At 41.9% G+C, this 60948-nt stretch overlaps 4 protein-coding genes across 8 annotated transcripts; 2 read left to right on the top strand and 2 right to left on the bottom strand.

Annotated features, from left to right (window-relative positions):
- The first annotated feature begins 2927 nt into the window (after positions 1 to 2927).
- LOC121580892 (corticoliberin-like) lies at positions 2928 to 4026 on the top strand. The gene is made up of 2 exons (XM_041896044.2): positions 2928 to 3011; positions 3420 to 4026. The coding sequence occupies exon 2, from the start codon at positions 3440 to 3442 to the stop codon at positions 3935 to 3937; it is 498 nt and encodes a 165-aa protein (XP_041751978.1). The 5' UTR covers positions 2928 to 3011; positions 3420 to 3439; the 3' UTR covers positions 3938 to 4026.
- A 94-nt stretch (positions 4027 to 4120) lies between these two features.
- Positions 4121 to 10928, bottom strand: LOC121580891 (E3 ubiquitin-protein ligase TRIM63-like). 2 transcript variants are annotated; one of them, XM_041896042.2, is made up of 9 exons: positions 10561 to 10928; positions 9928 to 10103; positions 8374 to 8554; positions 8103 to 8198; positions 7684 to 7917; positions 7386 to 7408; positions 7170 to 7294; positions 6602 to 6990; positions 4121 to 4751 (listed from the first exon to the last, which is right to left on the bottom strand). In XM_041896042.2, the coding sequence occupies exons 1-9, from the start codon at positions 10726 to 10728 to the stop codon at positions 4656 to 4658; spliced, it is 1488 nt and encodes a 495-aa protein (XP_041751976.1). In that variant the 5' UTR covers positions 10729 to 10928; the 3' UTR covers positions 4121 to 4655. The 2 variants fall into 2 exon arrangements, with proteins under 2 accessions (XP_041751976.1, XP_041751977.1); XM_041896043.2 differs by having other exon boundaries at positions 8374 to 8551.
- Positions 10929 to 11710: 782 nt separating this feature from the next.
- On the bottom strand, positions 11711 to 17800 carry LOC121581497 (dnaJ homolog subfamily C member 5-like). Its single transcript, XM_041896996.1, has 4 exons — positions 17694 to 17800; positions 15050 to 15263; positions 13250 to 13421; positions 11711 to 12080 (listed from the first exon to the last, which is right to left on the bottom strand). The coding sequence occupies exons 1-4, from the start codon at positions 17798 to 17800 to the stop codon at positions 11995 to 11997; spliced, it is 579 nt and encodes a 192-aa protein (XP_041752930.1). The 3' UTR covers positions 11711 to 11994.
- A 3960-nt stretch (positions 17801 to 21760) lies between these two features.
- LOC121580893 (high affinity cAMP-specific 3',5'-cyclic phosphodiesterase 7A) lies at positions 21761 to 50381 on the top strand. 4 transcript variants are annotated; one of them, XM_041896047.2, is made up of 13 exons: positions 21761 to 22731; positions 42084 to 42144; positions 42908 to 42994; positions 45210 to 45364; positions 45478 to 45541; positions 45874 to 45969; positions 46129 to 46229; positions 46535 to 46666; positions 46941 to 47032; positions 47506 to 47650; positions 47924 to 48020; positions 48150 to 48230; positions 48533 to 50381. In XM_041896047.2, exons 1-13 carry the CDS (start codon positions 22594 to 22596, stop codon positions 48757 to 48759), a joined length of 1476 nt encoding a protein of 491 aa, XP_041751981.1. In that variant the 5' UTR covers positions 21761 to 22593; the 3' UTR covers positions 48760 to 50381. The 4 variants fall into 4 exon arrangements, with proteins under 4 accessions (XP_041751981.1, XP_041751980.1, XP_045080748.1 ...); XM_041896046.2 differs by having other exon boundaries at positions 42905 to 42994; XM_045224813.1 differs by lacking the exon at positions 21761 to 22731 and adding an exon at positions 31566 to 31671 and having other exon boundaries at positions 42905 to 42994.
- The last annotated feature ends 10567 nt before the right edge of the window (positions 50382 to 60948 follow it).

Here is a 60948-nt window from a genome sequence, read left to right as displayed (position 1 = left end):
TGTTCAGGAGTCTTATGGCTTGGGGGTAGAAGCTGTTGAGAAGCCTTTTGGACCTAGACTTGGCGCTCCGGTACCGCTTGCCGTGCGGTAGCAAGAGAACAGTCTATGACTAGGGTGGCTGGAGTCTTTGACAATTGTTAGGGCCTTCCTCTGACACCGCCTGGAATAGAGGTCCTGGATGGCAGGAAGCTTGGCCCCAGTGATGTACTGGGACGTACGCACTACCCTCTGTAGTACCTTGCGGTCGGAGGCCGAGCAGTTGCCATACCAGGCAGTGATGCAACCAGTCAGGATGCTCTCAATGGTGCAGCTGTAGAACTTTGTGAGGATCTGAGGACCCATGCCAAATCTTTTCAGTCTCCTGAGGGGGAATAGGCTTTGTCGTGCCCTCTTCACGACTGTCTTGGTGTGTTTGGACTATGATAGTTTGTTGGTGATGTGGACACCAAGGAACTTGAAGCACTCAACCTGTTCCACTACTGTCATGAGCCCTCTCACTCCACTGGGTTACCACCTTAAGTTGTTTCCACTCTGCTCACCACTCTCTCTCTACTCAGCCTAACTAGCTCCACCTGTCCCTGCTCTGCTCGGCTCTAATTACTCTGCCAGCTGCGCTGCATTACCCACTAACCTCTCCCAGTATTTATAGCCCTGTCTTTCAGCTCTCCGGTGTCAGATCGTCTGCAAAGCTCACACCCGGAACCTGTTTGCTCGCGCTTCTGGCTCACCCTGGTTTTGTGACCCCGGACCTGCCTGGTTTTTGGATACTCTTCTGCCTCAGGAGATCCAGACCTGCTTCTGCCATTACGACTCCTGACTACTCTTCAATCCCGGTAACTCCGACCAGCCTTCTGCCTTGCTACTACGTATTTTGGATTTCCCTTGAACTGTACTGCTGCCTGGTTTCATTCCGCCCCGTTGTGTCTGTGTTTCCTCCCCCAGGACTTCTGGACCACCAACCACCGGCGTCATCGGACGCATCGCTGCCACTGGGGGGAGGCACAGACCCAGCACATCGGACGGGATAACCCCTGGAGCCTTCACTCACTCCCTACATCCCTTTCCCCTTAAGTTTAAATAAACTTTCTGGTGTGACGCAATTGTGGTCCTCTTGTCGTCTGTCTGAACCGTGACAACTACAGCCCCGTCGATGAGAATGGGGGCGTGCTCAGTCCTCTTTTTTTTCCTGTAGTCCACAATCATCTCCTTTGTCTTGATCACGTTGAGGGAGAGGTTGTTATCCTGGCACCACACGGCCAGGTCTCTGACCTCCTCCCTATAGGCTGTCTCATCGTTGTCGGTGATCAGGCCTACCACTGTTGTTTCGTCGGCAAACTTAATGATGTTGTTGGAGTCGTGCCTGGCCATGCAGTCATGGGTGAACAGGGAGTACAGGAGGGGACTGAGCACGCACCCCTGAGGGAACCCAATGTTGAGGATCAGCGTGGCAGATGTGTTGTTACCTACCCTTACCACCTGGGGGCGGCCCGTCAAGAAGTCCAGGATCCAGTTGCAGAGGGAGGGGTTTAGTCCCAGGGTCCTTAGCTTAGTGATGAGCTTTGAGGGTACTATGGTGTTGAATGCTGAGCTGTAGTCAATTAACAGCATTCTCACGTAGGTGTTCCTCTTGTCCAGATGGGAAAGGGCAGTGTGGAGTGCAATAGAGAGTGCATCATCTGTGGATCTGTTGGGGCGGTATGCAAATTGGAGTGGGTCTATGGTCTCTGGGATAATGGTGTTGATGTGAGCCATGACCAGCCTTTCAAAGCACTTCATGGCTACAGACTTGAGTGCTACGGGTCGGTAGTCATTTAGGCAGGTTATCTTAGTGTCCTTGGGCACAGGGACTATGGTGGTCTGCTTGAAACATGTTGGAATTACAGACTCAGTCAGGGACATGTTGAAAATGTCAGTGAAGTCACTTGCCAGTTGGTCAGCGCATGCTCAAAGTACACCTCCTGGTAATCCGTCTGTCCCTGTGGCCTTGTGAATGTTGACCTGCTTAAAAGTCTTACTCACATCGGCTACGGAGAGCGTGATCACATAGTCATCCGGAACAGCTGATGCTCTCATACATGCTTCAGTGTTGCTTGCCTCAAAGCGAGCATAGAAGTGATTTAGCTCGTCTGGTAGGCTTGTGTCACTGGGCAGCTTGCGGCTGTGCTTCCCTTTGTAGTCTGTAATAGTTTTCAAGCCCTGCTACATCCGACGAGCATCAGAGCCGGTGTAGTACGATTCAATCTTAGTAATGTATTCACTCTTTGCCTGTTTGATGGTTCATCGGTGGGCATAGCGGGATTTCTCATAAGCGTCCGGGTTAGAGTCCCGCTCCTTGAAAGCGGCAGCTCTACCCTTTAGCTCAGTGCGGATGTTGCCTGTAATCCATGGCTTCTGGTTGGGGTATGTACGTACGGTCACTGTGGGGAAGACGTCATCAATGCACTTATTGATGAAGCCAGTGACTGATGTGATGTACTCCTCAATGCTATCGGAAGAATCCTGGAACATATTCCAGTCTGTGCTAGCAAAACAGTCCTGTAGCTTAGCATCTGCGTCATCTGACCACTTTTTTATTAACTGAGTCACTGGTGCTTCCTGCTTTAGTTTTTGCTTATAAGCAGGAATCAGGAGGATAGAGTTATGGACAAATTTGCCAAATGGAGGGTGAGGGAGAGCTTTGTATGCGTAGTAAAGGTGGTCTCAAGTTTTTTTTCCTCTGGTTGCACATTTAACATGCTGGTAGAAATTAGGTAGAACGGATTTAAGTTTCCCTGCATTACAGGACAAATCTGAGGGGGCACGTGCCCCTATGGGCATGACGCCTCTGCTTGCGCAGACTATCATGTCAGAGCATGATGACATGGCCTCAGGTCTATGATATATAAGTGTTGTTTCGATGCTTTTTTGAAAACGCACTGTTGCAGGTTCATTGGAAGGAAAAAGAACTGTAGAAGAGGATATCCTTTTCATTGCAACTTCAGGGGAACATCTTCTGTCACAGTTAAACTCAGGTATTTGACAACAACTTGAATTGTTTGTTTCTTTTATGGAAGTAGTTGTGGTGTTGTGTGCAGATAATTATTGATAGAAATGTAGCCTATTTACCATAAATTGTAGTACTTAACTGTTGACTCATACAGTATTAACTATTATTCGATGGGGTGGTAATAGTTCACATAAAAGTTAATAATACAATATTGTAATTAAATAAGAAATTACAACATAAGCAACTGCTTTTATTTAGTTTTTCAATTTCAATTGGTAATCAATGCAAATACAAAACAGATAAATTAAAACGTTTTGTCAAAGTGACACCTACATCCTAGGCTACTCAACATGTATCTTCGCTTTAATTAATTTAATTGTGATTATGAACCTCATTATAACCTCATGAAAATGAGCCTATATTTCATTCTCAGATTCATCCTGATCTCCTGAGATGAAGTTCAATGTCTTCGTTTCCGCTGTGGCTCTACTTGGTGCCTTCCAACCCCGCTATGAATGTAGAGCACTTGATCCATCCCACAATCTTCCCGCAGAGCTGCAACAGCAACTCCCTATTCTTCTGAGACTAGGAGAGGAGTACTTCAGTCGGCTTGACAACTCCAATCAAAATTCGCCCCAGTCCTCCTTGTCGAATACATCTCCTGGAGCTGCTGCGCCGTCAACAACTGTCAACAGAGCTTTACAACTTCAGCTTACGCAGCGTCTTCTGCAAGGTAAAGTCGGTAACATCAGTCGGTTTCTGAACAGCTACGCTAACCAGATGGATGATTCCATGGAGAGAGGAAAGAGGACCTGGCCAGGCGAAGAGCCACCGATCTCATTGGACCTGACGTTCCATCTGCTGAGGGAAGTTCTAGAAATGGCTCGAGACGAGCAATTAGTGCAGCAGGCATATAGTAACCGAAGAATGATGGACATATTCGGGAAATGAGTGTTAGAAATACATTTGCCATAAAATGTACGTTACTATTCCATTTTTGTATTACTCTTGAATTGGTTAACATTCGTTCTTTAATTTATTATTTTTATTGATATAAGCAAGAGTTGTAAAATCGAGTTGTAAATCGCTTTGTAGTAATTACATTGTGTGATGAGAAGCAGACATAGCCAGTTGAAATGCTGAACACAAATATCATTTAATTTTCTTAATTTATATTCAAGAATAACATATTTTGTATATATTGTTCAAACATTCATCCACTCTGAAATGCCCTCTCATTGTACAACTGGTTAAAGTTTGATAATAAAATAGGCCTACAATATGACTATCAGCAGCCAATCATATTTATTGTGCAAGAGAATGTCTGATATTTATATTTGTAATAAAAAAAGTTTCAAAGTTACATTCATTGCTTGCGGTGTAGCCTAAATTGAGTGTCTCGATACATTGAGGCGTATTTCTGACTCACGCGTAAATCTATTCCCCAAAGGTGTGCCAAATTATACACGGCTTTCTCAAGACAGAAATCTGCCCAAAGACATTTGTTTTTACAGTATTATAGAAGTGCTAGAGAGGATTTTCAGAGAAATTACAGTTATATAACGGTAACAGAGTAATTATTTAAACCGTGCCTGCAGCGGGAGGCTGACTCAACCAAAACAATACCTAGTATTACAACAATTTCAAAGTCTTGAGGTAAGATGATCATCTACTTCTGGTTGTTCAGCCAAGAAAAGGAGAAGACGTGTTTGGGTCCATCTTTGTCATCTGTGTTTTGCTGACTTGATGCCGTATCAGAAGTCATCTGTAAAAAACAAAGAACAAAACCATTAGAGGTCCCTTATGTCACTTAACTATTGCAAAGGTACTCGTTGTATAAATCGTCCATTGTTCAGAATTGGGTTTGTAAAGGGGATCAAATTAAAACTCGCAATGCATACTTTACCCCTACCCCTACCTACACGTACAAATTACCTCGACTAACCTGTACCCCCGCACATTGACTCGGTACCAGTACCCCATGTGTATAGCCTCATTATAGTTATTTTATTGTGTTATTATTTTATTTTTTACTTTAGTAAATATTTTCTTAACTCTATTTTCTTCAAATTAAGCGCTTGTAGGTAAGCATTTCACGGTAAGGTCTACACCTGTTGTATTCGGCGCATGTGACAAATAACCTTTGATTTTGATTTGATTTGAACAAGTAAAGTATAATTTAGAGAGAACATAAAAAAATATTTATGTTATCTATAACATGTCTGTAGGTCCATGCAAAATTAGAACTAAAATGAAGGAAAAATTCTGACATGCCTCAAAAGAGGATATTAGACATTCAGAGTGGAAAATATTGTTACTTACATATTACAAAGCACTAATTTAACACAATTTTCATTAAGGAAATCAAATATATTGTAGAGTCTAAAGAACTTATTTGAGATACCAAATACAAAATAACTCTAACATAAAAATACATGTATACCATATTTATCTCACCACACTCACCACACCACCCATACAACATGATGTCCTGAATTACCATATCCACATCCATACAATAACCTCAGAGTATACAATATCAGGCAGCAATTTGACCTGATAAAAGAAAATTGCACTGAATTGAAACTTCTCATGTTTTCAACTTAAAGGGGGTAACCTTTTAAGTGTTATAGACTGAGTGCTTAAGTATTAGTCAGTGGACAAATGAAGAAATAAACATATCCTAATGGTAGACTTTATCAGACTTCAAAGCTGATGCAGTAAAATAAACAAAGCCACAACTGTGACACAGAAAGCTACTTCCAGTGACGAAACAAAACAACCAAGCTTCATTTCTTCAGGATTATTAGAGTTCTTGTAAGCAACATGAAGTGATGATTTTAGGTTATGCGCACGCCACGCACACACACACTCACACAAACACACACACAAAGACCCTTTCTGATAAACGCCTCTATGAATCTGTAGGCCATTCTTTTTTTTTTCCTTCTGGAATGAATACAAACTGTTCCAGGTGGCTTTTCACTTTTCAATTGAATCCACATTATTATGTTGGTGTAAATTCAATGCTCATTCAAATCAGCACTCCACATGCAAATGAAACTCAATGGTGATGACATGTAACAGAGTGGTTGATAATTATCCCAATGAAAACAGCAGCGTCCCCCTCCCTGCTTCACCCCTAACACACGCAGGGCTACGGCAACCAGAGAGCAGGCAGGTGTCTCATCATTAAAGCCTCCTGCTGAGGTGAAAGCCACCGCCGTAACCCAGGCCAGGTCCCATGCAGGCCCACTCCGAGCTGAGCAGAGCACAGCTGCTTTAAATAGTGACTGGAATATTCTGATACAGATTGGATATTGACTGGTTTCAATAGCCACATTTTCCTCATACAGAGGGCAGGATATAAAAGCCAAGTAATATTAATATTAGTTTTATATTTTAAAATATACATATGTTTAGTGAACTGAAATTTGACCTTGACCTAGGGGTTTCCTTGAGAAATACACACTCTCTTTAAAGGCCCTTACAAGACAGCTGCTGGGATGGAGTTAGCCAGGGCTCATGAGTTATTATAATATCATTTATTATTGCTGAGAAATGTTCAGTAAATTTCCCGGCTAGGCTGTAGTGTGTCACAGACGCTCCTCTCACCTGTGTCGGTGGCTCCGCTGATGGGAAGTTAACCAGGTTTGTGTTTGGGAACTGAACAGGGTTTGTGGTTGGGGTTGAGAAGTAGACTGGGGTTGTAGCGCGGGCCTGTGCGGTGGCAGTTGGAGTTGGCGTTAGTGATGAGAATTGTACTGGGGTTGTAGCACGGGTGGGGCCCTGTGGGGTGGCCAGGGTAGCCATGACACCTAGGGTCTCAATAGGTCTCTGAGGGAGGGGTGGGGCTACTGTCTGCTGCTGGGGCTGTGGAGGGTTGGCCTTAACAATAGAGGGCCCTGCAGCAGAGGGAGAGACATCTTCACGGGTCGCCCCTGTCATCAGCCTCAATTCTACTTCCTCTTCTCCATCTTCAAATTCCTCATCGTCTTCATCATCTGAACAATAACCAAGAGTTCAAAATATGAAAAGAGTAAATTGTTTAATTTTACTTTAGTTTTACATTGATCTTGCTGTTGTTATAATCTCTTTTGTGGCACTGAAAGAAGTGATTTTGGACATTGTGAAAGAACATTGAAATGCCGACGTCACACTCATTATACTCAATACGTCCTACCTTTCACAAAATCTATAGTGAGCAATGCCCTCCTCTCCCGCTCAAAGTTGGCTGTGTAGTGATCCATGTTGTCATAGCCACGCTCCACTTTGTCCAGATGGGAGATGTTAGTGCCTGCAATGAGCCTGGTGGACCGAGAGAGAGATCACTGTTACACTGTCGTTTCTGAGGACTAGCACTATAGTCTGAAACTGGCAAAAGGGTATGTGTACTCACTTTTGTAGAAGAGGCTTTGCAGTCTGTGGGAGCAAAGATGAGAAAAGAATTACTTCTCAGAAAGCTCTGATGTAGACATTGCACAACATGTCTTCTGAGAAAACATCTCGGAAGACATTGCACAGCATGTTTGTAATAACATGTTACACTTTTTATTTAAACATAGTACATAACCAATTATGATATTGATTTATCACTGATACAGAATTTCAGATGGCTATATGCCTATTTTATTTGTTATTTGAATAGATAAAGGCCATTCTTGTCCTTTCTGGACAAAAACTACATTTTTCATCACCTGCAGGAAGGTAGCCATTTCTGACTCCTCCATTGTCTGTATGCCTGTCTCCACAATCTTTGCCATGTTCTCCAGGTGCTCTCTATACTTCCTCATGAGGCCGTTTATATAGTCCAGTTTCTCCTGTTGCTCTGCGTTGATCTTCAGGGCCATGTCTCCTTTCCGCTCCTCCAGGATGGCGTAAAGGTGATCGAAACTTTCACACACTTTGGATTTCTGCCTCCTGCCATTCTCCTGTAAGACAGCCATGATTGTACTGTAAGGTTAAACTGACAAATAACTAGGTCATATAGATATTGTCAGTAGCGAAAATGATGGCGCATAAAAATTAAGAATACAATTTTTACCATCAATATTGTTTAAGTTTTATACAATGTGAAAATGCTGTTATAAATTAAACAAAAGGTTGAAGGCTTCACCTCAACGGTCTTACAGGTCTCATCCAGTTGACTCATGATGCCTTGAATCCTGTCATTGTTCCCCACTAGCATGGCTATACAGTCAGTCAACTCAGTCTGGAACACACAGAGGAGCTCCAGCATTATTTTAAAAAATGACATTTTATGTATCAACTCTGATACTCTGTTCATTAGAAAAAATAGTAAGTTTGATTTCAATTTGATATACCTGTAAAGCATCATTATGCAAAAAGGAAATAGACAGATATAAACATAAAATAAATAAGTTAACCTTTTGCTTATTGAATACAGTGTTGAGTGGGGCCACATCACAGTCTTTGTGGGCTCCAAACACCTTGCAGAGAGAGCAGGTGGGCACGCCACACGTCACACAGTAGATGTTGATCTTCTCACCCTCATGCTCCTCACACATGGGCTGGTCACACTTGGCAGGCTCAGGCTCAGGCTTGCTGCTACAGTACAGGTGACAGTTATACTTTGGGGATCCCGTTTATTAACACTACACATTGGACAAAGACTTCATGGTGACCTTTTTAAAAACTCAGCAGCCCTGGTGTAATCGAGATACCAGTGAGAGTTTGTGAGCGAGGAAGCTATACTGTTAATCGAGCAGAGTAATGTCCGTCACACTGGCAAGTCACAAAAAACTGTTTGTGTCCACAGTGCCTAAAATGTGACTGTTCAAGCCATAATAATTTAACATCAAAGTAAGTGAAAGAATCTAGTACAGACAAACAGACTTTCTCCTCATGGAATGTTGGCATTTCAGAATAGCCATAATTTATGTTTATTTGGCAACCAAGAGTATGCTAACATTTTGAATAACTGTTTTTAATAGTCCACTTGTGTTACGTAGGCCTAAACCACGGTTGCTTGATGAGCTTATCACACCACTGTGGCCAAAACGCTTGCTGCACTTGGCTCCCAGATTCAAGCAACGGTCCATGTGAAAATTGTATTTGTCTTGTCCCGGCAATCTACTCAATAACTTTAAATTGATTGTGCTAAAATTATACGCTAAAATGGCAGGAGCAGATGACATCTTTTCAGAGATTTACTGTTTTGGCTTTTTAGGATAACAAAAAGTAACTACCATGAATGTAGTTAAGTGAATTCATGTAGCTATTGCAGATGCATATTCTGTAGGGAATCTATGATGTATAGTTAGTGACAGAAGTTATGTTTTTCTACATTTTAGTCATTTAGCAGATGCTCTTATCCAGAGCGACTTACAGTTAGTGAGTGCATACATTTTTTTTTTCATACTGGCCCCCCGTGGGAATCGAACCCACAACCCTGGCGTTGCAAACACCATGCTCTACCAACTGAGCTACACGGGGCCCGTCTATCCCTCCTAAAAACAGACTATATACTATATTGATGTCTAGAGAATGTAGTACGGCTCAAAGTGGATTAAAAATAGGCCTCTCTTAACTGACTGCTGACTAACAGGCAACGTGTCGAGCCACCCATGAGTCAACACCTGATTTCACAATGGTGCTCTACAAAAACAAATATATTTTCTCCTTCAATTTTCAATTTCTCATCAGTAGTTTTCCGATTCATTCTATATGTTGTTCTGGATAGTATGTAGTCTTCTTGATGTCCAGATTTGTTGGTGTGAGGGTTTGCTGTATGTCTAGTGGGCCAGACATACACGGGACTGCTGCTGAGTGCCTCCGACTAAATTGTTTGCCAATCTTTTTAAATAGGCCTGTAGTGTCTCACCTTGAGGACTCCTGTTTGTACATATCAACGATATTCTGTCTGTCTTAGACCAATTGTCTTAGGCCTGCTTTCTTCTCTTTGGCATTTATTGTCTCACCTTGATGACTCCTGTTCTTGTTTGTACATGTCAATTATATTCTCCACAAGCAGGTTCCTCTGCAGGCCATAGACGCCATGTCTGTCCAGGACCACCTCATGTCTGCAGGACGGGCAGCGGAAACGCCCCCCTGAAGATACCGTGGTTCCTCTGGTCGATAGATAAGGGTTTGAGGCCTACACAGGACAGCAGTGTATCAATGGCATTAGATAAAGCCGGTGGACATTTTTTAATATAGGCCTACCATTGTCTAAAATTGGTTAGTAGTATTTGCATTGTTTACTGGTTAAAACGTGTGTTAGTTTAATCTGTAATGGCATGGGTCAAGAGGAAACACTTGTTGTTTCTTTTCAGCATCACCCTGAAGAAGGAACAGTGATGCCGAAACGTTGGTGGTTTTTTACCCAATAAATTACTGGGAGGTTATACATGTGCGACTGTCTTTGTTTTTATAGCTTTTCTTTTCAGCATTACAAAATAAGTGGTAATTGAATAGTGACAATTGAAGGATGAGCAATACCTTCACTACAATTTCAGAATGCTGTACATGTAATGTATATGAATGGATAAACCTTTAAGAGACAGCAGTAAAGGTTAAAGGTTAAAAGTTCAGCTGTAAAATAACCAACCTACCTGGAAAATATCTTGGGCACATTTTCGACAAAGGTTGTGTTGACAAGGGAGAATGACCACCGGTTTGGTAAACATCTCCAAACAGATAGGGCAAATGAGCTGTTTCTCCAAGCTGTCCATGGTGCTGTCTTGCTTTGTGGAATGTGAATACCCCAGAGAGATGCTCATTGCACAATGGAAAAACAAAACCACTACTGCTGTCTTTAGGGATACCAACAAATGGTCCCCCAATGGTCCCTCAATCCCTAAAGAACTGACTTGGCAAAGATCAAAGATGTCTACTCCTTTAGAACAATGCAGAGTCACTGGGCCTGCTCAGGCGGTTGTTGCTGTCCTCAAAGTTCCTTCTAACGGATCACATTGCTCCCTAGCTGGCAATCCATTGAGTGTCACAGGCTGTTTTTAGAAACCCCACGTCAAGGGTTGCCATGCTTACTTGCCCATATATGAAAATGTCACGAGAAGGGTTAGGGTGTTCAGCTGTTACCACCTCTGAAACAGGAAAGGGTAGGCCCATACCTCTACCAAACAGAGTAGGCTTAAGTTGCCCCTAGACACTGATCTTGGGTCAGTTTTGCATTTCCCCCACTAATAGTTAAGGTTAGGATTGGGGGAGGGGAAGCTGATCCTAGATCTGTACCTAGACTTCACCCCGGATGGAGCCTTTCAAACAAACTCACGATGGCAAGTCACTGCTCTGACTCTTGAACAATAGTGGGCTTTAACTCTGTTTAGAGTTGTCAATCAGTAAACAATCATTGCTTTTGTAGAAAACATTAAAGTTAGCCTATATCTGTGAAATGATTAAGATCAATGTTAAAAGACTCCAGTCCACATCCCAATGACAAACATAATCTATTGCAAAACAGTGGTCACCTAATTTTTCAAACAAATACCAGTACGTAACCTTGAATAAATTACGCTATGCTGATACTGTAAGCAATGCCCCAGTCATACATTGATTCTGAACCTGTCATCAGCCTACAGTATTAAAACAAATACACCCTATATATACACTCATACCAATAAATCAGATACCATTTCATGTTGACTGTATAGGCAGATAAAACAATACATTTATTTTCAACAAAATACTTTTGTTGTATTTTTTATACATACACATACTGTAATATTTACACACTGAGCTATTTGTACTGTGTCACAAGTGAAGCCAAGGCACCCCAGAGTGTTTAGGTATTTAGGTAAGTGGACAGAGATGATGGATTTAGTTTGCAGGGGAACAATGACATCAACTACCTCCAATGAAAACAAAAAAACTGAAATCAAGAAAATGTTTTGAATAAAAACAACCAAAAGCACTTATTTACAGAGAATGTAATGGGGTTAGAGTGTGGGAACAGCCATTGACATAGAAATGAACTGTGTAGTGTTTATGTAGTCTAGTGCCTCTCTACGGTTTGTAGACGTCCAAGTTCAGGTGTAGCTTCGGTGCCCATCCCCAATCAACTGTGTTTTTTCACTGGCATTAGTTGGCTGGTGCACAACCGGAGTGTCCACATCTGGATTACACAACAACATTGTGAATAATGACACTAAAATTCCCTACAATATCAAATGATCAGCATAGACACCTTTGTCAATCTTATTGTTGTATTTTCTCTCACTCCGTTCATTGATGTTACACTTTGTTTTTACTATTTAACGGTATAGTTAGTTTGTTTGTTGTTTGCAGGACATAAAGGTATGTTTAGAAATTATTTGTTCCTCTATTATTTTACCAAGATGTTATAGGAAATGTTTCTGAATTGTACAAAGATGATGTATCACATCAACACAAAGCCATCACAACTACTTGTTGTTGAATCTCCAGAGACATTAACTCATTGTACATAATTGCTCCTCAACTTCTCATAATTGATGCATTGGCAGAAACAATCAGCTATTTATCTGGCTACACTGCTTCCCATACATTTGTAAACATGTAATAAACCTCTAAGTACCATTCACAGTAACAAAGTCAATTTGTAAGCCGGGATCTTTTTTCTAACATGGATATTATATAAATATTGTGCTGTTGAACTCGTAGGGAAAAGAGTAGCCTATGTGTTTCTTAAAGGGATACTTCGGATTTTGGCAATGAGGCCCTTTATCTACATCCCCCCGCAGTGGAGGCTGGTGGGAGGAGCTATAGGAGGACAGGCTCATTGTAATGGCTGGAATGAAATGAATGGAACAGTATCAAACACATCAAACATATGGAAACCACGTTTGACTCCGTTCCATTTATTTCATTCCAACCATTGCAATGAGCCCGTCCTCCTATAACTCCTCTCACAAGCCTCCACTGGTGAACAGTAGTCATGAGCTTTCACCTCCCTCCATGTTCACCTTTCCATGTGGACATTGGTCATCAGTTCCTTCTTGTGAAGGCTGTTAGTGGTATGACATGAACATCTTTCTGCTGGTGCTTGCGAGCATTCAACTTTGGCTATGTCAGTTGTTGTTCCCTTTCCCTCTTGCCCTTCTCAAGTGTGAAATGCTTGTGTGAGCTTGTGTGTGTGTGTTTGTGTGTGTGTGTGTGTGTGTGTGTGTGCATGTGTGAGTGCATGCGTGCTTGCATGTGTATGTGTGTGTGTGTGTGTGTGTGTGTGTGTATGTGTATGTGTATGTGTGTGTGTGTGTGTCTGTATACTGTATGTGTCTGCCCTCACTAACCGTGTCCCCTCACCAGTCTCCTTGTCGTGGCGGATCTCCTCCTCCAGGTCTTCAGGGGAGACATAGCTATCTGTTCCCTCTCCAGGGTGCATGGGCTTCAGCTTCCCACAGCAGCAGTTACAGCAGCAGCACAGGCAGCAGCAGCAGTAGCACCCTGTTGTCACGCCACACAGGGCAAAGAGACCCTGACAGGAGAGAGATATACAATGCCTTCGGAAAGTATTCAGACCCATTGACTTTTTCCACATTTTGTCACGTTACGGCCTTATTCTAAAATTCATGAAATTGTTTTTTGTGCTAATTTATAACAAATAAAAAACTGAAATCTTACATTTGCATAAGTGTTCAAACCCTTTACTCAGTACTTTGTTGAAGCACCTTTGGCAGCGATTACAGCATCGAGTCTTCTTGGGTATGACGCTACAAGCTAGGAACACCTGTATTTGGGGAGTTTCTCCCATTCTTCTCTGCAGATCCTCTCAAGCTCTGTCAGATTGGATGGGGAGCATTGCTAAACAGCTATTTTCAGGTCTCTCCAGAGATGTTCGATCGGGTTCAAGTCCGGGCTCTGGCTGTGCCACTCAAGGACATTCAGAGACTTGTCCCGAAGCCACTCCTGCGTTGTCTTGGCTGTGGGCTTAGGGTCAATGTCCTGTTGGTCCTGAGGTCCTGAGCACTCTTGAGCAGGTTTTCATCAAGGATCTCTCTGTACTTTGCTCTGTTCATCTTTGCCTCGATCCTGACTAGTCTCCCAGGTCCTGCCACTGAAAAATATCCCCACAGCATGGTGCTGCCACCACCATGCTTCACCATAGGGATGGTGCAAGGTTTCCTCCAGACGTGACGCTTGGCATTCAGGCCAAAGAGTTCAATCTTGGTTTCATAAGACCAGAGAATCTTGTTTATCATGGTCTGAGAGTCCTTTAGGTGCCTTTTGGCAAACTCCAAGCCGGCTGTCGTGCATTTTCTTGAGGAACGGCTTCCACTGGCCACTCTACCATAAAGGCCTGATTGATGGAGTGCTGCAGAGATGGTTGTCCTTCTGGAAGGTTCTCCCATCTCCACAGAGGAACTCTAGAGCTCTGTCAGAGTGACCATCGGGTTCTTGGTCACCTCCCTGACCAAGGCCCTTCTCCCCTGATTGCTCAGTTTGGCCGGGCGGCCAGCTCTAGGATGGAGGCCACTGTGTTCTTGGAGATCTTCAATGCTGCAGAAAGTTTTTGCTACCCTTCCCCAGATCTGCGCCTCAACACAATCCTGACTCGGAGCTCTACGGACAATTCTTTCGACCTCATGGCATGGTTTTTGCTCTGACATGCATTGTCAACTGTGGGACCTTATATAGGCAGGTGTGTGCCTTTCCAAATCATGTCCAATCAATTGTATTTACCACAGGTGGACTCCAATCAAGTTGTAGAAACATCTCAAGGATGATCAATGGAAACAAGATGCACCTGAGCTCAGTTTCGAGTCTCATAGCAAAGGGTCTGAATACTTATGTAAATAAGGTATTTCTGTTTTTTATTTTTGATACATTTGCAAAAAAATCTGAAAACCTGTTTTTGCTTTGTCATTATGGGGTATTGTGTGTAGATTGCTGAGGATTTTATTTATTTAATCAATTTTAGAATAAGGCTGTAACATAACAAAATGTGGAAAAAGTCAAGGGGTCTGAATACTTTCCCAAGGCAGATATAAACATATAAACATGCACACAGACACACTCAAACACAAACTCAGTAGCTCGCACCAATCTTTCACCTCCATTCATAATAAAATCATCCAGGGATTCCGGATAATTGTGAAAGCTCACCTTAGCCCACCAGGTAGAGAGCATGAAGTAGGTGTTGACATTCTCCTCTCCAAACTGCTGGGCCACATAAAGGCCAAGGGAGCCGTAGCTGTCATAGATGTTTCTCTTGGTGATGTCTGACAGAATGGAATTAGCGCTGTTGAGCTCCTTGAATTTCTCTGCTGTCTCTGGGTTGTCAGGGTTCTTGTCCGGGTGGTACCTCAGAGCTAATTTTCTGAAAGGTATTCAAAAGTAAATCAATGAACACACAATAACAATAACAGAAACAGGGTGAGATGGAGTGTAAAGATAGAGGCTGTATTGTCTGTTTAGTGTTTACCCTACAGCTCTATGCTCTATGGGATTTCATTAAGGTATTCTCTTTGACTTATCTAGACACACACTTGTTTGTCTGGATCTATCCCTGCTAGAGCTAAGCCCACTGCCCTATCTGGAAGACGACAACACAACGGAGATGTGGCATCTGCTGTGGTGCGTGAACATGCTCTGCAAATGTCTTTTTTAGTATTAGAAACCACTTTGGAGTATAGCTGTGGGATGATGTTTAGGTGGTGGGGTGCTGAGAGGTTATTATTATTTATTTATTTATTTTATTCTGATTTATCAGGGGGTGCTGCAGCCCACTCAGCACCCCTACTTCCCGCAGCTATGCTTCAGAGTTATTGATGTTCTTGAAAATTGCTAACACATATTTAAGATATTGAATTAATAAAGTTCAGAGAATATGAAACATGAACATAATTAGGGGTTATTCATGTCTGCAGTTAATAATAACATTGCAACTACCATCTTACCTCAAAATAGATAACCGGGCATAAGGCATAAATCTATAAATGTATTACATTCTTTGTTTAAACAACATTAGGGCATTGATAAACATGATTTGCTTCTTTACACAAGTTGAACACAACAACACTGTTACTACATGTCCTATCAGTTCTCATCAATTTTCTGCCATGCTGTGGAAAATAAGTTACATTGATTTTTGCCTAGTTTCCATAACAAACCAAAAATAGAGTGAGATGAATTAACATTACATTAGTAGAAAACAAACGTTCCAATCATACATATAGATACAGTGATAAATGTTAAAAGAGGGGCATATCTAGAGTTGAGCGTGTGTAGAACACATGAGTGTGCATAGATTTAGTATGGATTAGACTGCATTGGAAAATGTGAGTCATCATGGTACGAGTGTCTGTAAGTGATGATCACACAATTTCTTCCCAACATCTCATGTGATACAGTATATGAGAGATATACAATGAGTATACAAAACATCAAGGACACCTGCTCTTTCTATCACATAGACTGACCAGGTGAATCCAGGTGCAAACTATGATCCCTTATTGATGTGACTTGTTAAATCCACTTCAATCAGTGTAGATTTGTATTTGTAATGGTATTTATTATGAATCCGACAAACAGACAGCTCGGTGCATTCAACATGTCAATACCTCTCATAAATACAAGTAGTGATGAAGTCGATCTCTGCTCTACTTTGAGCCAGGAGAGATTGATATGCATATTATTAATGTTAGCTATCTGTGTACATCCAAGGACCAGCCGTGCTGCCCTGTTCTGAGCAATTTTCCTAAGTCCCTTTTTGTGGATCCTGACCACACGACAGAACAGTAGTCCGGGTGCAACAAAACTAGGGCCTGTAGGACCTGCCTTGTTGATAATGGTATTAAGAAGGTAGAGCGGCGCTTTATTATGGACAGACTTCGCCCCATCTTAGCTACTGTTGTATCAATATGTTTTGACCATGACAGTTCACAATTCAGGGTTACTCCAAGCAGTTTAGTCAACTCAACTTGCTAAATTTCCACATTATTTATTACAAGATTTAGTTGCGGTTTAGGATTTAGTGAATAATTTGTCCCAAATACAACGCTTTTAGTTTTAGAAATATTTAGGAATAACTTATTCCTTGCCACCCACTTTGAAACTAACTGCAGCTTTTGTTAAGTGTTGCAGTCATTTCAGTCGCTGTAGTAGCTGACGTGTATAGTATTGAGTCGTCAGCATACATAGACACACTGGCTTTACTCAAAGCCAGTGGCATGTCGTTAGTAAAGATTGAAAAAAGTTAGGGGCCTAGATAGCTGCCCTGGCTTTGAGTAAAGATGAAGGGGAGGAGACAGGTTAAAGAAGGATTTTTAAGCCTTGAGACAATTGAGACATGGATTGTGTATGTGTGCCATTCAGAGAGTGAATGGCCAAGACAAAAGATTAAAGTGCCTTTGAACGGGGTTTGCTAGTAGGTGCTAGACGCTCCGGTTTGTGTCAAGAACTGCAACGCTGCTAGGTTTTTCATGCTCAACGGTTTGTGTCAAGAACTGCAACGCTGCTGGGTTTTTCATGCTCAACGGTTTGTGTCAAGAACTGCAATGCTGCTGGGTTTTTCACGCTCAACAGTTACCCGTGTGTTTCAAGAATGGTCCACCACCCAAAGGACATCCAGCGAACTTGATACAATTGTGGGAAGCATTGGAGTCAACATGGGCCAGCATCCTTGTGGAACGCTTTCGACACCTTATAGAGTCCATGCCCCGACGAATTGAGGCTGTTCTGAGGGCAAACGGGGGGGGATGACACTCAATATTAGGAAGAAGTTGCTAATGTTTGGTATATTTCCCACCTGTAGGACTTCTTGATGTCATCATGGGTACAGCCTTTTTCTAGCCCAAGCACTTGATACAGAGACTCTCCCGAGGTGGACAGAGAGCGCTGCCTTGGTTCAGACATCCTACCACCATTACCTGCTGGAGGTAAGAGGGAGGACAATGGTGAATTAGATTCATACCAATACAACCATTAAAAAACACACTCAGTCAAACCATGAAACTCTCTTTTGACAGAAAATAAATGTACAATCAAGAAATTATCATCGAACGGGACAAAATAGGTACCTGGCTTCCCTAATATTATGCAGCAGTTATCCTTCTTATTCCTTTATGTTATCAAAGTTCTCAGTTAAAGTCCTCTCTCTACCTGGTGAGGTGTATGGTGACGATTGAGTTGCAGTGGACTGCTAGCTACTGTTTCTCAGACCTGAGGTGCGGTGAAATGAAACATTCATAAACTAGAGGGCTTGAGTTTCACAGGCCACCAATGGGTCTGCTATACACGCCTGTGTAGGCTTGATCAGGTTTCAGCTGAGACGGTCTGTTGCTTGTATTGTGTGCGACTGAAGGTAGGCATGACGACTCCTTGGTAAGGGTCTGGGAGAATGATTAGTATAAACATATCAGTTTCACTTAAAGTCAAAAGGTTTGACAGCAATGCCGCATACAATTCAAGTCAGTTGGGAACAGGTCTTTGATGTCCCAATACCTTGGCATCAGGTTTATCAACTGATACAGTATATAAAACAACAATTGACACATCAATCCGTTCGTTTCAATTTAAGCTATTATATAAAATACTTCCTACAAAAAGAATGCTCAATATATGGGGCAATGAACTGTCAGCCCTGTGCAGACTCTGCCACGAGGAAACAGAATCAATAGAGCATATTTTCTGGTACTGTCCATCGGTGGCTCGTTTTTTGGAGTCAGGCCCAGGAATGGTTTTCATGTCATAATATCAGGGTTCAGATGGACCTGCTAACTGTATTTTTAGGGGATCTGAAAAACCCAGAACAGTCAATTTAAAATAGCATTATACTCTTGGGTAAAGTATTAATTTTTAAGGCAATATCAGTAGAAATGTTACTTATAGGGAGGTTCAAGACCCTCATAAGACATCACAGTAAAAGGGAGGGATGTATTGCTAAAGGAAATAGCTCAACTGTATTATACTGGGAAAGATGGGTTATCTGTGGACATCGGGGGGTTTGAGTTAAGAACAGAATGAATGGTGGATTGACTGCTGTGGGTGAAAGTCCATCAATTGCAGAAAGAGGAAATTAGGAATCTATGTATAATTATTTAACTTCCAAATTAAAATGTTTTAAGGTAAGGCTTACATTCACCATTTCAAAGGAAATAGTGCCACCTAGCACATGGACATGGGTAGTGGAGGATAGTTGTGAATACTATTTTTCCCAGTGTGCAAAGGTTTGTTGTAGCTCACTGTCACTGTTTGTAATAGCACTGTATGTAATAGCATATTTTCATCGCAGGGTGGTGACAAACACACAGGAATGTTTTGGTGCGCTGTCACTGTACTGTAGTAGAACACAATGTGTTAGGAGACAATGAAGAACATGAAGAAAATAGAAATTGTAATGCCAATATAACGTTGTACATATAATGTAATGGCAGTTACATATACATTATCACATTTTAAATGAGATTATAAACTGGGTAGTTTGGGTCCTGAATGCTGATTGGCTGAAAGCTGTAGTATATCAGACAATATACCACGGGTATGACAAAAAAAATACTTGTTACTGTTCTAATTACGTTGGTAACCAGTTTATAATAGCAATAAGGCACCTCTGGAGTTTGTGGTATATGGCCGTGTTGTGTCGTGCCTAAGAACAGTCATGGTATATTGGCCATATAGCACACTTCCTCAGGCCTTATTGCTTGAATATAGTATTACATTTTAAATTAGAATAGTATTACATTTTAAATGAAAATATATAGGGCATATGGCTGATAAAGTGAACATATGGCAGGAGGAGTGAATAGTTAGTTTCTCCTGTTTTACGAACTATGTCCTCAGACATAAATGCAAATGTTCCTTTGGGAAAAAAACAACAACATTGATTCTGTTTTCAGTGCATGTCTGCTAATCTCTGAGCCATAATTGTTATTTGGACTCCTCCCTGTGGGATGACATGGTGGCGGTGGTGACTGAGCATACAGTGCACACACACACACACACACCACAGCCATAGCCATGGGTCTCCTAGGAAACTGTAAGTCGCTCTGGATAAGAGCGTCTGCTAAATGACTAAAATGTTAAATGAAACACCCAGGTGGAAAGGCTCACCTGTGCTGTATTAGTGGCTTCCTGGCTGGCTCCTCAGGGGTCCCGCCAACGATAAGAATGTCTACCCTGGGACTAGTCTGTGGTTTCCCAGGGTAGACATTGTTGTGGAAATCATTAATTGAAATGGATGCCCTTTGACTTGCCTCATCACAGTGGTAGGCCTTAATAACAGGTGTAGTAAAGCTTCAGTTACAATCACAGGGAAACTGAATGTGTAAACACACCTTGCATCCATTTAAAAAAACATTACAACTATTTAAAATCATAACATTTTGCTTGTGAAATGGAGTACCTCTATTAATCCTACAAGACCTGTGCTATTTTTCTTGTCTCTGAATATTTACTTATTCTATCTGGATATGACTGCCATAGGGCTGTACAATATGTAGTGAGTTCATGTTGCAGCATCCGTACTGTATCAGCACTGTAACGGTGTTTAGTGTAGCTGCAGATGTAAATCCTTGCCCCATATCCTGCTTTTGCTGGCCTGGAGCTCCCATACATGGCCTACTTTTGGACTGGAGCACTCTCTCTCACACACACACACACATACACACACACACACACACACACACACACACACACACCAGACCTCATGGTTGGATGAGGGGCTTTTTTTCTCTCTCTCTCAAAGTCAAAGTCCACATCCTAAATGATACCCTGAATTGTGCACTACTTTTGACCAGGGAGGATAAGGTCCAGGGCCCATAAAGGTCCCATAAAGGGGATATAGGGTGCCATTTGGGATGGAGGCAAAGTTTTAATGCTCAGTCAGGCGTATTTCCTGTTTAGTGCTTTAGTCAAATTACTTTGTGTATCATCCAAATTACATGTTTGTTTAGGAAGGTTTGCCTAGGCCTACTCCCTTCAGGCCATACACCTTGATGCATTTAGAATCTGAACAATGTAGAACAACAGTGCAATGAAGATAAGCATCAAGTGAAAACAATAATTTTCAACTAAAATGTGTCCAGAATAACACATATCTGATCTGGATTAGTTCCAAAGTATGCCTATTACTATCATGACAAAGTAAGCCACAATGACAAGATTCTGTTCTCCATTGATGCAGGGATTATCTCAGCAATAATCCATCAATCATGTTACCTGTAGTTTACACTCTACAATTGGTATTTTACCAACCTATGTAGCATACAAATACATGATATCTGTGACAGGGTCATCTATGACAGGGTAATCTAAACCTTACTGGTAAGCTATGTAAACAATCAAGATCTACTCAATCAGATATGGCCTTGGGGAATAAATAGACCGAAATGTTTGAGTCAACATTATTTCTAAGCAATTTCACCACATTGATGTAATCACTAATTTGCATCATCATGGCTTTTTGATTGAATCGTCAAAACGTCCACATGACATAGCTTTCTTTCTTTTGTCCAGCTTTAACCCCAATAGGCTATACAAGGTTCAATCAAGGTTTAGTTCAAATAGCCTATATTTAAATGTGTTTACTAAACAATCAAATATCAACCAACTTTGGGCGTCGATCTGACGTCTTTGCCCAGTACAGAGACAAAAGGGTTTATAGTCGGTCAATGCCAAAAGATTGTATAAAATACAGATGTGCAATGAACTATAGCCCTATGCTGCAACGAGAGTGCGCTGTGCTTTCCATGCAGCCAATGGACTTCTACGTATTATACAAGCAGTTAATCTTCATCCAATCCCAAAGAGGGTAACATCACGTAGGTAAATACAATTGGATGCTTCAGACAGGGCTCATCAGATAGTCGACAGCTCCATCTCTGGTGGGAACTTATGTTTGGGAAGAGGGTAGAACAGCGAAATATACGGACTACGGTGGCGTTGTAGCCTTTGTTGTCGTTTGCTTCTTTAATTTAAATTTTTGGACCCATGGTTACTTATTTGTTTCGAGGTGAAGAACCCATATTTCCCCCGTGATGCTATATGAACAGTGATTGCCGTCTGTGCGCTACGGTAATTTATGCCAGCGATGAGGGGGAAATGGACTGAACGCAAACTGAGTACTTTCTCTACCACCACGGCACCGCTCCATGCGGGGACAGAATAAACACACATTTAGTTGTAAATGCAAGTTTTATATAACATTGTAGATGACAGCTCTTATTTTCTGAATATATATATATTTTCCGTCTCCGAATCGTTTTCATCATCTGATTTTGGTTGCTTGGATGTTGCACTGTCTCCGGGAAATAATGATTTTTTTTTTTATATGAGGAAGCAATTTATTACAGAGATACCAAAAAGAAAGAGGCCTTTCCGTTTTCAAGGCCGGATTTGAGTTCAATAGGGGAAAATGGTAAACAACCCAAATGGATAAAATATGGATATCATGTGATTTATTGGAACACAATATTAGAGGAGTGGAATTGCTTTCGATAACGTTTCGTGCAAGTTTGATGCATCAAAAAAGAGAACTATCCATTGTTGTCACAATCACTAAATCTATTTGAGTCAAATAAAGGGAAGGTGGACTGTTGTTGTAATTGGCAGATTTGCAGTTGTGCAAACAGCATATATGCTATTTTTTATATGATTTTTATGTTGCTTTTTTTATTGCAATTTGAGCTGGACCGAGCTTTGACTGTTCAATGGAAGTATGTTATCAGTTACCAGTTTTGCCTCTAGACAGGCCGGTTCCTAAACATGTTCTCAGCCGTAGGGGAGCCATTAGCTTCAGCTCCAGTTCGTCTCTTTTTGGTGGACCTGCCCCAAGACAGCTGTCCAAGGTAAGCGCAAGGGAAAGAGCTATCTGGGGAAAAAACGATTTTATTCTTTCATTTTCAGCTATCAAATCAATGTTGGGGTTGTGCTTGATGCCGGCAAATTATTACAATAATTTGTTTAATAATAATATATTTTGATGGAAACAAAGTAGCTATTCCTTCATTCGTTTACATTTTTTGTGGCCCACCAAATTAATTGTGTTATAGCAACTAGGCAACTTTTGCCTCATATTGACCTACAGTTGAAGTCAGAAGTTTACATACACCTTAGCCAAATACATTTAAACTCAGTTTTTCACAATTCCTGACATTTAATCCTAGTAAAAATTCCCTGTTTTAGGTCAGTTAGGATCACCACTTTATTTTAAGAATGTGAAATGTCAGAATAATAGTAGAGAGATTGATTTCAGCTTTTATTTATTTAATCACATTCCCAGTGGGTCAGAAGTTTACATACACTCAATTAGTATTTGGTAGCATTGCCTTTAAATTGTTCAAACTTGGGTCAAACGTTTCGGGTAGCCTTCCACAAGCTTCCCACAATAAGTTGGGTGAATTTTGGCCCATTCGTCCTGACAGAGCTGGTGTAACTGAGTCAGGTTTGTAGGCCTCCTTGCTCGCACACACTTTTTCAGTTCTGCCTACACTCCATAGGATTGAGGTCAGGGCTTTGTGATGGCCACTCCAATACCTTGACTTTGTTGTCCATAAGCCATTTTGCCACAACTTTGGAAGTATGCTTGGGGTCATTGTCCATTTGGAAGACCCATTTGCGACCAAGCTTTAACTTCCTGACTGATGTCTTGAGATGTTGCTTCAATATATCCACATAATTGTCATTCCTCATGATGCCATCTATTTTGTGAAGTGCACCAGTCCCTCCTGCAGCAAAGCACCCCCACAGCATGATGCTGCCACTCCCGTGCTTCACGGTTGGGATGGTGTTCTTTGGCTTGCAAGCAACCCCCTTTTTCCTCCAAACATAACGATGGTCATTATGGCCAAACAGTTCTATTTTTGTTTCATCAGACCAGAGGACATTTCTCCAAAAAGTACGATCTTTGTCCCCATGTGCAGTTGTAAACTGTAGTCTGGCTTTTTTATGGAGGTTTTGGAGCAGGGGCTTCTTCCTTGCTGAGCGGCCTTTCAGATTATGTCAATATAGAACTCGTTTTACTGTGGATATAGATACTTTTGGACCTGTTTCCTCTAGCATCCTCACAAGGTCCTTTGCTGTTGTTCTGGGATTGATATGCACTTTCACACCAAAGTACGTTCATCTCTAGGAGACAGAACGCGTCTCCTTCCTGAGCGGTATGACGGCTGCGTGGTCCCATGGTGTTTATACTTGCGTACTATTGTTTGTACAGATGAACGTGGTACCTTCAGGCGTTTGGAAATTGCTCCCAAGGATGAACCAGACTTGTGGAGGTCTACCATTTTTTTTCTGAGTTCTTGGCTGATTTCTTTTGATTTTCCCATGATGTCAAGCAAAGAGGCACTGAGTTTGAAGGTAGGCCTTGAAATACATCCACAGGTACACCTCCAATTGACTCAAATGATGTCAATTAGCCTATCAGAAGCTTCTAAAGCCATGACATCATTTTCTGGAATTTTCCAAGCTGTTTAAAGGCACAGTCAATTTAGTGTATGTAAACTTCTGACCCACTGGAATTGTGATACAGTGAATTATAAGTGAAATAATCTGTCTGTAAACAATTGTTGGAAAAATGACTTGTGTCATGCACAAAGTAGATGTCCTTACCGACTTGCCAAAACTATAGTTTGTTAACAAGACATTTGTGGAGTGGTTGAAAAACAAGTTTTAATGACTCCAACCTAAGTGTATGTAAACTTCCGACTTCAACTGTATATGACCCCTCAACAGGAATGCTCACAATGGACTGATTTATTATTCTTTAACATTCTTTATCAATCTTTGTTATAAAGTCTCTTAGATCAGTGAGATGGCTGACTTGACCTGTGTGACAAAACCCTCATCCATAATAATATGACCAATGAAAAACATTAGTGATATTATTGTACTAATGTTTTAAGCCCCCCTAATATGTAATGCATAGAGATTTTTAGGCATTAAAGCCGATTGAAGTGAACCAAAACAGCTTATCTATCTCAAAAAAGCCCACAATATTTAATGTACTGTCTGGTTTGGGCTGTTGACAACATTTTAGGCCTTGTTTTTCATGCCTTCAAGACAGTTTTTGAGAACAAAGCTTCTTTATAGCTCAAACATCTCTAGATAACTTGTAAAGATGACATAGTAAACTGCTGAACTAGTCCATCATCAGTCATTGTCACCCCTTGGTACGTCTTGGGTAGGCCTACTGGGATGGCCTGGTGTACGCTGGAGGTTTCTATGCCCCATATGACCTCTGTCTCTGGATGCTTTGCAGGCGTATGGCAGATATACTGTAGTAGAAGCCTGCTGACACTTTAACAAACAAACCTAGAGAAAAAGGAAAAACACATACAGTGGGGGAAAAAAGTATTTAGTCAGCCACCAATTGTGCAAGTTCTCCCACTTAAAAAGATGAGAGAGGCCTGTAATTTTCATCATAGGCACACGTCAACTATGACCGACAAATTGAGAAAAAAAAATCTCCAGAAAATCACATTGTAGGATTTTTTATGAATTTATTTGCAAATTATGGTGGAAAATAAGTATTTGGTCACCTACAAACAAGCAAGATTTCTGGCTCTCACAGACCTGTAACTTCTTCTTTAAGATCTCCTCTGTCCTCCACTCGTTACCTGTATTAATGGCACCTGTTTGAACTTGTTATCAGTATAAAATACACCTGTCCACAACCTCAAACAGTCACACTCCAAACTCCACTATGGCCAAGACCAAAGAGCTGTCAAAGGACACCAGAAACAAAATTGTAGACCTGCACCAGGCTGGGAAGACTGAATCTGCAATAGGTAAGCAGCTTGGTTTGAAGAAATCAACTGTGGGAGCAATTATTAGGAAATGGAAGACATACAAGACCACTGATAATCTCCCTCGATCTGGGGCTCCACGCAAGATCTCACCCCGTGTGGTCAAAATGATCACAAGAACGGTGAGCAAAAATCCCAGAACCACACGGGGGGACCTAGTGAATGACCTGACGAGAGCGGGGACCAATGTAACAAAGCCTACCATCAGTAACACACTACGCCGCCAGGGACTCAAATCCTGCAGTGCCAGACGTGTCCCCCTGCTTAAGCCAGTACATGTCCAGGCCCGTCTGAAGTTTGCTAGAGTGCATTTGGATGATCCAGAAGAGGATTGGGAGAATGTCAACTTTTTGGTAAAAACTCAACTCGTCGTGTTTGGAGGACAAAGAATGCTGAGTTGCATCCAAAGAACACCATACCTACTGTGAAGCATGGGGGTGGAAACATCATGCTTTGGGGCTGTTTTTCTGCAAAGGGACCAAGACGACTGATCCGTGTAAAGGAAAGAATGAATGGGGCCATGTATCGTGAGATTTTCCATCAGCAAGGGCATTGAAGATGAAACGTGGCTGAGTCTTTCAGCATGACAATGATCCCAAACACACCGCCCGGGCAACGAAGGAGTGGCTTCGTAAGAAGCATTTCAAGGTCCTGGAGTGGCCTAGCCAGTCTCCAGATCTCAACCCCATAGAAAATCTTTGGAGGGAGTTGAAAGTCTGTGTTGCCCAGCGACAGCCCCAAAACATCACTGCTCTAGAGGAGATCTGCATGGAGGAATGGGCCAAAATACCAGCAACAGTGTGTGAAAACCTTGTGAAGACTTACAGAAAACGTTTGACCTGTGTCATTGCCAACAAAGGGTATATAACAAAGTATTGAGAAACTTTTGTTATTGACCAAATACTTATTTTCCACCATAATTTGCAAATAAATTCATAAAAAATCCTACAATGTGATTTTCTGGAAAAAAAATGCTCATTTTGTCTGTCATAGTTGACGTGTACCTATGATGAAAATTACAGGCCTCTCTCATCGTTTTAAGTGGGAGAACTTGCACAATTGGTGGCTGACTAAATACTTTTTTTCCCCACTGTAATAACCACAGCATAACCCCACAGTATACACAAAGCTATTATTTAAATCAAAGGTGCTTGATCTAAGTAGCCATGATAAAGGATATTGGGTAACACTTTACCTTAAGGTACCCTTTAAGGGGGTTGTAAAGGCTCTGTAAGTAGTTAAAGGGATCCTTCGGGATTTGGCAATGAAGCCCTTTATCTTCTTCCCCAGAGTCAGATGAACTTGTGGATACCATTTTTATGTCTCTGCATGTGGTTTGAAGGAAGATGCTAACTAGGATTAGTGCAATCGCTAATTAGCGTTAGCGCAATGACTGGACGTCTATATTCCAGTCATTGTGCTATGCTAACTGTTACCATAGACTTCCAGTCATTGTGCTAACGCTAGTTAGCATTGGCTCGCAAAACTACCTCTAACTTCCTTCATACTGGACACAGACAAAATAAATATGGTATCCATAAGTTCATCTGACTCTGGGGAAGTAGATAAAGGGCTTCATTGCCAAAATCCCGAAGGATCCCTTTAATAGGCACTTAATTTTAAGGTAATATGCAGTTGATAAATCATTTTAACAAGCAGTTGTTTTACTACTTTTGAAAGAAAACCGTAGACTCTAGTTGGATTATCTTTCCTTAGTTTAGATAAGGTTGTGATAGTTACAGTCAGTCTGTCATCAATGTGCAATGTGGTAAGAATGCTGGAGGTGCAGTTTTGTGACTTGTGTTTCACAACTTACTTGTGTAGCCTAACCCCTTTCATTTCTGGTCAGAGGAGGTAATGACTGAGCCTTAGGGGCCAAGCTGAGTGACTCAATCTTGTTATGTGATTTGGGTTGTTTTGACGCCATCGGGCAATCTATCTTGGAAACTTTTAAACACAGTAATTCATACAACATAGGCCTACTGTATTATACTGTATGGTGCCTGGTCTTGAGTTTCTTAGGGATTTATATATTTCAGTTGAACACATCATTGTATAGGGTTGTTTTCTGTTATTAATGAGATATTCTCTTGTAATGCTTCCGCTATGGTCATTGACATCTATCTGTTTCAGCTTATGAAATTCAGAGCTGCTGAAATGCATTGGATATTGGCAATACCTGATATATTCTTTAACACTTAAGATAACTTTGTAATGTTCAAGACTGTGCAAATGGAAGCTATTCATGAGGCCGACATGACGGTCCTTACCTCACTCTTTACCTTCAACTATACTGCAGACTTCACAGGCCTGCATCCCTCTGGGATCTGTGAGAGGCCAGTAAGGGTGTGTGATTAGTTTATGAACCCCTTAGAATGCTACCATCCAGACTGTTTGCCTTTCCCCCATATCTCTGATTGTCTTTTATGGCCCTCCCTGAGCCAGACCCGTGGTCTGTTCCATTAAGAGAAGGACCCATCCAGTCCACACACGCCATCTGAAGTGGGATTTACTACAGGCAACACACTGGGAGGAATATGGAGATGCTCACGCTGCTTTCCACACTAAAGTGCCACAATTCATGGGGAAGCTATGAATTTGTGAAGCACCTTAGAACAGTTTTAGCTCTTGTCCCTCCTACCGTTTAGAGACAGCATGTGTTTTGGGGACAGGTCACACAGAGGCTAGGGGAGAGTTCATCCATTCTGTCCTTCTCCTCACTCAGCTTTATTAGTTACATCTCTAAAGTCGGCCAGCCCAGTAGAATTGATATGGGATAAACCTGAGCAATGCATTCACATTTATAAGAATAATTATACTTATATTTGGCCTGTTACACACAAGTATGAAAATGTATGCACTCACTAACTGTAAGTCGCTCTGGATAAGAGCGTCTGCTAAATGACAAAAATGTAAAAGTGTGAGACACCCGGAGGGAGTGGGGTCACAGCCTGAGTCACCATTGTACAGTGCACCTGGAGCAATTAGGGTTAAGTGCCTTGCTCAAGGGCACAGCGGCCGATAGGTCTGTGATTAAGCTAAGTGTATACTAAACCTTGCTCAGGTGTTAAGACCTTTGAATAGTAAAGGATGATGCAGATGGAGATAAGGAGACTGCTGTTGAACGGGCAGGGATGGGCCAGTGATTTGCAGCAATGTTTTTATTTATTGGACTAGAGGTACTGTCTCTAGTTAAGTTATTGGTCATTTCAGCTTTCTGCGCAATGGTCATTTCAGTTGTTGGCCTACACCCTGGGGTTCTATGCAAAATAGGGGGGGAGATGACAGTACCCTACATGGTGTCTGTTACAAATATACAATACATATGTATTTCACAGGCCTGTAGCTGATAGGATAGCCTTGTTCGAGCTTCAGGTAAATTTACCTGTCACACTGTTCGTGGACCAGTATCCTGTCAGATTTGAATATATGGTCAACTTTGGTTTGCATGAAGTCTGAATTTGCATGATATTTGACAGCTCTTAGGCCTAAGGGGGGACTGATACTAAACGCAAGCCCAGGTTGCGACCCAATAATCTGTCCTTTGACTGACTAAGTCCAGCGCCATAAAGAAAAGTTTGTCTTATTACTTTATTTTTTACCCAGTTACATTTGCATGTTTGTGTCCTGCCAAACCGGAATTAAAGTTAAAACAAGTCTTCTTTCAAACAAGCTCACATGTGCTTTCAAACAAGCCTTCTCTTCAAAGCTCACGCGTGCTTTCAGAATGAAATGCCTTGTAAATCCTTGAATGGAAAGGCCTAGCTCGTGTCTTAAAATCTTGTTATTGTAGCTTTCCCCAACCTCCCAATCATATAGACAGAAACATGATGAGCGGGAAAAACAAACATACCCGTGTTATGCTGTTTCCAGCACTTGGATGGCTTTATCATCATCATACGTGACTATGGGACAGATCCTACATCCCAAATGACACCCTATTCCCTATATAGTGCACTACTTTTGACCAAAGCGCTATGGGCCCTGTTTAAAAGTAGTGCACTATATAGGAAATAGGGTGCCATTTGGGACGCAGCCAGAAACCTGTCCAGTATAAGATTGTTTGTTGTCGTCACATTATTACCCTGGAAAGTGTTATGTGGAATATTATCTCTTAAATGGATTTCCATTTTATCTTTGAAAGAGCTTGCACACTTATGAAAAAGTAGTTTTTGTATTCCCATTCCCACCATATGAAAAAGAGGAAGTTGACGCTACAACTGACATTTCGTTAATATTTAGGCCTGCTTTCAAATGCCTGCAATCTTTTCTGTTTCTAACAACTGACCTTTTGATATTTTCAACATTGAGGTCTGGTGTTTGTCATATTAATCATTTTGAGAAATAAGCATTTATCGTCGGGAAATCGTAACTATCCTTGTGTATTAGTGGCCCCTCCATGACGCTGAAGTGGAGGGAATAATCAGGAAATGTCCCAAGTGTCCCGTTAGCGCGATTTTTAGAGTGGAATGTTTGCATAGCTGTCCTTGCAGGAACTCTGCTGCTGCATGAAGGACCACAGTTTCCCAAGCCATGAGCGTGTGGGACTTCCTGTTCCTGTGCAGTGCTGTGGGTATGAGCCCTGGCCTGATGCTCTTTATGCAGTCATGTAAGAGGCCTTGTGATGGTGCTCTATTTCTGGTCCCCGTTCACCACACTTATCAGCTGTGATGTCAACGTAGGTTGGGAGTCTAATTCGGGCTGTGCACTGCCTGGGTATGAGGGCATACCTAACTCCTGTTTTGGGACTGAATTTATTCAAGGCTACAGCTCCAGAGCGTCTCAGAGAAACGTTCCCCTCTTTTTGTCTCTCTCCCTTCAACAGCCTGCCATACTTACTTGTATTGTGTAAGATTAGGGGCGGGAGGTAGCTTAGTGGGTAAGAGCGTTGTGCCAGTAACCGAAAGGTCGCTGGTTCTAATCCCCGAGCCGACTAGGTGAAAAATCTGCCGATGTGCCCTTAAGCAAGGCAATTAACCCTAATTGCTCATGTAAGTCGCTCTGGATAAGAGCGTCTGCTAAAATGTAAATGTAAAAATTGTAACATGTTAACGGTACAACTGAATCTTTCTTTATGTAGCTAAAGGAGCCACATTGTTCTAATGACGTTAAGTGCATAGTAGAACAGAGACTTGGGAACGCCAGTGATCTCATTCCCCTCATGTTAAAAAGTCATAGTATAAAGCTTTTGTCTTAACCTTGGCAGCAGATCCTGTAGGACTCATGTTGCTGTGGCAAGATGTACAGTAAGGGCTGGGAACACTCATGATGTTCTGCCGGATGGTCCAATGGGAATTGTACTGATCTGGACCCTGATCTGGGCCCTGTGTAGCTCAGTTGGTAGAGCATGGCGCTTGCAACGCCAGGGTTGTGGGTTCGATTCCCACGGGGGGCCAGTATGAAGAACAAAAAAAAATTATGCACTCACTAACTGTAAGTCGCTCTGGATAAGAGCGTCTGCTAAATGACTAAAATGTCATGTAAATGTTGTGATTCTAACAAGGTGGATTTTCCACAAGGTGGATTGTTGGACTACTAGGTCAACTCTGTCTCTTTATCAACACTGGATTGATTTGACTAAAAGGATATCTCTCTCATTGTGTGCCCCATATTTCATATTGACTATTCATATGACGGTATGCCAATTCCCCAAACCGCCATGCTTACAGAAAGGCACACATACTGTAGAAGCCAGGCTAGGCAGTCATCTCTTTCTGTCACCTTTTTTAGTTTCTCAAACCCCTACGTCATGAATAATGTGACATTGAGGTGTATGAGTGATGTACACCGTGCCCCTCCCCCCCACCCCTCCCCCCTTGTCTGTGTCAGAGTGTTTATGATGTTGTTTGGCCAAAACCACGACACAGAAACACACGCATGTACAGCCAGGGAGAGGGACTATGATCCTCGGCCGCGAGGACAATGGGAATTGTACTGATCTGGTCCTTGATTGTGATTCTAACAAGGTGGATTTCCCACAAGGTACGGTAGGTCCTCTGACACCAGCAGACAGTCAGTTTGGATTACTAGGTAAACTATGGCTGCCTCTTTATCAACACTGAGTTGATTTGACTTTGAAAAGGATATTGCTAGCGCAGACAGATGGACTGTGTGTCTGTTTACTTCCTTACTGGGAAAAGTGGTGGGGTGTGAGTCACTATGAGCTCACACTGTGATAGTCTGCTATTCTCAGGGACTGACATTTTGAGGGACTGATATTTTGTTTTGATTTTGACTGGTTTCATCAGGAACAGTTCATACTTTCAAATGGTACAGTATAAGCAGAATACCACACTGGATTTTAGTGAAATATTTTAAGTAGTAGTATGGTCAAATGTTGTTTTGCTTGTTATTTATCTTTTAGTTACACCAGTGGGGACCTGTTAGGGTTCCATCATGATTTAAGTATTTAAAGGGACAGTGCTGTCAAAAATGATATTTCCTATTTTTTAAATGATATTTCCACACTATGAGGTCGAATTTACACTCTGAAATTGTGAAAATTATGATAATGCCCTTTTAGTGTAAGGAATTTTGTCAGGAATTTTTGGGCCAGAGCATGATGTCACAATCTGATCTGATTATTCTGACCAATGACAAGTGATATTTTATTTGCATATGTGTCCTCCTACTTTGAAGGGGTAAGGGGGGTAGGCTCTCTAGAGTCTAGACGATCCTATCTGCCAATCAGGGCAGTGTATGTAAATAGATTTAAATGTGTATCAACTCGCCAACACGATCAGACTGAGCATTTCGATGGCAAAAGGAGGCTCAGGGAAATAAATGTCAAAAATATATTTGGAGTTATTTTTGTGAAATAAACACATACAGTGATTTATTAGACACACAGCGATGATTCAAAAATAAAATTAAAAAGACTGCATGGGGGCTTTAATGACAAAAGCTCTATGTCCAAAATCATTGAGGCGTCATTGACTGTCTTTGGGTGGTGGGAAAGTAGGTGAGTGATGACATTTGAGAGGTTCTCTTTGCTCCATGTGGTTTGTGTGATTTTCCCAGTGGCCAATCCTGAAACCCAATCCTGTTGCTGCTAATTAGACAGCTTTCTCTCTGCAAGCAATTTCCCACAGGCCAGCAGTGTTTTATTTCATTAGCTGGGTTTGGCCAACAGTACTGGAATCTTTCACAGATCCCTTTAAATCCCATTAGCTACTTAAAGTAACAATTCACCCATTTTGAATGTTATATTGTTTTTGTGCATCTCTGAGTGATGTTCTATCGCTTCCCTGGGTTATTTCAGGTTTTCATGTGTATCTGAGCTATTGCTGTTCAAGCAGGCAGAAATTTGGCCGTTATGACGTAGCATTGCGATAAAGCTGCTTTCACTACACTGGAAGTTAATAGGAATATGACTTTTACATTGAGGAAACTTATATCATACATGTCAGATTTCTATACTGGCCGATGTCATAACGTGGGAGATTGTCTTCTCTCGAATGAGCCATTGATCATATTTTTTGCGATATTCCTACCTCTAGAAATGTGAAATTTAACAGAGGGTCTAACACATTTCTCCTATTTGTCTGCCTCTTCAGTCCAGGGTGCATTGCATGCAGTGGAAGCTGCTGAGGAGAGGACGGCTCATAAGAATGGCTGGAATGGAGCGAATGGAATGGCATCAAACTGTGTTTGATGTATTTTATACTATTCTACTCGTTCCACTACAGCCATTACCACGAGCCCGTCCTCCCCAATTAAGGTGGCACCAACCTCCTGTGATTGCATGGTGCCGTTGTGAATGTCAGACTCCACTCTGTGAGGCACATCGATCTGCAGCTTGAACATGATGAGATTGTAGACTCCTAAATTGATAGTGCAGGTTGTTTAGGGGATTTTACAGCTAACTAGCTACTTCACATGCTGATATTGACTTTGGTATTATTGTGTGTAGCTACGTTTGCTAGCTAGCCAGCGCATAGAGAGAGCATTGCATTGTGCGTTTTGTAGTCGACTTGAACTGCAACAGATTTCCACAACGATTTTCACATGTTGCTAACAATCTTATTATAACAACAAAATCAAACATTTGTTCACCAAAGATATTGTTCTCACATATTTGTTCTCACATATACACTACCGGTCAAAAGTTTTAGAACACTTTATTTTTACTATTTTCTACATTGTAGAATAATAGTGAAGACATAAACTATGAAATAACACATATGGAATCATGTAGTAACCAAATACAGTGAGGGGGAAAAAAGTATTTGATCCCCTGCTGATTTTGTACGTATGCCCACTGACAAAGAAATGATCAGTCTATAATTTTAATGGTAGGTGTATTTGAACAGTGAGAGACAGAATAACAACAAAACAATCCAGAAAAACGCATGTCACAAATGTTATAAATTGATTTGCATTTTAATGAGGGAAATAAGTATTTGACCCCTTCTCAATCAGAAAGATTTCTGGCTCCCAGGTGTCTTTTATACAGGTAACGAGCTGAGATTAGGAGCACACTCTTAAAGGGAGTGCTCCTAATCTCAGTTTGTTACCTGTATAAAAGACACCTGTCCACAGAAGCAATCAATCAATCAGATTCCAAACTCTCCACCATGGCCAAGACCAAAGAGCTCTCCAAGGATGTCAGGGACAAGATTGTAGACCTACACAAGGCTGCAATGGGCTACAAGACCATCACCAAGAAGCTTGGTGAGAAGGTGACAACAGTTGGTGCGATTATTCGCAAATGGAAGAAACACAAAAGAACTGTCAATCTCCCTCGGCCTGGGGCTCCATGCAAGATCTCACCTCGTGGAGTTGCAATGATCATGAAAACGGTGAGGAATCAGCCCAGAACTACACGGGATGATCTTGTCAATGATCTCAAGGCAGCTGGGACCATAGTCACCAAGAAAACAATTGGTAACACACTATGCCGTGAAGGACTGAAATCCTGCAGCGCCCGCAAGGTCCCCCACATATACATGCCCGTCTGAAGTTTGCCAATGAACATCTGAATGATTCAGAGGAGAACTGGGTCAAAGTGTTGTGGTCAGATGAGACCAAAATGGAGCTCTTTGGCATCAACTCAACTCGCCGTGTTTGGAGGAGGAGGAATGCTGCCTATGACCCCAAGAACACCATCCCCACCGTCAAACATGGAGGTGGAAACATTATGCTTTGGGGGTGTTATTCTGCTAAGGGGACAGGACAACTTCACCGCATCAAAGGGACGATGGACGGGGCCATGTACCGTCAAATCTTGGGTGAGAACCTCCTTCCCTCAGCCAGGTCATTGAAAATGGGTCGTGGATGGGTATTCCAGCATGACAATGACCCAAAACACACGGCCTAGGCAACAAATGAGTGGCTCAAGAAGAAGCACATTAAGGTCCTGGAGTGGCCTAGCCAGTCTCCCATAGAAAATCTGTGGAGGGAGCTGAAGGTTCGAGTTGCCAAACGTCAGCCTCGAAACCTTAATGACTTGGAGAAGATCTGCAAAGAGGAGTGGGACAAAATCCCTCCTGAGATGTGTGCAAACCTGGTGGCCAACTACAAGAAACGTCTGACCTCTGTGATTGCCAACAAGGGTTTTGCTACCAAGTACTAAGTCATGTTTTGCAGAGGGGTCAAATACTTATTTCCCTAATTAAAATGCAAATCAATTTATAACATTTTTGACATGAGTTTTTCTGGATTTTTTTGTTGTTATTCTGTCTCTCACTGTTCAAATAAACCTACCATTAAAATTATAGACTGATCATTTCTTTGTCAGTGGTCAAACGTACAAAATCAAATACTTTTTTCCCTCACTGTAAGTGTTAAACAAATCAAAATATATTTTATATTAGACATTCTTCAAATAGCCACCCTTTGCCTTGATGACAGCTTTACACACTCTTGGCATTCTCTCAACCAGCTTCACCTGGAATGATTTTCCAACAGTCTTGAAGGAGTTCCCACATATGGTGAGCACTTGTTGGCTGCTTTTCCTTCACTCTGCGGTCCAACTCATCCCAAACCATCTCAATTTGCTTGAGGTCGGGGATTGTGGAGGCCAGGTCATCTGATGCAGCACTCCATCGCTCTCCTTCTTGGTAAAATAGCCCTTACACAACCTGGAGGTGTGTTGGGTCATTGTCCTGTTGAAAAACAAATGATAGTCCCACTAAGCCCAAACCAGATGGGATGGCGTATCGCTGCAGAATGCTGTGGTAGCCATGCTGGTTAAGTGTGAATTCTGGGCCTCCCGAGTGGCGCAGTGGTCTAAGGCAGCTGTGCCATTAGAGATCCCGGTTCGACCGGGAGAACCATGGGGCGCCGCACAATTGGCCCAGCGTCGTCCAGGGTAGGGGAGGGTTTGGCCGGCAGGGATGTTCTTGTCCCATCGCGCACTAGCGACTCCTGTGGCAGGCCGGGTGCAGTGCACGCTGACTTGGTCGCCAGGTGTACGGTGTTTCCTCCGACACATTGGTGCGGCTGGCTTCCGGGTTAAGCGGGCACTGTGTCAAGAAGCATTTTCTTGACACAGTGCTTCGGAGGACGCACGACTCTCGACCTTCACTTCTCCCGTGTCCGTACGGGAGTTGCAGCGATGGGACAAGACTGTAACTACCAATTGGATACCACGAAATTGGGAGAAAAGGGGGGTAAAATACAACAACAAAAAAGTGTGAATTCTAAATAAATCACAGACAGTGTCACCAGCAAAGCACCCCCACACCATAACACCTCCTCCTCCATGCTTTACGGTGGGAAATACACATGCGTAAATCATCCGTTCACCCACACCGCGGCTGGAACCAAAAATCTCAAATTTGGACTCCAGACCAAAGGACACATTTCCGCCGGTCTAATGTCCATTGCTCGTGTTTCTTGGCCCAAACAAGTCTCTTCTTCTTATTGGTGTCCTTTAGTAGTGGTTTCTTTGCAGCAATTCGACCATGAAGACCTGATTCACACGGTCTCCTCTGAACAGTTGATTTTGAGATGTGTCGTTTCTCTTTGCTTATTTGAGCTGTTCTTGCCATAATATGGACTTGGTCTTTTACGAAATAGGCCTATTTTCTGTATACCCCCTTAACTTGTCACAACACAACTGATTGGCTCAAACTCATTAAGAAGGAAAGAAATTCCACAAATTAATTTTTAAGAAGGCACACCTGTTAATTGAAATGCATTCCAGGTGACTACCTCATGAAGCTGGTTGAGAGAATGCCAAGAGTGTGCAAAGCTGTCATCAACGCAAAGGGTGGCTATTTGAAGAATCTCAAATATAAAATACATTTAGATTTGTTTAACACTTTTTGGTTACTACATGATTCCATATGTGTTGTTTAATAGTTTTGATGTCTTCACTATTATTCTACAATGTAGAAAATAGTAAAAATAAAGAAAAACCCTTGAATGAGTAGGTGTTCTAAAACTTTTGACCGGTAGTGTAAGTTAGATATTAAACTACCATAAGTTTAAGTGAGTGCTATTTATACTTTATAAATGTTTTGAGTGACCAGTGTAACTTCTCACATGAAGATGGGCATGCCATTGGTAGGCATTTCTGCAGTACCTGGTAAAAAGATAAGCACACAACACAGGATGTTTAAGGAAATATATACATGTGTGAATAACTAGCTGACTAACATTTACAAATGTGGGAGTATTGATTAATAAATGGTGAGCAAACGGTTTGTTAATGCCTTTATAAATGGTTTATTATAGACCCTTAAAATAAAGCGTTACCATAATTGTTTTAATGATTAGGCAGGTTCGTGAGTGTGGTGGTTCCATTACTGCAGAGAGAACCGCTTGTTTCTAGCCCAAACCATTCAAAAGTTGTGACCCATATTACCGGCACTAGGTGTAATTTTTTTTACAACTTCTATTGCGCATTGGCGCTGCAGCTATATGCATCTCCATTGGCGGGCTGCATTTTACATTCATAAACCATGTCGTGAGCTGTTCTAAAACTACTCGCAGGCCGTTAACACTTTGTTCCGTCATGTTACCTCATTAGCTAGCTAGCTAACAACCTGGAAAACTTACCAGTATATCCAAACATTTTGGGACATAGAAAGAATGGAAAAGGGATAGCTTCTTCAGGAGATCAATGATCACTCACAAACGTGACATTCTTAAATTGACAGTGTACAATTTTCAATCTAATGCATCTCAGTAGGAAACAGTGCTTTTTACACGATGTAGAAACCTAATATTCCACAAATTACTTTGTAATTTCAATAACAGGTATTTTAGCAGGGAGTCACAATTGAGACCAGTGTCTCTTTTTCAAGGGAGCCCTGCATATACAATTTTATAGAACAAAAAAATGGAATACAATATAAAACAAGTAAAATACAACACGACACAAATTGCACAGACAAACATAAATATACAGAAAACACAATGAACTAAAACACACATTCTTCATTATAAAATTCCTCTGTCCACTCTCTAAACTGTCCTAGGGACACTAAGGCCTCTATGTGTACTGTTTTTGGGAGATTATTCCAGAAAAACTAAAAGCGGATTTACCAAAGGCGTCTCCAAAGTTAACCAACCGTGTGAACTGGTTTGATAACTTGTAATTATGGACACTTAATAATAAACAAATACCTTTACAGGGTTACATATTAGTTTCTAGGGCACAACATGTGCTTCAAAAGTAGCTAGAATTCATATAGGCCCAATAAAGGCTGTATCTCAATCAATTTTAAAAAATCTTATTTTCTGGTGCTCCTAAATTTTATGTGGTGCTCCTACATTTTTATAGTTGGGAGCACCAGTGTTACCAACTAAAAATGTTAATATAGAGCCCTGGTAGTAGTAGTAGTGCAGTGGTAGTATTTGTAGTAGCATAAATAGTAGTAGTATCATAGAAACATCATCCATTTCACATAACATACAGTATACTGCTTATTTTATTGGTGGGCTTATAATATGAGGTCTTGATAAGACAGGCCATTTGTAGCAAGTCTTAGCAGTTTTGTGATGGATAACTGAATTGGGACTAAAAAATCTGAATGTGATGTTGAGTTGGAAGAAATTGTGGGTAGCAAGAAATAACAGTGTGTTTCTGTTAATTCACCAAACTTGCTGGTTTTTGGAAGAAACTGTACCACTGTGTTTGAAAGGATGTTGTGTGCGTCTGATTTGATTCCATCGTTGTCAAAAGTAATCACAATGACATACTGAGATTTATTGAATGATGCAGCCAGTCCACTTGCATTGAGATTGCACTGAGAGCAGAGTCGTGAGCAGCAGTTGTGTGTTGACTTGTGAACATAGCATCTAAGGTCAAGCATTTTAACAGGAGCGAGTGGCATGAGGAATGGAGGCATATGTCCGTCCCAGCCTGACAGACGCCACAGTGCTTGGAGTGCAGCGAGGCAAACCGGCACAGCCAACATAGCGCCATGTGAAGGGAGATGCCAGTTGCTTGTCTGGATAGCTTGTCTGAAGCACATATGGGCACAGCAAGTTTGGATGTCTTACAGCCCTTGTCCCTGTGAGGGCCTCATATACCCCGGCTCTGGCTACCATAAACAACTGATTTGTGTTAACAATGGTGTTGTTGGTACTACAAATACTGCCTTCAAACCAAGGTTTCATATACTGCTTTGTCTGTTTAGTTCATATTAGATTAGCTTTTTTAAACTGTAGCCTAGGCTATATGTAATGTTGTAGTATTGTCTGCCCATAAACTAAGACCTTGTGCAATTGCCAGTATATCGTTTGAATTGAGGATGATAAACTAGAGATAGGATGAGTCAGACAATAGAATAGAGAAGTAGTCCAATCCATATCAGTATATACTGTGTCATTAGCTGCTCCATAAACACAATAGGAAAACAACTCCGCAAACAGACAGGGGTCACAGCCAGTATTCGGGCCTTTCCACCAATTCGATGCCTTTTGAGAAGTGTGACTTAGACAAATTACTTTTAATTTCAACTAATTTTAACATTCTGTCATAAAGAGTTCAACTTCATTAAAACATTTTTTTTTCCCATTTCGAGTTTAAACGACTATAGTAATTGCTGCCAAATAAAGTAATAGGGTTGACCGTAACAGGGTTGACGATTTCATCTTAAATTATCCTTAAGTCCCCTTGTGCCAGGGGGAATGGAAGCTTGTTGTGTGCAACAGGGAGGGGCAATTGAATGAAAGCTTCACAAAAACAAAGGAAATTGTTAAAACATTTCTAGCCTGTCTATCTATGGGTAACAGGGTTGATGTGTTATGCTCGACCCACTCAGTTTTCCACCACAAAACACCAGAAAATGGCCAAAAAGAGTAGAACCAGCTCACCTGCTTTTAAACTGATTTGGCTATTAGATGTTCATTGTTTCTTCAAAAAAGATGTAGAAATAAATATTTTCACCATATTAAAATGAGAGTTCAGTTCACGTAACAGGGCTGACCTTGAAATGAGGGACAGACGTAAATGAATCACTCATCACATGAAATAAATAATCTTCAGAAATGACTTTTTCAAAGCAACAAAATAACTAGGGCTTTACTATGATGGTGAAAACTTGGGAAAATGTTGGGTGCATGGAGGAACATGTAAAAATGCTGCATTTTGGCACTTTAGCAAGTCTTTATTCATATTGTAAATCTGATTTAATGAATTTTCCATGTATTCTATATTAAAGGGCACTTCATTTAATATAACAGGCTTTTAAAATTCAATATTGGTGCACAATTTCTACTTAAAATATCAAAGGGACGCACGCAAAAGGCACTCATTTTGTGGAACGACCCATTAACAGTATTGTAACACTGTCAAACCTTTGCAAGGGTTCTCTTCTCACAGATAATCCAGCGGAAGAGACATGCTTTGATTTGTCAACAAAATCTTTGGCACGTTTTCGTTACTCAGTTCATACAACTGACTGTTTAAAGTAACAAGTTACTTGATGACCTAGGCTTGTCCATACATGCACTAACAGGGTTGATTGTAGTTCATTGCTGTGCGGGTTGCCTGCTACTCAATTGGTTGCATTTAGCGTAGAAGCGCGTGATGACCCACCAACCACCATTTTGGGTCGTCTGTCAGCTGGGCCATTCCATACGAGATTGGCCCAAAGATATTTATGATGTATCATAACTTAAAAAGTATCAGAGAGCCCATGCTGGAAATGTGATGTACTTGTAGAGTATTCTTGTTTCAAACAGTATGTCCAAAATGAACAAAAGCAAAATGGGCACTTTTGAGATATTTACATACACTGTGTATATGTATTTTGAATTATCCATAAATGTATGTACAGAAATTATATTCTTGATCTAAACACTAATCATATTTCAGAGCACAAGGTAAGTTTCAAATGACACCAAGGCTGTCTTTTAAAGCATCTACAGAATCATTGTTGTAGTCATCTCCCAACTTGAATTAGTTATTTCTCAATAATTATTTTGGATACAGATTTCAAAGTTATGCCAAACATCCTTCCCCAAAGGGTCTTTCTATGGATTTCATTTCAGGAAGATCCTAAACATCATAATTAGCCTTGGGCCAACCTCGTGCGGAATTGCCCAGCTCCTATATTGTAGGTCAGCCTTCCTCTGCCTCCCTCCATGGTCACCCCCTGGATCATATTACTCTGTAATCACCCCCTTTCGCTGTCAGTCCTCTCTGATCTGTTTTGACTTGGCTTACAGTTGTATACTGGTATGGTATAGCCCAGCAGTTAATTTGATATCAGGTATTGTAATCTAACTTCAATGCAAGGTCACATGCAAGACTATAAATACAGCCACTGGCTAAAGAAGTCCGTATGGCATTTATGTTTTATGCCTTCGCATTCAACAACGCTTATGCGGCTAGGGATGGGCAGATGGAGGAATATCATTTATACAAATAGGTTGAGCAGATTGACGTCATAGTTAGAATTTGATGCCAGCTGGGGACACCCAGGTGTGGCGCTGAGCCAGCATTTGCTGCAGAGGGAGAAGAGAGGAGAGGAGAGCAGAGAGGAGAGGAGAGTAACTGACTGGGCTGTGTGCTGGTTTCCACTACATAACACATCCACAAAGTCAGATTCCACAGCCACAAAGTCCAAATTGGCAAAGAAATAAAAAGGCTAGGGTTAGGCATAAGGTTAGCAGTGTGGTTAAGGTTAGGGTTAAGGTTTAAAATCAGATTGTGACTTTGTGGCTGTGCCAGCTAGTGACCACTCTGCAGAGCTGCCTCCAGAACAAGATTCATGACGAAAAACGCTAACCTGCTTATTTTATCATCCCCCCTCTGTTTGAAATGTTTAAAGTTATGTCAATTTAATTTGGAGAGCTTTTGAAATACAGCTCACAACCTAGGGGAATTTGCAAAGTTTGCATCATCCTTTTCTTAGAGGGGAACAAAACACACCAACAATTGTGTTTCATTCTAGGAGTTTTGTCTAAATGATCCTTTTCTTGTGTCCTTGCAGAGACGTGGGGCGATCTCCTATGACAGTGAGGATCAAACGGCTCTCTATATTCGCATGCTCGGTACGTATGGTATGATATTCACTGGATTTTTGTATCACTCCATAAATATTGAAACATATCGAATGACCTTCACCTACCTTTTCACCATCCATAAGGATATTGATTATTTAAGTAATGGTTTGATGCGTGTTTGTTATTCAGTAGATAAGCAATATCTCTACTGCTGCAATATCTAGCATGTCTAATCTTGTGTGTACATCTGTGGGTACTGTTACCTAGTCATACTGACTAAGAAAGTGTATGTGTTTCTGTTTAAGATCCTGTATTCATTGTCTCTTATGAATACAGGATCTTAAACACTTCCTCTTTCTTAGTCCGTATGGATAACAGTACTTAAGATATTTTATATCACAGGTGAGGAATGTAAGATGTAAGATGTCTCCTAACAAGATAACAGATTGTATTACCTATTAACTACCTAACTCTTATCTAGTATAACTGCAGAGTCTGTTTTGATCTAGTCTGAATAGAGGCCTGCCTCTTCTCCAGCTCTACACTGACACCAGTGTGAATACTAATAGTCACTTTGGCACTGTGTCACTTTAGCTGTGTCTGTGTCGTTTCAGTTTCCTAAATGGCACCCTATACCCTATAAAGTGCACTACTTTTGACCAGGGTTCTGGTCAAAAGTAGTGCACTACATAGGGAATAGGGTGCCATTTGGGACGAAGCCTCAGTCTTAGCAGGCCCAATGCTTTACTAAATGAAACCCCTCATTATTGCAAGTACCTTGAGGACGATGTTTTCCCATTCCTTCTAGGAGATGTGAGAGTCAGAAGCCAGGTGGAGTTTGAACCAGAGCGAAGAGGGTCTCATCCCTACTTGTATGTCGATTTCCGAACTTTGCACTGTAAGTAAGAACCAAAAACTCCCATTCAATGTGCCACCACCCCTTGAAATCTCTTCTATCAATAAAGAAGCTGGACCTTTTTGCAACCCATGATTTGTTGCTTGTTGCTCTTTGATCGAAGTAACCCTTTGTCTGATACATAGACGTATGAACGAAATGGCAGATACTGTATGAAGTGAACACTAAACAATCCCAAATGTAGGTAGTGCATCTAATGGATATGAGACTTGAGTGCTATTCTTGCTACATTTAAACAGTCATGTGCTTGAATTAATAAAATGAAAGCATTTATGATATTAGTCACTTGTCAAATTGAATTGTCTGAAAAGGTCTATAAAAAGACCATTGTACAAAGTGTTTCTAGCAAACTGATAAATGGAAGCCATCCAGCTGACTGTCCTATTGATGTGATCTTATATGTTGTGTTTGCTGACTGTGCAAAATTTTCCAGCAATCAATATTGCATTTTAGAATTGTTGGGGACCATCGCCTGTTAGACATTAGACATTAATTTGTCCTGGCTCTGTCTGTAGGTGCCTTGATCTTTTGAATACATTTCTAGAATGCTAGTTTGCTGCAAGAGGCTATTTGAGGCTTGCTAGTCTGCCATGGTGTGTGTTGACAATGCAGGACTGAGATTGGTGGGCTGCCAGCTGGCTGGAGAATGGACTGCTGTGTCAGCAGCATGTCTGCACACTCACACCCCTTTGCATCAGTCACAGTAGTTGGGGTGACCACGGCATGGCAGGCTCAAATCCTCTCTGTGTTTGTCCTCTGTCCGTGCAGATGGAATTTTAGGGCTACTCACTGTTTGAATTGGCTTGGGACTCTTCCTTCGTCTTTTCAAAAAGTTTCACAGTAAACAGGTTATTCACACTCTGTGAAATGCATCTGTTGTATATTGATGTTAGTACAGCAAACCAACTAACGGTATCAGCCCGATTGTTATTGACTTATTGTATTGGTGTGTATTTTACGTTGTCCTGAATGATATGCGGTGCTATGCTTTTAGTACAGAGAGTGTCGATTCCTTTGTTTTACAAGCAGATGAAGAGTATGGAATTCTGTGCCAACAGACCATTTCTGGTGTTTGTTTTAACAACAACATGTGACCTAGCTAGCTAACTTCAACTTGAAAGATTACTTTATGGAAAAGATCTCCTGAAAGCTACTTGATAATGCAACAAAGCATGATGTTACTCTTACTTTAAATGGATTCAGTTGTTAGCTATATAAACTTGGCTTAGCTTTAAAAGAAAGTGAGTGCATTTCAACCATAGCTAACGTTAATGGTTCTGTACTTACAGTTGAAGTCGGAAGTTTACATACACTTAGGTTGGAGTCATTAAAACTCGTTTTTCAACCACTCCACAAATTTCTTGTTAACAAACTATAGTTTTGGCAAGTCGGTTAGGACATCTACTTTGTGCATGACACAAGTCATTTTGTTTACTTAAAATTCACTGTATCACAATTCCAGTGGGTCAGAAGTTTACATACACTAAGTTGACTGTGCCTTTAAACAGCTTGGGAAATTCCAGAAAATGATGTCATGGCTTTAGAAGCTTCTGATAGGCTAATTGACATCATTTGAGTCAATTGGAGGTGTACCTGTGGATGTATTTCAAGGCCTACCTTCAAACTCAGTGCCTCTTTGCTTGACGTCATGGGAAAATCTAAAGAAATCAGCCAAGACCTCCGAAAAAATTTTGTAGAGCTCCACAAGTCTGGTTCATCCTTGGGAGCAATTTCCAAACGCCTGAAGGTACCACGTTTATCTAAACAAGCCAGACTACGGTTTGCAACTGCACATGGGGACAAAGATCGTACTTTTTGGAGAAATGTCCTCTGGCCTGATGAAACAAAAATAGAACTGTTTGGCCATAATGACCATTGTTATGTTTGGAGGAAAAAGGGTGCCCGAAATGTTTAACCCAAGTTAAACAATTTAAAGGAAATGCTACCAAATACTAATTGAGTGTTTGTAAACTTCTGACCCACTGGGAATGTGATGAAAGAAACAAAAGCTGAAATAAATCATTCTCTCTACTATTATTCTGACATTTCACATTTTAAAAATAAAGTGGTGATCCTAACTGACCTAAGACAGGGAATTTTTACTAGGATTAAATGTCAGGAATTGTGAAAAACTGAGTTTAAATGTATTTGGCTAAGGTGTATGTAAACTTCTGACTTCAACTGTATGTTTCCATAGCCCGACCTGAGGCTGCGCGGCCTGTGTCTGCCAGGAATGTCCGCAGGCTGCTGAGCTTTCAGAGATACCTCCACTCGTCACGGTTCTTCCACGGCATCCCAGCATCCAACCCTCTAGGTTACATCCTTGACGATGACTACACAGGTCAAGCCAAGGTCAGTGCCACTGCGATTCTATCTAGCAACAGTATTTTGTCATCTGTTTTGTAGATGTTAGTGTTGTAGTATCACTGAGTAGGCCTAACTGTATAATATTTCATATGTTTCAGTTAATGCTGCAGAAGGTTGGAAACTGGAACTTTGATATTTTCCTGTTTGACAGACTTACAAACGGTACGGTGTTTTCCTAGGTGATTGTTGCCCTCTGCTGTTTGAGAATTGCAGATGCAATGCATGCTGGTTTTATGGCTCACCTTGACACAAATATTGCTCTCCATTTCTATTTGGAGAATGTTCAATCATGAAACATAATAGTTTGTATAAATGTGGAGGACGTGATTTTGTTGTGGATGGCGTTTTGCTAGTCAGACTAATTATATGTGGTTGGAGTTCAACTTTAGATTAAAGAGTAAGACAATTAAATCATGTGTCCCTTGTCTGTTATTACAAACTGTAGTGTTATTATGCATTTGTTAATTAATTGTTTCTGTTCTGCTTTCTGACAGGGAACAGCCTCGTCAACCTGACCTTTCACTTATTCAACAGTTATGGGTTAATAGAGCTCTTCCAGTTGGATATGGTTAAACTTAGAAGATTTTTTGGTATGGAAATGCATACATTTCAAATGATTAAATACACCATATTGCATTGGGACATGGATATATTTAAACCCAATATTGTCTACTTGAATGAAGTGGTGATGCATAGTTGAAACCTACTACAAATTAACTGAATAACCAATGTGTTTGTGTTATTATTAGTCATGATTCAAGAGGACTACCGCTGCCAGAACCCCTACCACAATGCAGTCCACGCTGCGGACGTGACTCAGGCCATGTATTGTTACCTGCAGGAGCCCAATGTGAGAGAAAATTACATGGTTTATCACTAACAAATTACTAATCTACACCTGAATGATATGCTCTGTAAAAATAAGGTCATAAAATATATCGATACTGGAAACCATGTATGTATTTTTGTGTTTGTTTGTTTAGTGTTTTATTTTGTAGAAGGATGTGTAGATTTTTGTAAGACATTTGAGCTTGTATCCTTCAAAATGTATGGACTTTCAATAAAATAATACGAATCTACAAGTACACCTGGAGAGGTTTGTTCCAACTGTGACTTCATGAGGAGTCTGATGATGAGGGTTCTGTGTGTTTGCAGCTTGCTGAGACGCTGACTTCCTGTGATCTCCTGCTGGGTCTGCTGGCTGCTGCCACCCATGATCTGGACCATCCGGGCGTCAACCAGCCTTTCCTCATCAAAACGGACCATTACCTAGCAGCACTGTACAAGGTAAGGCCCTATACTGGAAATAGCGCATGGACTCAATGCTGATGCTTGTGGTGATTAAACAATTTCCCAAACTGGGATGAATGAAGTACTACTCTACTCGTCATTATTTGAGTCTCTTTGATGGATAAAATGCTGATGTAGTTTTCCATCAAATGTTGAATGACTTTGAAATACATGTTAATAGCTGGCATCAGACATCAACTAGCCCATGTACAATATATTGAGCTCTTTAATAAGTAATACAAGTATTTTTTGGTTGTGTTTGCCATTGTAGAATAGCTCAGTTTTGGAGAATCACCACTGGAAGTCTGCCGTGGGCCTGCTCCGCGAGTCAGACCTGCTGTCCCACCTCCCCGCTGAGGACAGGTCAGTTCACCTGTTTATTCGATTCAGTTCAAACAACTTTATTTGTCCCCTTAGGGCAATTATATATGCATAGCACCTGTAGGAGAGACACATTTATATTTTGTTACTGGACACAGAGAATGACAGGACATCCTCTGAATTTAGTTTCCTCTAATCTGGTGTTTTGTTGTGTGCCATGAAAAAGGTTTGATTGGATTAGGATCGCTATGTAAAGTGCTTGATTTGGTTTTATCAGATGCAAGTGATTACTGCTAGTGATCAGATCTAGTCTATTTAACTACATCCACTAAGACATTTAGTTTATGTAATACTAACTATGGGGTCCCCAGATGTAGCTAATTTAAATGTATCTTCAGACTTCATTGCCATTGGAACATTGCAGTAAAAAAGGACTTTGCGATTATGTTTATGAAAATGACTGTTTCATTAGTGTATATACTAATAAATATTGATTGGATGTTGTTGTCATTTAGATTGAACATGGAGGAGCGGCTTGGATCCCTGATTCTGGCTACGGACATCAGCAGGCAGAATGACTATCTGTCAGAGTTCAGGACACACTTGGACAAGGGAGACCTCTGCCTCACGAACGGTGGACATCGAAACTTTATCCTTCAGGTGAGCAAGGTGTTTCCCACCTAACAAAAGGAGCATAAATGATTGTACTATCCATTGCCCTTTTGAACTGTTGTGGAATGATTTGTGGCTTTAAGAGATCATGTGAATCTCTGAGGCACTGAAGTGTTGCAAAATGTCCGGCTTGAAACAGTCAAAGTGAATCATCCATGTGGTTGAGGCTGATGGAGAGGAAAGAGAGAGAGTGAGACAAACTGAGCGATAAATTGTCATTTTCTGAGTCTCCGCTCTGTTTTCCTGATTGACCCTGTAAAGATGGCTCTGAAGTGTGCGGACATCTGCAACCCCTGCCGACCGTGGAAACTCAGCAAACAGTGGAGCGAGAAAGTGACAGAGGAGTTCTTCCACCAAGGTACTGCACCACGAAACTCGGGACTGGGCTAGTCTTCGCTAATCTTAATCCAGGTGTTTATTAAGAGTGCAACCAAGCGTGACAGTACAGTTTCTATAATGAGTATTAACCAATCCTTCTTTTCATCAGGTGACATTGAGAGGAAACATAATCTTGAAGTAACCCCACTCTGTGACAGGCAATCCAACTCGGTTGCCAATATACAGATTGGTAAAGTTACCCCTCTTAATCTAAGTCTGCAGTATATGATGAATTTATATTTTATTACGATTTAGTGACCTGTCCAGGGGTGAACTTGTACATCAGGCTGCCTCATGCTACAGAAATAGGAGCTCCTCCTGGCCTCTGGGCGATTCTGGCTCGGACAAGGCTACTGACAATTATTTAAAATGTACTCCTACTTAATATTTGTACATTTGCTTGTGGTTGGGTTTTTCTGCTTCTGACCTTAGCAGCATTGTGTGATTTATTTGTCAGAACTTGCTCTGAATGAGAGATGTCTTCTCCTGCAGGCTTCATGGCGTACGTGGTAGAGCCTCTGTTTGTGGAATGGTCACGCTTCTCCGACACACGGCTGTCCCAGACCATGATGAGCCACCTGAGCCTGAACAAGCAAGGCTGGAAGGAGGGAAGGGACAAGCAGGAGGCTAGCGCTAGTAGGGCCTCAGAGGAACAGAGGACTCCTACCACCAAAGACTCAAACTCCAAAGTATTACCTCAGGGAAGCAAAGGGTCATGACACACCAAGCGTGACTGGCGCCCACGGTGAGGTGAGAGAGAGTGGAAGTGAAACGAATATCCGCATCGGACAGAAACTACAGCACTCCCTGCACCACAGCAACACGCTCCCCATCTAGGTTAACCACTGTTTTTGTTTTTCCATGTAATTTAACTTAATTTATTGAATTTGGACCCTTTACTTCAACATAGAGCAATACATATATACCTCATGTTGCTTCTGCTGTATGTATTTGTATTTTATACTGTAGTTCTGCTCTGACATCACTAATTTGACACGTCACCCTTTTAACAGAGACCTGAAGGGAATGTTTTCAACAAGGCCGTTCTGATTAAAGTGCCATTTGCAAACATTTTGTTAATGCTTTTAAAGTGAGAAAAGTGAGGAAACCTTGAATTCAAAGAGAGGTTCATGTTTAGTGAATGAGACAAGCTTCTGTGTGTTGCTGCATTTCAGACTAATAGTAATACTTCCTCATACAAGAAATAATGTGAAGAGCCCACTTCACTGCTGGCTCTGAAGACTGTTTACAAGCGTCTTTTGTGCTGCATTTCACAAACTAAACATTGGTTCTGTAAAAAAAAGCACATACTGTATGTGAATAACCACTCACATGAAGTACTTGTCCTGTTGACAAAATACTGAACAAACATCTGATTGCAGAACAACACAAATGCCCTGAAAGGACTGTTTTGGGCCGTTCGTTGCTCCTTGCACTGTGAACTATAACAGGTTTTATGATCCAAGAGTCAGTCAGCTCCGAGACTACTTGTGTGAAAAAAGTCAATTGGATGTGGTATGAAATCAATTTATTTCTTTACCGATAAGGTGTACAGTGTTGGGGATTTAACTGTAGCCTAACAACAATGTTTTGTAAGGGGGAAACAGGGCACGCATGTGGCCTTAACCATAGAAATAGAATCTAGATTACATTTCTATGGCCTTAACATTCTTTCAACACTTGAATAACCACTCTTCCATACTAGTACCGGATGACCTGAGTTAAGAGTGAGTTGAGGGTATAAACAGCATGACTACTTATTAAGGTCGAAATTAGGTGGTCTGTCTCTGGTAGGGCTGTGCCATGATCTACAATGTTATTTTAGAGAGTTGAAGCCCTTTCTAGAATGCAAACAGGCAACTTTTAAGACTGGCAACAGATGCCTTTAAACTATGCACAAAACTAAGTGACCAAACCGGTTATTTTTTTATAAGGTCGATCGTCTTCTCTCAATGCATTGTCCGACTGTTTGCCTCTGGTGTGAAAAGGAAATGACTTGGCATTAGTAGATTGGACAGTGATCCAGTCATAACATAAAACATTCCATATTTAATTTATTTTTGGTATTTTTTGATTCTGTACACAAGACACGATGGTGTCTCTGGTTGGACTTTCAGTATAGTGAATGAAAACCAGTGCTTTTCATATTATGGCAAAAATGTGTATTTTCTGGTAACTATTGCAAGACTGTTTGATATAACTGTTTACCATTTTGATGTAAGTCATTTTTGGGTAGGAACTTGCACGGCAAACTATTTTGTGAAAAGCTTTGCCAAATTGATATTTTGATACATGCCAGTTGCAGTTGCATTTTCATTAATAAAACAACTTGTCACATTTATGCGTTTGCTTTATTTTCCTCTGTCCAGTCTAAAGCCCCAGCCATTCTTCTATACGGTTCTACAAAGAAAGTTATATTCTCTGTGGGGTTTTGCATAGAGGAGGGATAAATAAGAGTGCAAAAGCATGATTTGGTTTTGATAAAGTGTCTATGATTTTTTTATTTATTAAAGATACTGATAACTAAGGTTTCCCCTTTGATCTGTGGTTTTATTGTATCAACATATCGCTTTGTAGAAGTCTTCCATTAATACAGATCTAGTAGGCTAGAGATCAATCCTCAAAAAGGACTTTAGTTTTTGAGATACCCCTACCCTATGAATAACAAGGAAAACCATCTAAGGTCTCCCATATAAAATGGATGGTTTTATACTGTGGCGTACAGCAGGTTAGCCACCAGGGGGAGACTCGTCGAGGCCTGGTGACAGACGGAGTTTACATCAAGAGGCGATGGCTCCCTCTGCTGGACGTGCCAGGTCTCGACGGGCTCTCCGGCCAGGACTAATTAGGGCTGATTGTGGTTGGTGAGTAATCAAGGGGCTGATTGCTCACCAGCTGGACGAGTCCCATAAAGCTGCCAGAAGGGCAGCACACAGGAGTGGGGACTGGGGAAGAGAGGTTACTTCCGTACAGTCGTGCTCAGTACCAGAGATAACGGAGGGAGTTCGGTTCTGTTCCCCACAGGATACAGCAAGGCCCAGGGGACGGTATCCTGGAGGAGGTCTCCTGGAGGAGATCTATTATTTTCTCTTTGTTTATTTTTTTAATAAACACCCTTGAAACTGAGCTAATACAATTCTGTCCGGGTCTGACCTGTGTAAACGTCTTGACCAAACTCCCTGGTCTGCCACAAGTGGTGGAGAATGCGGGCATTCTGATAACGTGGTCAGATCAGGGTTGACGTTTGCGCAGCATTAGCATGGACGAGTTGATAGCTCAGTTCGTCCGGGCCCAACGGGAGATACTCAGTCGCTATGGGTACAGCCTTGGAGGACCTCCTGGAAGCAGTGGAGACGCATCAGAACACCGAGGCCCTGCTGAAGGGGAGCCAGGCAGAGGGGACGGAAGGACACCCCCACCACCGTATACCCCGAAACGACAGTCAATGGGTCCAAGGGGCTGCAGACCCGCAGAGAGACTGCTGGGGGAGAGCCGAACCGCCGCCGACAACCCCAGGTAGATGGAGACCAAAGAAGGTGTTTTGAGTGTGGCGCCCGGGGGCACCTTGCATGGAATTGCCCGGCTCGAGAGGAGTTGATGCCATCAGTGAGCCCCGGAGGCGAGGTGGGCCACGCGGTGGATGGCCAGCTACTTCCGGGGGTGAGTGACTGGCGATAACCCCATTTCCAAATCAAGAATAACCTTTTGTATCAGGTGTCTCGCCAACAGGGGGAACTTCGAGAGGTACTATTGCTGCCCCGACATTATGCGGGAACCGTTCTTCAGCTGGCCCACACCCATCTGTTGTTGGCGCACCTGGGAATGGAGAAGACCCGGGAACGGATCGCCGCCCGGGATGAGGAGGGCCGTGGAAGACTGTCGCAGCTGCCCGGAGTGTCAAATCACTGCCCCAAAAGCACACTTCGGAAACCCGCTGGCCATGGACATAGTGGGAACCCTGGTAAAAACGACATGAGGACACCGGTACATTCTGGTAATAGCAGATTATGCCACCCGGTATCCCGAGGCCGTTCCCCTATAGGCGGCGGTCTCCAAGGGAATCGCCCGGGAGCTGTTCCACCTCTTTAGCCGGGTGGGCATCCAGAACAAGATCCTGACCAACCAAGGTACCGAGTTCATGTCCCGCCTAATGAAAGATTTGTGTGCTCTCCTGCAGATCAAACAGATCCGGACCTCCGTCTTTCACCCGCAGACGGATGGCCTTGTCGAGCGGTTCAATAAAACGCTCAAACAAATGATGCGGAAGGTCATCGAGCAGGACGGGAAGAACTGGGACCAGCTACTACCCCACCTAATGTTCTCGGTCCGAGAAGTGCCCCAGTCATCCACCGGGTTTTCCCCTTTCGGGGAAACAGTACAAAAGAGGCCATACCGGATCCCCGAGGCCCGAAGGAAGGCCGTGAAGCAGGAAGTGGAGGCTATGCTGAGGATGGGGGTCATCAAAGAGTCCCACAGCGCATGGTGCAGCCCCATCATGTTGGTGTCCAAACCAGACTGTAGCCTGCGCTTCTGTAATTACTTCCGGGGTGTGAAAGACATCAGCTTGTTCGACGCCTACCCCATGCCAAGGGTGGATGAGCTCATCGACCGATTGGGAAAGGCCCGGTACATCAGCACCCTCGACCTGACCAAAAGATATTGGCAGGTACCATTGGCAGCCTCCTCCCGGGAGAAGACAGCGTTTTCGACACCGGACGGCTTATATCAGTACCGGGTACTCCAATTCTGTCTACATGGATCCCCACCCACGTTCCAGCGCCTGATGGACCGAGTCCTCCGACCCCACCAACAGTACGCAGCGGCCTATTTGGATGATATCATCATCCACAGCCAAGGTTGGCAAGAGCACCTGACGTGCCTCCAGTCGGTGCTGGACGCGCTCAGGCAAGCCGGGTTGACAGCGAACCCCAAGAAATGCAAGCTAGTGTTCGAGGAGGTGGAGTACCTGGGATATTTCATCGGACGGGGGAACATCAAGCCCCAGGAGAGGAAGGTCCACGTGGTACTTGACTGGCCCGTTCCACGCACCAAGACACAGGTCAAGTCCTTCCTGGGACTGGCAGGATACTACAGACGGTTTATCCCCAACTTTGTGGCTATAGCCTCCCCCCTTACCGATCTAACCAGGGCCCGCCTCCCGAAAACAGTGAAATGGACGGGCGAGACCGAAGAGGCGTTCAGGCGCCTGAAGGAAGTGCTGTGCACCCGTCCGATTCTCGTAAAGCCAGGTACCGATGTTGGTACAGATAGACGCATGCAACACGGGACTAGGGGCAGTCCTGTCCCAGGTACACGATGGGGAGGAGCACCCCATCATGTACATAAGTCGAAAGCTGATACCCAAAGAAAAAAGTACTCAATTGGTGAAGTGGGCACTAGACACTGAAGTATTATCCTGTTGGGCACCCATTTCACCCTGGTCACAGACCATGCTCCCTTGGTCTGGATGGCCAGGGGAAGGGACACAAACGATCGGGTCACCAGGTGGTTTTGATCCCCACAGGATACAGCAAGACCCCGGAGCCCCAGGAGACGGTATCTCCGAGGAGGTCTCCTGGAGGAGTCCAATTATTTTCTCTTTGTTTATTATTTAAATAAACACCCTTGAAACCGAGCCACTACAATTCTGTTATTGTCTGATCTGTGTAAACGTCTTGACCAAACCCCCTGGTCTGCCACAATACAAATATTTTACTACAAAAGTGGTTCAATTGATAGATACACACACACAGCATTAGGATATCTTAAGCATTTTGGGAATATAGACCTGTAAGCACACAGATACAATAGGCTGAAATATAAACTATTAATATTTATGATAAACTTCACTTTTTGGTAGCTGGTCAATAGACAACTTTGTGCTTTGTGTCAAATGTGCTTTTATTCAGTGCTGTATGGCCCTACCTGACAAAGAATGCATAAAGTTACACATGTGCAGTGGTGGAAAAAGTACCCAACTGCCATAATTGAGTAAAAGTAAAGATACCTTAATAGAAAATGACTCAAGTAAATGTGAAAGTCACCCAGTAAAATACTACTTGAGTAAAAGTATTTGATTTTAAATATACTTAAGTATCAAAATTAAATGTAATTTCAAAAATATACTTAAGTATCAAAAGTAAAAGTATAAATCATTTCAAATTCCTTATATTAGGCAAACCAGACAGCACAATTGTCTTGTTTTTTTATTTTACAGCTAGTCAGGGGCACACTCCAAGACTCAGACATAATTTACAAATGAAGCATTGGTGTTTAATTAATCCGCCAGATCAGAGGCAGTACGGATGACCAGGGATTACCAATTTTCCTGTCCTGTTAAGCATTCAAAATGTAACGAGTACTTTTGAGTGTCAGGGAAAACGTATGAAGTAAAAAGTACATTATTTTCTTTAGGAATGTAGTGAAGTAAAAGTTGTCAAAAATATAAATAGTAAAGTAAAGAAACTGCAAAAAACTACTTAGGTAGTACTTTAAAGTATTTTTACTAAAGTACTTTAGACCACAGAACATGTGTTGATGTTGTGGCTATTTTAATCGGCTCTAAGGCAAGTGGGCTCAGACACTGAAAACTGTAAAAAAATGTCAGTCAAAGGGTCCTCTGTGGAGTTGATATGTTCAGCCCCTACTATTGCAAATATGTTAGGGGGCCCCCCTAGATTTGACTCGAAATCCAATATGGCTGCTACAATACCGTTAAATGGTTGTTTAATCACCTGTAAATGTATATGTTTTAAATTAGATTTTATTTTAGATGTGTGCACCTGTACTCAATACTATTTGTGTACTTCAACTATGTTAGGAATCCAAAATACCCACCATATACACTCAAACATCTTTGAATGGATATATAAAAGGCTGATTGGCATGGCAACACCAAGCATTTCATGTCACAAGCTTTTTTGAGGATCAATGAGGCAACTAGGAGGCTCCAACTAAAGGAAAAATAATCCAACCCTGGACTCTGACACTCTCCCTAGCTCTACAACATGCACCTCCAGGATTGGGCTCTTAAGTCACCTCCAATACGTCTGCCTGAATCCAACATAAACTACCACTGGCTCAATGCATTTGTGATGCACATTGGGAGGTTCCGGTGCACTCTTATCCTGCTCCGGTTAAGCTGGCACATTTCTTCTTCCAGACAATCCTGTCCACCATCCTGGCTGTCTGCCCTGGAGTTGCCGTATATGTTGACTTGGTGACATCAACATTTATTGGTCACATACACGTGTTTAGCAGATGTTATTGCGGGTGCAGCGAAATGCTTGTGGTCTCATTATGGTGTATGGGGAGGATGCAACCACACATGGCAAGCGTATAAGGCTACAATGAACCGATACAACCTGACACTCATTGACAAGTAAAGGAATTGCACCACTGCAATATCAATGCCATCCTGAATCTCCCAGAACGTTCCTCGATAGGCCCACTTCACCATCAGTCCTCCCTTCAGGCAGTTACTAGAGACAGAGACACCATCGAACTGGACATTTCTGGACATTTCTGCCGTGCATTGGTCTCATATGTATCTATTTTGCTACCAACCATGGCTGGCCAGCCCATCATGTGACACCTGAACTGGAGTCACGTGAAGAATGAGCTCTCATGCTGGGGTGACTCATCCATTGGTCTGGGAAACTGTGCAGTAATCCCAACATCGCTATAAGGACATACAGTGGGGAAAAAAAGTATTTAGTCAGCCACCAATTGTGCAAGTTCTCCCACTTAAAAAGATGAGAGAGGCCTGTAATTTTCATCATAGGTACATGTCAACTATGACAGACAAAATGAGAAAAGAAATTCCAGAAAATCACATTGTAGGATTTTTTATGAATTTATTTGCAAATTATGGTGGAAAATAAGTATTTGGTCAATAACAAAAGTTTCTCAATACTTTGTTATATACCCCTTGTTGGCAATGACACAGGTCAAACGTTTTCTGTAAGTCTTCACAAGGTTTTCACACACTGTTGCTGGTATTTTGGCCCATTCCTCCATGCAGATCTCCTCTAGAGCAGTGATGTTTTGGGGCTGTCACTGGGCAACACGGACTTTCAACTCCCTCCAAAGATTTTCTATGGGGTTGAGATCTGGAGACTGGCTAGGCCACTCCAGGACCTTGAAATGCTTCTTACGAAGCCACTCCTTCGTTGCCCGGGAGGTGTGTTTGGGATCATTGTCATGCTAAAAGACCCAGCCACGTTTCATCTTCAATGCACTTGCTGATGGAAGGAGGTTTTCACTCAAAATCTCACGATACATGGCCCCATTCATTCTTTCCTTTACACGGATCAGTCGTCCTGGTCCCTTTGCAGAAAAACAGCCCCAAAGCATGAAGTTTCCACCCCCATGCTTCACAGTAGGTATGGTGTTCTTTGGATGCAACTCAGCATTCGTTGTCCTCCAAACACGATGAGTTGAGTTTTTACCAAAAAGTTATATTTTGGTTTCATCTGACCATATGACATTCTCCCAATCCTCTTCTGGATCATCCAAATGCACTCTAGCAAACTTCAGACGGGCCTGGACATGTACTGGCTTAAGCAGGGGGACACGTCTGGCAATGCAGGATTTGAGTTCCTGGCGGAGTAGTGTGTTACTGATGGTAGGCTTTGTTACTTTGGTCCCAGCTCTCTGCAGGTCATTCACTAGGTCCCCCCGTGTGGTTCTGGGATTTTTGCTCACCGTTCTTGTGATCATTTTGACCCCACGGGGTGAGATCTTGCGTGGAGCCCCAGATCGAGGGAGATTATCAGTGGTCTTGTATGTCTTCCATTTCCTAATAATTGCTCCCACAGTTGATTTCTTCAAACCAAGCTGCTTCCTATTGCAGATTCAGTCTTCCCAGCCTGGTGCAGGTCTACAATTTTGTTTCTGGTGTCCTTTGACAGCTCTTTGGTCTTGACCATAGTGGAGTTTGGAGTGTGACTGTTTGAGGTTGTGGACAGGTGTCTTTTATACTGATAACAAGTTCAAACAGGTGCCATTAATACAGGTAACGAGTGGAGGACAGAGGAGCCTCTTAAAGAAGAAGTTACAGGTCTGTGAGAGCCAGAAATCTTGCTTGTTTGTAGGTGACCAAATACTTATTTTCCACCATAATTTGCAAATAAATTCATTAAAAATCCTACAATGTGATTTTCTGGATTTTTTTTTCTCAATTTGTCTGTCATAGTTGACGTGTACCTATGATGAAAAGTACAGGCCTCTCTCATCTTTTTAAGTGGTAGAACTTGCACAATTGGTGGCTGACTAAATACTTTTTTTCCCCACTGTATGCCATTTATGGCAAACAAGAGGCACCTTAGGATTGTAAAACTTGCTGTATGTAATAGTTTATGGTGGCTGGGGATTGACTGTGTCATAGTGGTCTTTGTATTCCATGCTTGATCAGCTCCACCTCCTCTGCAACCTTTTAATGTCCATCAAAGCCCAGGGATCATCTTTACATTTACATTTTCGTCATTTAGCAGACGCTCTTATCCAGAGCGACTTACAAATTGTATATGTGTGTGGAGCTGTGCTATGTCCCTCACAACCAACGCTTCTTAGTCATAGTATATGACCTTGCTGCACTAACTAACCTCTAAGTAACCTGAGGTCACCCTTTCACAGACTTTCCTTCACAAACAGACAACCAACCATTCCACTACTGGAGTATCCACAGCATCATTCAGGCTGGGATAACATTCCAGTTGGTCAATGGGTCTCATTGGCATGCAAGCTGCATCTACTGACTGCCTATACCGAACTATAGAAATGGAAACTGATCACCCCACAGCCCCAATACCCACCCAGTCATACAGGAAGGATACTTTTCTTGTTGCTGCAGCTTGCCCAGAATGACCAGTTAGCTGTGTAAACTGGTCAAGCCCCAGAACTACAACCACCACTGGCTACTTTGTCTCCTCACCCTGTGAGGACACACTCCCCACTGGGCACAGACGTCAGTTCAACGTCTAGTTTTGATTTACATTTGGTTAAATTGTCAACTAACGTGAATTCAATGTGAAATCAACAAAAGATGTCACCATGTCATTGGATGTAGGTTAAAAGTTGAGTTTAAAAATTCCCTTACGATGATTACTTTTTTTGAAATCCAATCAGTTTTCCACGTTGATTCAACGTCATCACATTTAATTTTGGGGGTTGAAATGATGTGGAAACAACATTGATTCGACCAGTTTTTGCCCAGTGGGTCATGTCCTGGTCACCTCAAAGTCTTTGAATCAACCTTGCACACTTAGTTTTAGTGGATAAAAGAGGGCTGTACATATACACTACTTGAGTAGCTGACTGTTGTATTACGGTTGCTTTCCTGTAACTTGGTTACGCTACTGTGTGCTTGTGTCATGAAAGGCTTGTTATTATATTTTGTGGAATTGCCCATTGTTGATATGCTGTAAGTGTGTGAATGAGATTAAAATATGAACACACATTGAAAAACCAGTTGGCTTTGGCTAGTCAAACAAGGGAGGCATGGCAGTGCCATTCATAGTCCTAGATATACCAAGAGCGTTATGAAACCCTTTTAAAGACAGAATAACACAATACAAAATGAACAAGGGCTACTTATATGCAGGCGAAGATGTTTGAGTGTAATCATATTGGATTCAGAATAAAATTGATGTTCACTAATGTCAAGTTGCGTCAATTCAAATCTGGTATAGGAACAAAAAGAGATCAATACACGTCTTCTAAAATAGACTAGTATTTTAATTAATGCAAACACTTGAATGGTAAATATGATGTTCGTATATACGGGCCCACTGAAACACCACGCAGGGCAGTCAGAGAACTAACTGTCCCAACCCAAAATTATTATTTTAATACTCTGACAGAGATAGTTCCTGCTCCAAGCAGGCCTATCAGAGTAGAGGCTGAGCGTGGTTTAGACTTACTCAGCCTATCGTTGGCGCACAGGCTGGTCCCAGCCCCTTGGCGCTTCACTGTTGCCAGGCATTAGTTGTTATCTTCACAACTTGTCTCGAGTCAGCAACCCCAGACACAGTTTTCTTTTTCATGTTGCAGTACTTTGTCCTTGAGCGGTTTAACAAAGAGGCAGTGTGTGTGTATGTGAGAATCACAAGTCTGTCTCAGTCTACCCCCTAACGGTTCCTCACATTAATCACAGCTTGTTATGTTAAACAATCTATATCAGTACAGCACAAACCTATTATGTTTAATCATCAATGTATTCTTTCTAAGCTAGGCATCACATCTAGTTATAAGAAAATAGGCTCCCCACAATCCCCCTTTTCACACCCGCTGGGTGTGAACCCAAAATAAGAAATTTCAGGGAAATTGAGGATTCCCCCTTTTGACACCCACTAGGGTGTCACTCATTAAAATACAATACAAACAAAAAGAATCACACTTTTATTAATAGGCAATAATGATAATAAAAAGGCCTTCAGTCCTTCCATCTACACCTAACTTGTACTAGGTTGGCTACCAGCCACCCAGGAACTTCAAACCTTCACCTAAGGAAAGACAAACATTCACAATAGTTAAAATGGATTTATAAAACATAAAAACACAAACAGGGAATTTTGATTCCCCCTTTAGACACCCACTAGGGTGTCACTCCACCACCTCACCAATAGCAAACCAAGGGTCATCCTTTGTCAACCCCAGTTTCTTCCGAAAGCTAGACTCAGTGTCTGCATCCCCTTCTTGAGCCCCTAGGAGGGGCATCATACCAGCCGTATGCACGACATCTGTAACAGACTTTCTCAAACAAGGAATTAAACAGGCAGCACAGCACATTAATATTAGAAACACAACTACTAGGGTCAGAAATCCAGTAACCACCAGTGCAGCATACTTACCAAACCACTCCCCCAACCAGGAGAACAGTCCGTTTCCCTCCATTCCAGCCATGCTCTTCATTTCAGCTGATAGTTTATCTAAACCAACTAGGGCTTTAGAGATACTCCCGTCAGGACTGGTATTGTTAGGGATAAACGTACAACAATGGCTTACCATTCTATAGACACCACCCCTTTCTGCCTGATCTAGAGCCAACCTCTTTTTACTAAGTCATAAGAGTGAGATGGCGGATAATTGTTCAAAGATCCCTTTTGTTGCACCCCTAGTCTAGCCAATAAATCGTTGTTGGTCGTAACAGATATAATTAATCAAATCCACAATTTTGCTTGTCACCCATCAAAAGAACGTGGTAGTAAACCGTTCCCCTAATTGTTTCATAGCTCGGTATCCATCCGATACCCCCCTTGGTATCCCAATCGCATCCATCTAAATAGGGCTATTCTCCTTCTTGTTAAAACTCCTCCTACATCTGTTTAATCCTTGGTTCCTGGTGACTAATTCTAACTAGCTGAACCAGTAGAACCAGGGCGCACGTATCTAGCCACCCTTTTTGGAATTCTCTGCCGTATACTGCCTTTACTGGCACAAGCCCACCACACATCGGTTACAGGGGCTGTAAGGTTTAGAATTCTCTCCTGTGCTTCTGAACTTAAGTCTGTCACATTACTACTATCTCCAATTGATAATTGGTGATGTCTTTGTTTCTCTTTACCCCCCATCTGGATGTTCAGTGCCCCTCGGTCTCATATCCCCGTCCCCAAGTGTGTTTAAACACTTGAGTCTAGGAACAATCCGCCGTGGGGGCCGAACACGAATATAATAGGATTTTATAATCCCAATTTGTTTATTGACATGTACCCCACCCGTTGGCTACGTCCCTAACCCTTATTTTGAATCTGAAAGTCTGCCCTTCTCTGACTCCCATTTTGTAGGCCACTCGTCCTTGACGGTCAGTATGTCGGGTCGCTTCTCTTCTCTTTTACTTCTTAACAATGGTAAGGGCATAGCACAATTGGTGGTGGATCTTGACATATCAAGACCATTGCCGAGACTAT

Source organism: Coregonus clupeaformis, chromosome 14 (assembly GCF_020615455.1).
Source record: "Coregonus clupeaformis isolate EN_2021a chromosome 14, ASM2061545v1, whole genome shotgun sequence".
In the NCBI taxonomy this organism is placed as follows: Eukaryota; Metazoa; Chordata; class Actinopteri; order Salmoniformes; family Salmonidae; genus Coregonus; species Coregonus clupeaformis.
The sequence above is the reverse complement of the archived record's forward strand: the minus strand, read 5'-3'. Positions and strand labels throughout refer to the sequence as shown.

Excerpts from the sequence above, each read along its gene's own strand:
- LOC121581497 (XM_041896996.1), bottom strand. The coding sequence starts at position 17,800 with ATGTCTGAACCAAGGCAGCGCTCTCTGTCCACCTCGGGAGAGTCTCTG. Across the intron at positions 15,264-17,693 it reads GACATCAAGAAGTCCTACAG|AAAATTAGCTCTGAGGTACC; the intron begins GTGGGAAATATA and ends AATACCTTTCAG. Across the intron at positions 13,422-15,049 it reads TCTCTACCTGGTGGGCTAAG|GGTCTCTTTGCCCTGTGTGG; the intron begins GTGAGCTTTCAC and ends CTCTCCTGTCAG.
- LOC121580891 (XM_041896042.2), bottom strand. The coding sequence starts at position 10,728 with ATGAGCATCTCTCTGGGGTATTCACATTCCACAAAGCAAGACAGCACC. Across the intron at positions 8,555-9,927 it reads CAAGAACAGGAGTCATCAAG|CAGCAAGCCTGAGCCTGAGC; the intron begins GTGAGACAATAA and ends CCTGTACTGTAG. Across the intron at positions 4,752-6,601 it reads CAGCGGAGCCACCGACACAG|ATGACTTCTGATACGGCATC; the intron begins GTGAGAGGAGCG and ends TGTTTTTTACAG.
- LOC121580893 (XM_041896046.2), top strand. The coding sequence starts at position 22,594 with ATGGAAGTATGTTATCAGTTACCAGTTTTGCCTCTAGACAGGCCGGTT. Across the intron at positions 42,995-45,209 it reads CGATTTCCGAACTTTGCACT|CCCGACCTGAGGCTGCGCGG; the intron begins GTAAGTAAGAAC and ends ATGTTTCCATAG. Across the intron at positions 45,970-46,128 it reads TAAACTTAGAAGATTTTTTG|TCATGATTCAAGAGGACTAC; the intron begins GTATGGAAATGC and ends TGTTATTATTAG.
- LOC121580892 (XM_041896044.2), top strand. The coding sequence starts at position 3,440 with ATGAAGTTCAATGTCTTCGTTTCCGCTGTGGCTCTACTTGGTGCCTTC.